Here is a 72,089-nt window from a genome sequence, read left to right as displayed (position 1 = left end):
TTCGCATTTTTTAATATAGTAACACATGGCTGGGCTTGTGGTAGAGAGCCAAGTGATGTCTTTGGGCCATGAGGACTATAAATAACCAAAGGGATCATTTTATTTGGTTATGGAAGGAAGAAGGTCTTTCTTCAGCAGTTACTATACAAACATAGCTTTGGAGCAAATAAAGAAGGGTTCTTTTTTCTATATGTTGGGGAGATACCCATGGATTCAGCAGAACCCTCCAAAAGACAAAAATTCTTTGAATTACATTTCTCTACAGAAGGCCTTCACACACTGTCAAGCTGTCCAAATTATAGCTTTGTTTTCATTTTAGTTGTGGCAATTATTGTGCTTCTGTTAAAAATACCATTCTGTGTCAATTCTAAGCTCTCGGTAGCAAGGACTGTCTTAAAATAAATGTATATACAGTGCCAGGCACAATAGGCCTCATCTGTGCCCGAGACCTTGAGGCACAACTGCCATATATACAGCAAATAGCTGGTTTGTGTAACAAGATGCAACTTTTCAGGTCTAGATCTTGGCACTATGAATCTTGAAATCCAGGCTTCCTCCTTTCCTTCCACAGTGCGCTCCTTGGCACACCGGCGTAAGCTGTATCAGATTGCACTCTGCTGTCAAGCAGCCTCCCCCACTTGCTCCCCAGCACATATTTCCCCCGCTGTGGGGATGCCCCTTGCCCGGCGTGGCACCCTGCTTTCCACATCCAGGCAGCCCCTGGATCTGTCTGTTGCTCTGACCAGAAATGTGGAGCAGCCGGCAGGACCGAGGCTGCGGTGCTGCCCTGCCGCCGAGGGAGTTCCCCACCAGCAGCAGCCTGATTCTTCAGCGCTTCTCCATCGGGAGTGTGGCCTCGTATCACACAGTGCTGGGACGCACCCTGCTCTGAGGCCTCAGCACAGGAGCACGTACATCATGCTAGCGAGCAGCCAGCCATCCCCACCACATCAGTAACATGTTGTGATTCCTCTAACTTTGGAGTTTGCTTCGTGTGAACGACTATACACGAGGCAGGAACATTTAGGCCTGTTATGTATAGCTTTAGTTCTGCTTTGGAATAAGGCTCCCATGAGCTGGTATCTGGGCTGAGCGCTGGATCTGCCATAAACAGTTTGTAGAACTTGAACACAAGAGATGCACAAACCAGAGAGACCTTTCTGTGCACCATGGACCAGGATGCCTGATGTGTCTACATCTTTGTTAACATATGTGACAAAAATATAACCAGATATAATGGGGCCATTTCTACCCCCATTTTGTGGGTACAAAACATGATCAAAATGTACTCTGACTCTGATAACCAAGCAGGTGAAGAGTATTTACTGCAGCCTTTCTAATTTCCTTTTGGGGAACATTTTCTCCTGCACATGATCCAACTCTTAGCATAGATGAGTGCCAGACCAAGAGGTTTCATTCCTGGTGTGTGTGCAAACTGCTACACTTCTGGAGGGAAGGCGCTGTTCATGCAATTGCATCGTTACAAAGAGGCTATAGTTGCATGATTGTCCTCAATTAGTGGTGCTGCCAGATCATTCCTAATATTTTTTTTAGATAGGCAGAGCAGTGCAATGAATCTGGTAGTGTGTATGTTTTGATGTGGTGCATTGACAGCAGCAGTGTCCATCAAGAAGGACAACAACGACAGATTAAATAGCAGGGCGCTCTCTCTATCATGATGGGGCAGTTACGGGGGAAAAAGCTCCCATTGTTTCCATGGCCATATCGACCGAGGCCTACACAAGGCCCTCTTGATTAAACGAACTGGCAGCAGAACAGCAAGTTCTTGTTAAACATACATGCCAAAAGGCCCTAACACAAACAATCCCCATTATAAATTAGGCCTTTTACAAACAATATTTCAAGAAACTACTTGTCCGTTTTCCATGCCATTATGCATTTTTAGGATGATTACATGTTTCTGCTGGATAATGGCCTTTTGCCAAGGGCAAAATGGAGTTTCAATAGGACTCATTATGAAGTGAAAAGTTTTTCTATTCCTACCCCCTGGAAGGAAAAAGCCTCTCACAGATAAAGCTTGTGATATAATTATGTTGCTTTAGATAACCAACAACGTTACTTCCCAAATGATAAGTACTTGTTTTTATCCTTTCTTAATCTTACAGGCCTGTTGTAGTCTTTTAATAGGAAGTGGTGGCAGCTGTGAAGGCCACTTGATCATTTGGGTCGGAGCAGAGTGCAAGGCTGCCCTGCTGATAAATGTCAAGGCAGCTCCAGCTATCGGGATCGCTATTAGAAGAAGAAGTGCTGTCTGCAAGGGCAGACTATGCCAGGCAACTTTTCAATGCGCTGCTAAATAATTATGTTCCATTATAAACCTTTGCCTTCCCCTTGTTTGTTTTACAGAGCCTGATCTTCCCCTGAATTAAGGCATGTTGGTCGTATCTGCAAGGGAACATGAAATGCTGAGCTTTCAGAATGGGGATGAATGACGACACTAGGGACCGAACCTTTGGAACCTGGTGCTGTGCACAGGAGTTCAATGGTGCTCGGTATCACAGAGGAGTTACGCAGCAGCTTTGTAATCCCATCAGACTGGGATGCTGACAAAGGCAGAGGTTGCCTTGGGGATTTAAAAAAAAGGGGAGCTTGTAGTTCAAGCCCTGATCTGGGTCTCAGGAAACCTGGCTCAGTTTCCAGTCCTCCCTCAGAGTCCTCAGTTTTGATCAGTCACTCACTGCCCTCATTTCCCATTTGTTAAATGTGAATAGAAATGATTTCTCCTTTTGGCCAACTCTTAGGATTATAGGATCTTAAGATAAAGACTCTATCATCTGTACAGAATATCAAGATCAACAGGCATTTGCCTGTCTTAATTGAGATATTGAGATGTTTCTGTACCAGAAATCCCATTTCTCTGATCTATGGCTCACGTGACCAACTTCGTTTATAAAGATACCCATCATTCTCCATTACATACTTCCCTCATCATTATTGCAGGAATTTCATCAGGAAGGCAAAAAATAACTTGGTGACCATGAGAACAAAAGCTCCAATTCATGAAAATTCATTTTGAGGTGGCAAAAGCAATTTATTATACTCATATAGCAATTATTGTCAAGTTACCGATTCCAGGATTTCATTACTATTATTAAGAAGACAAGCCATTTACACTTTTATAGTCTGAGGTCTTTAGGAACACTAATTAGAGCTTTTCAGCACTCGTGGAAGAGAGGAAGATTTTATTGTGCAGGATCAGCTCACATTCACTAGGAGGGGAGTAGGGAGTTAAGTCGCTTGCCTGTGTGACAGTGAGAAGTCTGTCCTGACAGCTAAGGAGTTAGGGGACTCCCCCTCGGTTTTGTTGCCTGATTCATCTCCCTTGGCTTATCCAGGGAGCCAGTCTCTAGGCTCTCTTGGAAGAGCAGAGAAAAAGGTACCTCCAGGTGGCAACTCAACCTACGGAACATCCACACTTCCACTCACTAAAATCAATTTTCAAGGACCCTAACCAAGGTGCTGCTGGCAAGTTACTGAAGTTAGATGAGGTGACGCTGAGCTGAGGCCACCTCAGCCTAATTCTGCTTCCCTAGCTGTGAGGAGCCAGGAGAGCTGGGAGGAGGAGTAACTGGGGAAGGTATGTACTATCCAAACCAAGGGTTTGGGCATGGGAGTTTGAGTGAGACACGGAGGAGTGGGAAAGGAAAAGGTGGTCCTGTGATTTAGATAGTGAAATACATCTCTCGTGCTGCCACAGTGGTCTTGTATGAAGTGAGATGCTTTTATTACCTTCTTGGCTAGAAGCCCTAAAGGCATGTTTTTCTGTTTCTGGGTGTTCATCTGAGCTCCATCTGAATTGCAGGTGAGCTTAGTGCTCCAAACTGTGTACATGAAAAATGCTGTAAAATGCAAAGTACTTCAAAAGAGCATGCTCTGGACATGTTTTTGACCTGTGGTGGTGTTGTCCTCTCCTTTCCCTGCTCAAGAGGGGAATAATTCTATCTGCTTACACCACAGAGGAGACAGAGCCACAAAAAGCTCCTGTGGAGTTAGGGTGATGGATCAGAGAAAAAGAAGACGGTGAGAGTTTGACAGGTGGGTGTTTGATGGGCATATGAGGAAGTACACAACCTTGTGCAATTCTTGTGCTCTGTGCTTTACAGGAGAAAAGAGAATGGGTAGTTATGGAGTGTTCATACAAACAGACAGGGGGGTTGAAAGCTGGTTGTGGGAAATTAGTTTTTAGTCTTTTTGACAACATAGGTGTGTTTTATATAATATGTATATTATATAAATGTGTGTATATTAACAGTATATATGTATGCTTATTTAGGAAAATAAAAGAGATAAAAACATATATATGTATAAAGAAACATATGCCTGATAGGGTATGCCTCTTGGATTATGAAATCGAGTGTTCTCATCCTGTAGGCAGACAGTACAAGGTCTGGGTCACAGAGGCGGCTGCCCAGGCACCCTGTGGAGGGAATGCAAACAGGGGCAAACATACCCTGGCATTGCCAGCTCCTGCCACCTCTTGTAGGCAGATTGAAGCACCAAGTGGTAGCAGGTCACAGTCAAGGACCTGTAAGCTGCCAAGGGAGTGCCAGAAGATACTCAGGGAGGGTGTCCCTTGTGGTGAGTGTTACCACAGCCTTGTGCAGCCAAGTCACATAATCCTGCTCCTAGATTTACCAAGCTTCGCCTGAAACTGCCGTAATGATCAGGGAGGAAGGAGTCTGCAGGCCTGACTGACTGCTATCCTGCATGGCTTGACAGATCACACTTTTAGACAGCTCTGATAAAAGCGGCCACGCTGCAGGCACAATGCTGTACTCCCCAAAAGGCTGTTAAATGCATTAGTCATTAGGCATTTAATTACCTCTTTTCACCTAGGACTCAGCTGACCTCTAATGACCAATATTTGTGTTCAGAAGAACAGGGATGAATTGAAACTAGCACTGAGAAAGTCTAATGGCAAGTGACGTCTTGCCTGAGGTCATGCATGAAGTCTGTGGCAGAAACCTCCTCTGCCATAAGCCCAAAGCCATTCCTTGCTGCTGGAGTCACACTTCAGCCCGAGTGATCGTGCTCCGTGTACCAGGCTGCGTTCATGAGGACAAGTGAAAAGGAGGAAATCCTTTCACAGTCCTGGGAACTGGGGACTCCATCCCCTGCTCCTGGAGATGATGGAAAGACTCATTGTCTTCTGTGAACTTGGCGTAGAGCCGTTGTGATGCTCTCCTGCAGAGTGCGTGGGGAAACTGCAGGCCAGAGGGAGGGCCTGTGGCTGGAAAATTTCCTGAGATAATGGGAAGAAGGAGAGAGGAGAAGCACCGCTGCCTGGGTCGAGAACAGCCCTTCCTGTTCTTCTAACAGCTGCCTCTGGGGCATCACAGCTACACACTTCTGACGCAGGGCTCTGTCCTCCTCCGCAGAACAAAGTGAACCACATAGAAAACCTGACCCAGAACTTGTGCGTGGAGACCTTTTTGGCATGGGAAAAATTAAGAGTGTCCAAGAGGACACTCCAGAAATACACTCCAGGTGTATAGATACTACACTGAAAAGACCAGGTACTCTCTCCCAATTAGTCGCCTGAGCCAGATGGTAGAGAGAAAGAAGGATATTATTAGAAAAATAAGCTTTATCGGGAGGGCAAGAAAAACTGAATAGAAAACAGATTGCTTCAAGGCCCTTGAATTCTCTGCCTATTTTTGGTGTCAAAATTAACTAAAGTTGTTGACAAACTAAGAAAAGCTTAGGAAACCAAACAAATAATAAACCCTGATAACCAGCAAGCTCCCCAAAGACCCTGCATGCCTCAGGAAGGGGAATTCCAGTGAAAACCACCACATTTCCAAACTGCCAGTTTTAGTGTTAATCTTCTGGAGCTGTTTTTAAACAAGGTCTGCAGCAGCTTATGTAGCCAGCTGAGCAGATGATGTGAATAAAAGAAATGAGCCACAGATCAAAAAAGTCTACATGGTTTGGCTTTTAATTTTACCTCTTCGTCTTTGACCCAGATGTGGTTGTGGGTAGGTATCAGCCAAGAAATTGCAGGTGGCATGGTTATCTTGCTATTTACTGTGCGATGATGCTGCTACCAGCTATTCAATAATAGGAAATGACTAATGATGTGGTGGAAATTATGAACCAGGATTAATAAAACTTGAAAAGGAACAGTCTGGTCTGTTTGATCCTCTGAAGAGGAAGTCTGTCTGTGTACAAGTCTTTTCCCTGAGGTGATGTTCTTATTAGTCTGATCTGAGTAGGGAGCAAAGAGAACCGAGTTTGGAAGTGGCTTAAAAAGAAGACAGTAAAAGAGGACATGAGGTATTGTCGAAAAACATCCCTGGGTGACAGGCTCCTTTCTAATGCTGCCTTGCAGGAGGGTGGTAGTAAGTCACAGGAAGGCAGTTCCAGTCTGCATGTCGCTTGCAAGGGAAAAGGAATTTCTTGGAGAGCTGCATTTGACTCGGGTCCGATTTTGCTGCTCTTTCTCCTGCCAAATCCTTCTTGAGTCATTTTGCTTGATGAGGGACTACAGTGCTGGGCTATTTCCAGTGCTGCTCAGCCTTGTGAACAGGAGGTGCCATTTTCTGAGTGCTGTAGCAGTGACATGAGTAATTTCTTGGTGGAGAACTGGAGGTAAACTGCCTTTCATAGGGCTGTTGCAGGTGCCATGATTTGAAAGCAAAAAAGTGCCCTTAAAAATCAGGCCCAAGAAAGAGAAGTGGAGGACCTGAACGGAGTAAAATCCTGAACTGAGCCTAATGGAAGAGGTTTCTGGACATATATCCTAAAATGAGTCCATAAGTCTTGGAGAACTGGAGTTTTCCCGGGTAAAACCACCACCATCTGAGATGGCACCAAGATGGAAATACCTTTGATGTGGCAAGGCTGACATCTAGGACACATGGTGGATTCCAGGTTGTTACCACAAACCAATAGTCCTTTTCCCCTGTGTCTAATAGCTGTGTAGCAGAGGTGCTAGATCTATCTGCAGGTTTGTAACTGACAGGGCAATGCGGCATGGTAGGAGAACAGTAGGGCCATACAAGTCATGGTAGTGAGGATATAAGGGAACTCTTGAATAGAAGCTGGGGAAACTGACCTCCTCTAAGCCCCCTTCCATTTCCCAGAGGAGAGACTTGGGGTTTCTTTTTTTGTGGGAGGTTATCTATTTCCCAGGTTCCTTGATGTAACAAATTCCCATGACTGCACTGGTGAGCCACTGGTGATCTCCTCTGCTCCTCTGGAGGCAGGTCAGAGTTGTAGCTCTTGCTCTTTTCCTAGATGACTGAAGTTGGTTCAGTAGGGTACGGAATAATGATGTTGAGTGGCTTGTGATGTTTGATAATGTGTGAAGGAAATGCTCTCCTGAAATAGATAGTGCTGTGTGGATGGCTGAGATTGCAGAGATATGAGTTCAGTGTGATTCTGCCTAGTCCAATATTTCTACTAAAAACGGTGCCAGAATTCGACAATCTTGAATGCTTGTGTCCAACAGTAGTTGTTTGCTTTAACCCTCCTTGACTTTGCCACTGCTTGAACCTGTTTCTTTGGTGTGAGAGAAACATGGTAAAAAAGCCTCTAGCCTGGCAAGTGAAAACATGGTCAAAGCCGATGGCTTTCACTTAAACCCGCTGATCTCAGGATTGTACTGAAGAGGGGCTCAGGGGAGGCAGGAGGAGTGAGAACACAAGGGAAGGGAAGAATTGGAAGGGAAGAATTGACTGCTGTCCCCTTGCCCCCAGGGGAGCTCTTGTTTTGGTGCACACTGGTGCTGACGGATGGCCCACAGGCCAGACCCAATCTACTAATCTTCTGGTATGGGGCTCGCTCTCTGCTCTCCTTTTTCCAAGGTTAGTTTGGGGCAGAAAGTGAGTTTCAGACTCTTATCTGTCATTATAGTGGTTCCTTGCTTGCTGGCATTTTCTGCGTAAACCCCAAAGTCTCTCCCTTGGCATGTATCAGGCACAAAATATGGCACATCATGTAACCAAAACTCAGGCCATTTAAAGAGAGCGGGCAAGGATTGTGCACGCTCTGAGTCACAGGATGGCATCTGCATGCTCATCCTATCCTGCGATTGACTCATTGCCTGATAGAAAATGTCTTTCTGTCGGTGACATGGCAGGAGCGTGTCATGGTGGCCATGAACATTGGAGAGGTGGGAGCATGCAGCTACTGAGTGTGTCCATAGGGCGCTAATGCAGCCTGCATTGGCAAAAGACAACGGTGATTTTTTTATTTTTTTGAGTGGTACTGTGAGCACTCAGAGCTTTAACTTCATGATAGTCTTCAAGTTCACCAAGTTCATTAAGTTAGTGTAAATTAGTTGGATCCACTCTAGTTCCATTCACAGCAGCTGAGGGTCTGGCTTCCGTCTCATCTGGTTCACCAATCCAGCCAGAGCGGTAGTTACCTTGTATTCAGAGCCCAGGCCTTTTAAAGGAACGAACATTTGGTTGCATTTCAGTGTGTATGTGGAGAACAAGTCGCCCCTCAGATTTCGGTGTTAAGTTTGCTGCTCAGGCCAATGGACAAGCAGTCTCTACTGCCAGTGTGTGAGTTTGAGCCCCAGAGGAGTATAGGTAGCCCCTAGCTAGGTAGGGGTAGCCCCTAGGCCCCTGGGGTAGTTTGTGAGAGGCTATACTCCTCCTCTTCCGTCTCTTGTATTGTCTCCTAGTTCTTTCCCCTATGCCAGCTTTCTTTTTCTCGCTCCTCCTCTGGCTTCCTCTTATTCTTTCAAATAATTTATGTTTTAAAGTGAAACTCAGCTATGCAACTGGTTTTATATTTATAAATTGTATTGGGCTGACCCTCTCCTTACCTCTGAGCTGGTATTTTTAAAAGCCCCATTGTTTCCCGCTGCTTCAGAAGGTTAAAAGTCCAATCTCATTACAAATGCCGTGCATATGTTGTTGTTTAGTATTATATCAGTGCATTACCTAAAACTACACAGCCAATCATAACTCTGATGGACTGTGTCTCACGTCATCCTACGGGTGGGATGGAGGCACTGATGTTTTTTAAAGACATTAAATCCTGTCCCTGCTTTGTAATGTCTGAGGATCTTCCTTTTGTCCTTTTGGTATCATAAAGCATTTTCACTCTCTGCTTGGGCAATACAAAGAAACATTCAGGGCTTGAAATCCCATAATCAGCTTTGATCATGCTGCTTTTGGGAAAGTAAGGACAGATGACTTTGTCTTGGTGGAATGTTCCTCCCTGCGAATGCTTTTGAAGTTCTTTTTCTTATTATTTCCCTCTTGATTTAAACCAACCTACTAGATTTTTGTTGCTGTTGTCTTAGTCATAAGCTATGCACCAAGTTGCTCTGTTTCTTAGTTCTTTTGCCCAAAGAAGATTTTCTTGACACCAAGTTCTTTATCTACTAAGGTGAACAGAAACCTGCCTAATACTTTGATCAAATTAAATACAGTGTCACCTGTACCTTTTTCTAATTCATCAATAGGAGTTCTCAATACTGAATCTTTAGTATCAAAAAACTTTGCTTGTGTTTAGAATGGACCTGGTCCTGTCATGCTTAAGTAACAACTATATCTAGACCAGCATATTCGAAATATACTGTAACTGGTCCCCAGAAAGAAAGTACATGATCAGTCCTTGATTGTAGGGAGCATATTGCGGCTTAGTATAAGCTAGAAGGAATTAATATAAGGCCCTGACCCCATTGCTGTTGATATTTGGCTACAGAAGATTCAAGCCCAAAGACTGTCTACATTGGGTAGATGATCTTACCCCAAGAGGTAATGATAAAGGTGAGGCTCTCACATACAGCCTTGGCATCGATTTTGTATATGGTAATAATAGTAATAACATCTTTGTGTTACTGCTTCATCCACAAAAGCAGCCTAGGCTCAGCAGTGGTTCCCTCTCTTTGTTCTTTCCATAGAACAGAAGTATTTGCAGAGCAGTGTCCACTCTTTGCAGAAACAGATGCTCAAGCTATTTGTTTTTCTTCTTTTTGCTCTAAGCTAGATGAATATAATGTTCTCTTGAGTTGTAAAAGACTGTTTTTGTATCTCACAGTCACGTTTCAGTATCAGCAAATATTTTAGATATGAGTTAAGAGAGGTACCCCACTGACAGAAGGCGGCTGGCGGAGCTTGTAGTATCACATCGTAAATTCCCTCTTCTGCTATGAAAATGTAATAAAATATGTGGCACGGCAGATTTACAATGACAATGCTGCTGCTGTGTTAAGGCAACTATTTTATCTCTTTGTTTTAAAACACCATTTTTACTGTACTACACACAATGAGTACTTCCTCTAAGAAACAATGCCTACAAGCTTCACATTAAGTCAAATATGATCTCATAGTGATTCTTCATCAACTTGTTACACTATTATCTCTCTGCTGCTAATAAATTTTAGGAGCAAAAATTTATATGCAAATGTTTTATTTCAGCTATCATTATACTTAGCTTATCGTGAGCCTGGTAGTGCCCCCACCCAGTTACATCATCCCTGGAAAAATTTAGTTCAATACGTCTTTTATAGTCTTACTGCAATGTTACATTTGCAAGCCTGACCACACACATGTAATGGGCTTCCCAGCCAGCTACGGTCTGATCCTATCGGGTGATGCAGGTAGGCAGGGTCTTGCTTGCCTCGGGTATTAACTCGGGTGGATTCTGTGTAGGATGGCGGTAGCATGGGGCAGGGATACACAGGGCTGTGAGTAAAGTGGTCCATGCCCCCAGGTAAGTCACTTCACTTCTCATCTGTTCTCTCTCTAGATAGGTGTCTCTGGCTGTCTGTTTGCCTTGTCCAGGGTTTTCCTTCTCGCTGCCTTTTTTGTTGTTGGGTTCTGGCTTGAAAAAGGAAAGTTGAGATGACAACCTTTTATTAACCTTGAAGGCTTCTTCCGTCTCCCACTGTTAGATTGTCATAGAGGTGTCAGAGCTTGTCTGATGGTGCTGCCCATCCTGGTTCAGCCAAGCATTTAAACATGTGTTTATGTCAATTACAGTCCTGTAAGCATTCATCCTACAAACTGCAGTCAGGAGTGAGAAGGAAAAAAGAGGGGTACTCATAATTTTGCATGTGTAATATTAAACAAATAAAACTCTATGGCTTCTGGGCTGCTCACCGAAATATTCCTGCAGGTCATATGCTTTCAGAGGGGTGGTGGGGGGCAGGAGCTGTCATCTTCTTTATGTATATTACTTTGACACTTGAGAGCCCTTGCTATGGATCCATAGGCCAGATAGATAAATAGATACTGTTACGCTGGATCCTAGATGCTGTTTGGTTTGTTCTGTGTTGGTATTGTGATCAGAGCATCGTGACTTTTAATGAGAAATTTGATGGGAAATTCTACGTGCAACGATAGTAAGCGATAACACAAGTAGGTAGGTGAGAATTTCAAGACACTGAACCTGGGAGCAGGAAGGTTTAGTTATGATGCCATTGGTGTTTTCATACTTAGGGAATGTGAATAAATTTTATCCAGATCATTTTTCCAGTGGACTAAAAAGGTGTGTGATTTTTTTGTAGCATGCTCACTGGATACATGAAAGTTGACTTTATTTAAAATTTTCTGACTCTTTTGTTGTTAAGATAATAAAATTAATTTCCTTTTAAGGAAATTGCTCTAATTACTCAGGAGATATCCCATGATTGTTATGATTGACTTTGTTAATTTGTGTTTATGTGAATGCCTCAGTATAATGGCAATGATTAAATTTAGAAGGCTTATGCCTCCATGCTTCCCAAAGACACAGGGGAATAAGCTCATCTCATGAGTCTTGTTTTTAAGTGCTTACCAGGTATTTTTGCTTCATTGTCCAAATTGTGACTTATAAAATTGTACAGTTGTTTCCTCTCCGTATTTGCAGCTCGAGGCTGTAGGCTGTACTGTCAACACCTAGATAACTCCCGAAGAATAGAAGATTGCTAAAGCCAAGCAAACCTTACCTTACTACTTTTCTACTCTGTCAGTGAACAGGCTGAAGAAGACTTTTTGAAAGAACAGCAAAGGAGTCTGTAGGTACTAACCTCAGAGGCTGTGATCACTGTAATTCTTAGATAAAAAATATTACATGGAGTCCTGGGAAGAGAACAGGAGAGGAAGCAGCAATTGGAAGAGTGAGTAACCATTAGCTACACAGATTGGCATTTTCAAAAATTCCTATCAGATTAGAAATACGTGCTACATTGACAGACTTGTGATCCTTCATCATTTATACATGTTTGGGAACCTCACCACAAGGGCTGAAGGGGATCACCTTGGAACGATGGAAGAAGAACACAAAATCTGACATCAAAAGCACTTGTCTAGTGAGGAGAGCTTTCTACCCAGGAACACAGACAAGGCCTTCAGTCACGAAAAGCACACCTCTTTCAGAATTGCATCAAAATAGCTGTGCAAGCTTGCATTTCATTATTTACAAAATGGATTTTTCTCATTCTCATAGAGTTGGTAGTTTCATTTCTTCAGTGGTTGCAGCCCATTGCTGTGTCACTGAACCCATCTGCTGCACAACTGTCAAGATTATGGCACTTAAAACACACAGGGGCTGAAATACCATTCATTTGACAAATACTTGCTCAGCAGATCAAAGGTCACCTAAAAAGAAGGCATCAGTAACCAGGAGCCCTGGGCCTACAGTATATAAAAATATTGCAACTACAACTGCTTCTAAATCCTAGCTGTTTTCTTCCTAATACTTAAGAGACCAGCGAAAAGTAGTAGCTACAACGATGTGTCCACAGGTTAGCAAAAGCCTGGCTCTATGCTTGAAGCAATTAGAGCATGCCATAGAACACCACCGGTGAAAATCAAAGGAAGAGTTGAAATGGCTTCCACTGTTACTGCACGTCACCAGGGGAGGCTCAACCAACCCGTGATTTAAGATTAACACATACATCACACATATGGACAATTCCAGTCAAGCCAGGAACTGTTTTTTCTATGGCCATGAGGAAAGTTAACTATTGTATCCTAAGTCATCTAACATTTTTTCCCAAATAGCAGAATTTCCTTTCGTCTTCTGGAGAACTTTGCATTTTCCAAGGGAGTGTGTTTACGATAGATTCCCACATCAGAAGTGGTGACATCAGTGATTCCTCTTGCAATTTCCCATCAGTACCCCGGGGACAGGGCTGGCCTTCCTTTGGTAGCATGCGCTGAGATATGAGGACAGCAGGTGCTGTAATACATCGAAGTGCTACTGCTCTCACCAGGCATTAAAGCCAGTGAAAGTTGCAGGAGTTACCACAATGCATAGCCCATATCAGGGACTGATTGCTCTTTATTTCATGGAGGTCAGTGACAATTAATGTTGTTGCCCAACAGTGACAGAAATGCAGCAGCCATTGTAACAGAAGGAATCTTGATGTTCGGTTCCAAACTAAGCAGGAACGAAGGTATTTTTAAGTGTGCAGCCTGCAGTTTATTTGTGTGGATTATCTCCAGATGTGGGTAATGTGAAGAGCAGACAAGTGTGGATTCACTGGGTAGGGTGCAAATTAGCTCATCCCTCATTCGCTGCTGCTCCTTTTTCTCTTCAGTTTCTGGGGGCAAGCTAAGGCTGCCTGAGCCAGAGCATTAGATTATCCCCCTCCTAGGCTTTGGTCAGCCCCAGGAGAAGGTCTAATCCACTCCCTCCTCTCCCTTGAGGCAGGAGATGGGGGGAATCCATGTTGTCCCAAGAGGATCTGCATGTGTTTGCCATGCTGGAAGCTCTGTGTATTCCTCCTACTCCTGTATAACTCCCCATGCTGATGAGCCTACTCCAGGTGGTCTGGGGATGTGGGTTATCTGTAGTTTTATTTCTGAGGGGGTGAGCTGTCTGGCAAGTGAAAAATAGGCTTTTCACTGAGTTACACTAAATACAACTTTTCTCCTTTTTTTCGCATTCCTGCATATGCTGGGGATGTCCCTCTCAGGATACACAGTGAAATGCTTTAATACACGCTTCACATGACTCCTGGAGATTTAAAAGCACTGTGAAAAGAGATTGGACTTGTTTAGGATTTAAGAAGCAACTTATTGAGGTCATTTGACTATCCATGGTTTAGCAAACTGCTAAGTGATTAAGGACAATTTTCCAGTTAGCTTGCTCTTTTAGGTGTCTTATGAACATCAGTAGCTGAGCTGATTGATAACTAATTATCTAATTTGGCTGCTAATTGCTTATTTGACCATCCAGTTACCTGTTTGTTAAATTTTCAGGTGGCCATCAGAAGCAATCAGTCCTCTGATCACTCGATCATGACTTGGATGTACAGTGAGATGAATCAGCTGTTAGTAGTGTATTTTCAAACCCAATCTGTAGGAAGTACTTTATGTTCCCAAACGAGGACTAGGACTCTAATGAATTTTAGACTATTATATGACTTTCCCAAGGAGACACCCCTCACCAGAGGGACTTTAAAGGTTTGTTACAAAGATGGTTGGAGCTAATCCGACTGAGGTTGCTGGGTGGAAAGCATGTGTGTGTCTATTTATGTATCCCCACATACCATGTGTTTCTCTTCTGTGTAGTGAGGAAGCAGATTTATCCTCCTGCCATGTATATTCACCAGGTGTTATCTGACCTCAGGTCCTACTTAAGGAAACATCTAACTGAGGTTGATGGAAGATTTGCCCAAGTAATGGCATCATTAACAGCATCTGTGATAAAAGTGGAGTGTCACCCACAGTGATTGTATGGAGCATTGCTTGATAGCTGGGATGAATGTAAAATCTGTACAAAATTAACTACAGCTGCACAATAGGTGATTAAACTAGTTTTCTCATGCTGTAACTCAGCCCTCTTTAATACTCATTTAAGAATTCTTTCTCTTTTATAGGACTGTAATATGCATGAGCCCATTCCTTTCCACCCTTCCTATTACTCTACTGCAATGCCTTATTTAATACCCTACTTTTCTTTTTATTGCTTCTTGCAGTCAATCCTCTCTCCTCAGCCTCTGTCCTAAGAAGCTTAGCCAAGCAACGGGGAACTTCTTGGTGGGGAAAGTGATGGAAAAGGAGCAGAACCACACCAAATTTGTTATACTAGTCCCGCAGCAGAAGTAGCTTTCCCGGAGAAAGATTGGCACAGGGCAGATTCCCGTCCTTCTGTTTCTATCTTCACACCTCTGAACCCGCCTATGTGGAGTCCATGTAGGACAAGATTATGTCACTTCTTCAGTCTCCTCAGGTCCTTTTGTGGGATAAGAGGAAATTCCTACCAAGCCTCTGTGGAGCTGGTCTGTAACCTCTGTAAAACGTGGGAAATCTGAGGGACGAGGCTTTCTTGCAAACATGTGTGGATCTGGTAGCCACTTCAGGAGCTCTTCCTGAAGGAAAGGAGAAATTGCTAGATCTACTTTTGGTAAAATCCTGACGCAGTTCATCTCAAGTCAACTGGCTATGTGGGCTGACAACTGAGGATCTATTTCCTATAAAGTGAGAAATGTCCTGTAAAAAGGGGCCATTAAACAAAGCAAGTTTTCAAAGAAATTGAATGCAGTGTATCAACATTGCCAGTGTATAACATTCAAAGCTCGTGAATTTATCACCACAAAAGTACAAAACCAGGGTGCTTTGGGTTCTCTTCCCATCAGTTAATAGTCTGAGGTCCCTGGGAGTGATTGCGCTTCTCTAATCTGATCAGCGAAATACCAGCCAGAGAATCTCACTGTGTGATTCCTGGGAAGATGACAAAAGCTCACGTGTCAGACTGTCTGCTGCCTACACGTGGAAGTGTTATGCCATCTTGACTTAAAGACTTCAAATGAGAAAGAATTTAATATATCCCAAAGTTAATTGTTCCAATAATTAACTGTCCTCCCTGCTAAAATACACCTTTTGCTTTTTAACCTTTGGGATAATCTTTTAAGATTTTCTTCACAACTGGGAGGATTTGTGACCTGTTTTAATTTTTAATGACCCTGAAATTCTTATATAATAACAAGCTGCTGGGGCATGGGGCTTTGAACAAAATGTTTAATAATAGAAAAGCAGCAATAAAATGGATAGAGTTGGGAGGACTGATACTGCCAAATTACCTAATCTTTCCAGTAGCAGAAGTTAATTACTGAGTTGTATTGTTTTTACTAGCAGATGACTGAAGACATTTTTCTGGAAAATGAATGCAGCCTGATCAAAGAGACTCCTATCTAGTGAAATGAAACAGATTTTGAATATATTTGTCCATTAAAATGTTGTGCTAAGCTTCTGTTGGTCCCTACTGGGCAGAAGACGCCTATCCCCTCTTCACCTCTAATCTGAGAAGCTCATTGCGTCTACCGGACCTATTTGCAGGGAGACGCTTGCGGGAGACGAAACCTTGGCATGGGAGGTTGCTTGTCTCCGAGGGCTGTTGGAAGGGGAGCAGAATTCCTTGTCTGCCTCGGTCCACCCACGCAAACAGGAAAGCGGCCGTGCCAGATGATAAGTCCAACTTACCATCCAGGGTAACTAGATGCCAGAGAGGATTGTTTCCATTTCCACGGGATTTCTAATTAAGGGACATGCTTTAACTGTGTTTTCAATGGCTGAACATCCAAATGACAGTTTGATATGAGCAATTTGTCTGGCAGGCTAGATAAATTCATACCAAAGCTAAAGGATTTTCCATTTAAAATGGGTGCACATCCTTAGCTGCGAATCGGATCAAACATTCCCGTAACTAAAGAATCCCCTTTATGTAACAACTTCTTTTTAACCTTCATTCTTTGCAGTTTTAATGATCAAAGTCTCTCTTTCTCCTGATTTGTCCCCAGTCATTGACTCTGCCAAGTCTGAATTCTCAGTCTTGTTCCAATTTGATGAATGAAGGGAAATGTCTATTCCCATGTCTGCTGTCCCACCCAGCGCTAATGAGCAGTAGCATTGTCTGACTGAGTCCTGGGGGAATTTGCTACCTGCATAGCTGTTGGGCTGGGCTGTTGCAGCTGGATTTCTTTTGATGCTTTGTTTTCTAGAGATGTGATCCACGGTCTTGAGAACAGGTAGAAAGGAAAGGTGCTGCTGTCATTCTGTCAGGGGAAGCTAGGTGCAACATGATTAGGCTATTAGCTGCCGTTTGTTTCTGGAATATTGGAAATCCATCCAGTCATGAAAGTTGTTGCTTTAGTTGAGGACATGCTGCCTTTTATCGCGTTCACAGAAATAGATCAAAGACATGTTCATGATATGCGTGGCCAGCAGAGGTGATGTGGGCAAACATGAAGTGGCTTTGTTCCTGTATGAAACTCTCATCATAACTTTGCCAGGTTCAGCTGGAAAGATTTTGACATTTAGTGTAGGTTAATGAGAACTCTGAGCTTTGAAGGTTACATGATTGCATGTTCTCCCTTCCCCCCATCATCACATGACACCATTCAAAATATGTCTGAGTGGGGAATACAGTTATTTTTGGTACTGGCCCAGAAACTTATCAGGTGAAGTGCAATTAATGAATCAAGTGCCTTAAAAATATCTGCCCAGAAGCAGCAGGTACTCTTCTGGTGACTGAATACAAGAATTTCATTCAGAAGAATGGCATGGAAAAAGCTTTTCTTACATCATTTCTTCACAGTGTATTTGTCCTGCTGCTTCCAGGGACGTTATATTTTCGCTATACCAATAAAAATCTGCCTGCACCTTGGCAAATCACAAGACTGAAAAATCTCAGTTTGTATGTGCTCAGTGGAGTTTTAGCTGAAATCCTTAAGGGATTTGCCTGCCCTAAATGTTACTCCCGCCCAGGCAGCTGAGACAGCCTCCCCACGTGGTGCTGGAAGGGGTCTGAACATGACTGTGGAGGTGGCTGCTCTGGGAAGGAGATGTAGGTTGGCTTCAGAGCTTGTTCCGCCTATGCTCTTTGTTCCTGGGTCATCAAATGCCAGAAAATGTAGAGGAGGAGTATCTGAGTTAAATTCAGAGAGGATCAGGGCTACTGCAAGGATGGGGGAAGGGGAAGATGGGAGCAAGGAGTCTTCCAAGGTTATGTCTGAAGAAGCAGCGTGAGGAAACTGAACAGGACTTGCAAAGGGATGGATGCTAATAAGCCAAGGGAAACTGAGAGTGGGTACGAGTAAAGGGATAGAGTCAGTTGCCTGGGAAAGGACACAAAGAGCTGGAGACAGGGAGTTGCATGGGGATAATAAAGTCAGGAATGCATGGGACAGAAACAGTGGTCTGTGATAGAGAAGGGGAGGAGGAAGCAGGGTCAGAGAAGCAATGCATGTGGAGGAGATACATAATTAGGACAGAGAGTCGGAAGTAGCTGACCAGGCAAAAGGAGACAAAGTGTTATAAGGGGGAGAAGTGAGACTGGGTGTGAAATTGGGAACTCAAGTGAGTTGACTCTGAGAGGAGACCAGTGCTGGCACGAAAGCTACAGGTGGTTCTCAAACAAGATCCGTTTGAAAGGAGTCAGACTTTGGGGCAACAATGGACAGATCCATATCCATTTGTCTCCAGGCTGGAATGAGACCTGGAGCCAGGGGCACACCATCCCACCGTATCTGAATTCCTCTCCACCTCTGCTATCCATAGTAGAGCATGCCTAAGTGAAGAAAAACAATGGGTTCAGCATAGAAGAAAGGCGTGTATATCATTGCCTGCACTCCAAGGACTTAAGGCAGGGGCAGTCTTGACCTGCGCATTTTCTAAGTGTGGAATGATTGAATTTGCAACTGTACTAACATCCTCTGAATGTAGTCTTGGTGAATAATACACAGCAATGGGTTAAGGAGACAGGGAAGGTTTGCACTGTTCAGAAGGGAACAACTTTAACCAGATAAGTAATTAGAGATAACAAAGGTGGAGAGCACAGGGCTGATACATCATGGCTGAAATACCCATGTTTATTAGTAAAGCCAAGAGGGAAGGACTGTCTCTGTGTTCTTATTTTCTATAATACAAATGTTTGATAGTCCCAAAAGAGGTCAAGGCTCCGGTGCTGGGCACTCAACACTGTTACAGGAAGATGGTATTTGCATTAAGGAGCCTACAGTTCAAATAGACAAGGCAGAGACAGAGTGGGAGAGGAGCAAGAGCACTGAGAGGTAAAGCAGGTGGCAATGGTTAGCAGCAGAGCTGATTGCTGAACTTCTGAATCCCAGTGCACTGATGTGTCTGTTAAATTGTACTGCTGTTTGCACTCGTACTGAAGCCAAAAGGAGGTCTGAGTAAATGCTCAAGGCTAAAAGCACTATGGGATTTCTGCCCTAGAAACCAGAATCCAAAATGGATTGATTTTATTTTTAAAGGAAAAAGCAAATGGATCGGTTCCTATTCTGAGCGGTCCTGCTGCCACCATAGCACACAGTGAGTGCTCTGTTACAAGAGGAGAAATCCCATTTAAATGAGTAGGACTACAGCCCTGAGACCTGGTGGGAGATGCAGACATACTGAAAGCTGTTTATGTTGGCTAGGAAATACACAGGTTAATAGTAGTTTTAGCATTTACACAGGACCTAGAAACGTCCTCAACGCTTTGCACAACAAATAAAATAAGTTGTTAATTACTTGTCCTGAAGATTTATATAATGCAATGTTAGTCCTACATAAGCAAAGTTAGGGCAGCAAGAACAGAAGCTTTTGATTGCAGAGCACATGAAGGCAGTTATACCAGGGAACACACCAGCTTTGTGTTCTCCCTACCCAGAGCAGCCCCTTGCTCCTAGGGCATTGATTTACCCAATGTTTGTGCAGTCAAATTCCATACTAGATTTAGCAGGAATTTATATGAGTCTTTTTGTATACAAATCTCAACTCCTCTTCCCTCCCATCAAAAAAAGCTGAAAGTGCCAATACATTACAAGATTTTTTTTCAGGATTTTGCTGGCCATTTTCAAAAATTAAAGTTTTAGAATTAATTTAAGTGCTTAGTTGCCTTTCCGTACGGCGATGTTTGACTAACAGCAATAAAGCTATCAGAAGAAGCGAATCTGCAAGTTATGTCACAACTGAAAAAGAGTATGACAGCATATGTTTTAGTTGAGTTTATTTAGGACATCCTGCTGCTAAAATCAGCCTAGAGAATGGTCAAATTTCATAAAAGTAACATTCAGACTATTTGTACTCAATTATACGTTTATTTAAAATTTCCTCTTGGTTTACTGATGTAAATGTATTGTTCATTTTTCACATACCAAGCACTGTTGTTTAGTCTCAGGGGAATTATTGTTACAAATTTAACAACTGTGACATATTAAAAAGCACATTTAAGGAAGAAATTAAGGGTTGAGAGGATGTGACCAAATGTTTCCATGGTGTTTTGCCAAAATGTCGCTTAAATGCCAGTGTGATTTTAATAGGAGTTGCTCTTTCAGAATTCATCTTGCCCACCAAAAAAATAAAATAAATCTTGTCCGCATCAGTAGCAGGCATACTTTCTTTGCACTTGCCAGAAAATAATTTCCTAAGTTTTATTTTCATTTTGGAAACCACCTTTAACTACTGGGTGATTAACATGTTAGCTCTCTGCGTTATGCAGCTGATTAGCCAGGAGGAAGTCGATAGCTCAGAATGTGTAAGCAAAAATGTTCAAATTAGATGCCTCATGTAGGCACCTGCGTCCCTAATTAACAACTAGCCGATAATGTCAGGAACTGATTTTCAGGAAGTTCTTTGTTCTTTGAAAGTCAGGCCCCAAACTAGGCAATGAAAAATAGAAACCTGAAACATCGATGATTACTTCTGAGAAACTCGAGCCTAATGTCAAAGCAAATTGTGAATGGTGCATGTGCAAGTCTGGGAAACCCTGTCTGTGCTTATTTTTCTATAATTTTGATTGCCTTTCTAAACTTATCAAAGTGAGATTGTTGCAAGAAGCAGTTTCTCATGTATGATTTTCTATGAGCAGAGTTTTCTGGGGAAAGTTGGAGTAGTGGTAGAAGGCATTCCTGGGAGATACATCCCCCAAACTAATCTGTCTTTTAAGCTAAGTGTTTTAACCTAGAGCAAGTTTTCTAGAGCTGGTTTTCTACGTATATGGAAAATGCCACGGTCTAAAAGCTCCATATGTGATTTTCTCCTCTCTCAGACCTAGTGCTCTACAAAGGTGGGATGAACTGAGTTGCCATCTGAGCACTGTCTTCTGATCACCTTCTTCCAGCTGCCTGTTACAAGTGTCATGACTGCTCTGGTGCTCAGATCAGTGGCGTGACAAACAACGTAGGCTCTTTTCTGGTTAGGATGGCTCGAACCCTGCAGACTTAGCTCAGGCTGGGACTGATGGCCTCGGGCTGAGCTCCTGAGCCCATGGGCAGGGGTGTGGAAGGGAGGCTAGTTGGGGCCATTAAGGCCTATTAGTGCCCTCAGGGTCCTGACACAGAGGAAGAGTCCCGATGCTGATGCAGATCTAGTGGGCAATTTGAGAAACAAAGCGATGTTTTCTTTGCACCTTGAACCTTACACAGGATGGTTCACTTTGAGGTAATTAAGGTGGCTTATGGTGGCCATACTGAAGTGCAAAACAGTAGCACTAAGGGAGCAGACCTCAGTGACATTGTCCTCTCCCACAAGCAGGACTGGGTGCTCTCCCTTCTACAGCAATGTTTATTTAATTCTCCTGCGAGGCTGTGATAGCGTATGTCCAGGAAAAAAGAATTTCTTTCCTTTTTGTCTTGAAGCCATTAATTATTTTCAGTTGTATTTAAAAAAAACCAAAATGTAGGAAAAACATGTCTAAGAATTACAACTGCTGAACCTCTAGGTATTTCTGAGTTTTCTCCTGAGAAGAGCTTGGTCCTGCCACTTGCTGGAATGTGTTTATCAAATGCTAGGTGCATATGGATCAGTTGTGGGGGCACATGCAGAGGACTGGTATGCCTGCAGTGAGGCAGCAGCTCCTTCGGACAGTTCAAGGGCACACTTCTGATTTGGATGCGCTTAGCTAGCCGTACATCATTATGGAGACATTAGGGCCCATGGCTTGGCAGCAGCTGTGACATTAAAATGTATAAGATGTTACCAAGGAAGCACTTGGCAAAACTTTTTCGGCTTCCCCAGACATAAACAACAAATTTTCTCAACAATGGTAGGTTATGACTGGGGGTGAGTCACTAATGTATTTAGAAGGATGTCCTCTCCCTGCACGGAGGAGACCACAATTGGCTAAATTAAGCCGAGACAGGGTAACCCTCGTGGTTGAGGGGCACGGTGGGGAATTCCCAGATGGCTTTCTGAAATCTGTGTGTTATACACCACTGTATTCTGCGTGAGAGCTCTGCAGGAGCTCCCTGAGTTTGTGCAGGACAGATTCTCCAGTGCTAGAAATCGATGTGGCCCTTTGGTGTCTGTGCCAAATAATAATCTGATTTATACCAGCTGAAAGGTCCTCTTTAGGAGTAGACCCTGGTTTCAGTTGCTAGCAAGAAGCTGACTTGGTCATTTCTGGTATTTCTGGTAGTTTAAGGGAGGTACGTGCCATGGAATTCAAAGGGGACTTTGAGCATCCTGTGGTTATCTGGAGGTAAAATTTAGTCTTTTTATCTGATAAGCCATTTATGAAAATTTGATTTCCACTTCTGAATTAACCTAGCGCTCAAGAGCTCTTATATATGGCCCAAGCTATTAAATAAGTTCTTTATGTTACACCTTACTTTCAAAGAGAAAGTGTGGTGAAGATGTAGTGTCATGATCGGTTCAGAAAAATCCACAGAAAAGATCTGCAACTGGAGAAGTATATCTTCATTCCTGGATGATGTAGTAACAGTTTAGCATGTACAGCTGATTTTACAAAAATATTTATTTCGGTGAAATTAATTCCAGCCCACTTTTAGTTTCTTCTTTTAGTTTTTTCCTTGTTCCTTCATTTGGCTCTTGATGAGGTGAGAATTGCAGTGATGGCGTGTAGAAACTTGTTTGCAGTACCATCACCCGAACAGTGCAGTCTTATGAGGAGCACCATAAGGCTCCATGCAGCCATGTGCACTGACACACCAACACCACGATGTCAAAATTCAAGTGGGAAAGTCTTCACATCTGCCTGGTAATGTAACAAAGCAATATTAACATTTTCATAAAATGTTCTGAAATCAGTTTGGTTTGGCTCGCCATTCGGATACTCAAGCCAAAGAGACTGTCCTGAGAGTGGTGTAAGCAGAGAAGCAATACATAGTAGTAAGTGAGGTTGCAGGATCTGAAGTGCCATTTTAATAAGGCAGTTAAAGTGGCAGAGCTTTGTAAAATCCCTTGTGTTTCTGCCTGTGCCTACATACTTGAAAAGATCCCAGAAAACCCTGCACATACCACTGTACAGTGTAGGAACACTGTTTTCATCCTGATGCTCCCTAAGAAAGTCATAGGAAGTTCAACCTTTATTTGGTATTTTTTTCTGAAGCTCACCTCAACTATGCAAAGTTTAGAAAAAGGTGCCAGTCAAGTATTGTGGACAGTCACTGTAAGCGTTGAAAGAGGAAGTGAAGAGTGTACTTGATTGCAGTCTGTCCATCACAAAAAGATACCAGTAGTGATTTTTAATCTAGCAGCAAGAGAAATAACATGAACTGATAGGTGGGAACCTGAGGATGAACATTTCTGAACAGGAAAATATAAGCAAATAGCACACTGAGTAATTAAACATCGCTGCATTTTACTAAGGGATGGCTTGAATGCTTCATCACTGAAAGCCTTAATAGCTTGCAGGGAGGATACTCTAGTTCAGCCACAGTTGAGGGTGGTCAGTGCGGGAATTAGAGGTTGAAATCCCATTGCCATTGGGACAGAAGTTGAATTAGAGTGGCTATAACAATCCCTTCAACCCTTAATACTTTTTACTCCAGCTGGACTTGCCAGACTGAGTCTGTTGAGGTCCTTGATAACTCTCCGTCTGTGTATGCCTGGACAGATTTTTATGTGCATGCTAGTTTGGGAATTGGTTGTTCTTTGTATGTGTACTTTTATTTACATGTGAACAAGAATATTTGTTCTTCATCAACCTTTGTTCTCCTATTTTTAAAAGGCTTACTCATCCCCTCAAAGATTAGAATCAGCTCCATCTGATTTAGGTGACAGTTCTCACCCCATGAGCAGCAAGAAATTGAAATGAACTGTTTCTGGAATGAGCCATTGTTGATCCAAGCTGTCCAACAAGTACTTGAATAACAAATATCTCTTACCAAACTAATGTTGGTTCATGAACAGAGAAAAAGAATGAAGTTCACTGGATTGCTTGTTTGCAAAACACAGTTCAGCCCTTTCTTTGCGAAAGTCGAACTGTCAGGAACTAGGTCCTTAACTGCTATAAACCAACTCAACTCATTGACTTCAGTGCTGAGGTGACAATTTACATTAAGTGATCATCCAGCCTCAAAAGTGCAGCAAGACAGCAGCGTGAAAAAAACAAATGATGGGGAACGGTAGCAAAACATTTCAGAGTAGCCAGAGAGATTTCTGGGATAAATTGCAGATATGGTCTGGTTTTTTGCAAAGATAAGTTTTTTTTGTCTCTTATCTCTTATTTCACTTAGTGCTTGTGAAGATCAAATATGAAGCAAAACTTTAAAGGAGGGATAATGTTAGCACAAGTGATGCAGCTGAGGGGAATGGACAACTTCAGGAACAAAAGCTCTTTCTCTTGACAATTTTTGCCCTTCTTTGTATCAGTTGGTTCAATAAAGAATATCACTTCCAGCTAGAAAAATTGCTGTGCTCATGTTGCTGGGTCATCACCATTACAGGAACACCATCTGATCAAATACATCAGATTTTCCACTGAAGTTGTGTTTATGGGCTTAGCAGTGCAACTGGCTTGAGTATAAAAATCCTAGCAATTTCAAATGTTTGAAATTGAATCATTTGCTTGATCTTATCTTCTCTGGTTTGGTCATGAGACAGTTGTGTAAGGAGGCATCACGCCCAAAGTGGGAACACTGTGAAACAGTAAATTCTTTAGACCAAGTGAGCATTGTGTAGTATTCTGCACCTGTAGAGTTGTTGTTGCTTTTTAAGTTGTCATGTTTGTCTTCAGATAAACCTTATGGGGAAATTGTGCTTCCTTGAACTCAAAGCAGATTTGAAATGAGCCAAGCTTAGGGGTTGGCTGCTGCCTGTTAGTCAGGCAAATGTGTAAGGAAGAGTCAGTCATCCAAATGCAACAAACCTGAGGAGTAAAGCAACTAAAATGTTATTGCCTTACATTGACAATGGGTTTCTGGGTGTGTGGAGGTGTGAAGGTCTAAAATGGGTGACCTGTGGATGCAATTGGGCTGGAGAGAAATCTTAATGGAGAAGTTCCCCTCCTGTCAGAATGGCAAAAAACATCCTTCAGCGCTAATCAACTTTCTATTAACATTTTTAAAGCTAAATTGCAATCATTTAGCATGTTAATTCATGGCACTTGGAAACAGGAATTAAATAAGGCACATAATTAAGGGTTATTAGCATTATTTACTACCAGTGTTGTTGTAATGTTTAGAGGCACTTCACGGGTTGCTTTTTGCTATAGCTTATACAAATACATAAGAAGAGGCAGTTCTTCTCCAAAATATTTCCATTTAAGAACACTGTTAGCATTAACAGAAATACCCTCCAAAATGTAAAGCAAGATCTCTTTTCTAATGAACAGATATTAGCAGCTACTCAGGATATGCCAGTGACTTGACTCTTGGCTCATTTGCCACTCATGTTTCATGGATGAAAAAAATGTTGGTATGAGATTTCTAAATTACTTCTGCAGCAAGTAATGCCAGCAGAAATGTTTTGAAAGAACTAATCTGTAAAATCATGTAAATGCCAGGGCATATATTGCATACTTTAATAGTTAATGGGTTGGTGAATCCTGTGGCTGTTATCTTGTTCCAACTATAGGATGCATTTCTGACAAACTCTTGTGGAAGATAGCAAAAATCTGGAAATTAGCCATGGAGTTTTAAACCATCTTAAAACAAGAACATTAGTGAATAGCTTCTCTAGTATCCTGTTAAATTTCAGGAGTCCTTCAACGTCTGTAATTGGGAATAGCCTGACTCACTCCAACAAATCTAGCAGCTGAAGATTTGGCCCACGAGATGTATCCAAAATACTGCAAATTCCTACAAAAAGGAATTCTTTGTCTCCATTAGCATTTCAACACACACTCACTACAGAGATCTCACTGGGGGTAAAGCATTAAAAACCTTTCAAAAGTGGTTTAGTTGGCTAATTAGACAATAAGCATAAACCTGATGCATCCAGCTGTACAAATAAAACGTGACTTTAAAGTTTAATGTCCCGCGCGCACAGAGTAGTCGTGAACTTGGAGCCAAGACGGGCTGAGAGGAAGGTGGCTGGCTTACAGCTCGGTAGTGGTGTGTCTGAAGGCTGAAACCTTCGGAGAACTAAAAGAGAGTTTATTTTAAGTATAACTAAAAGGAACTAAGTACCAGTTACCACAAATAGGGTGATCTTTATCTTTGTTGGCCTGTGTGGAGGGAAAAGAATCTTAAAAGACTTGGGCAGCCGCAGGCTTCACAAAGAGGATATCTCCCTCACATTGCTGACATGTCTCTCATTTTTTGGGTGCTACCTTACCTTGAAGGAAATTAACAGGTCATTTTAATGCCCTCTTACGCCCTTGGCTCCTGGGTAGGTGTGATCAAGTAGCTAAATACTTACATAACTGACATTTCTCCCCTCCATCCTAATGCATCCATCCCGCAATTGTTTAAGGAAAATTAGGCTCCGCTTGTGCCGTTTTCCACTTCGGCTATCTCGGAGCGGCACCTGTAAGCGCTCACTTTGAGAGATTGCTAATGTGCTAATTACCCAGGACCCAAAAATGCAAGCTGTAAACAAATGAGGACTGTATTTATAATCAATCAATTTTATGACCTTCTGATGGTGATGATATCAGTGGAGTTTACATTGGGAGCCCGTGTACTCCTCCAGGGCAGCTGTGCCCGTATGTTTTAGTTACAGCTCGAAGAAGATTTTGCTAATTTACTTTATGGTAGGCGTACTTAAGAAAAATATTACCTTCCCTAAACAGCTGAGCCCGTTACCAAGTCTCATTTTTAAATAATGAAAACACATGGACTGTCAGTACCTTCAGGGTGTATTGTCAGGTGACGAGCTGTTTTCAAAACATCCATGGCAGAAAGTAATGACTTCAGAGCAAAATATTGTTCTCATTGGTATAAGTTGCCGTGAGACAAATCCCACACCCTCTGATGTCAATGGAAAGACTCCGTTTGACTTCAAAGAGGACTGGATCAGGCCCTGAAAGAAATGTTGCCACCATAAAACACCACAAATGCTTTATGGTTCATACATTTAAAAAATGCTCTGCTCGCTGGTGATCTTCTGTGCAGTTTACCTGGCTACATGTAACTTGTAATTTTTGTGTTTGCTTTGCAATGGATTTATGATCGAAGAATCCCCATAAAGTCTGATTTGTGAAGTGTTAAAATGATGTCCTGGAAAGCCACACAATGCCAAGGTATACAAGATGCCCTGTAATACCTCAGCTCGAGGAAGGCTATCCAACTTTCCTGATGTTACTAAGTTCTCACAAAGAAAAACAATGTTGTTTAACCATAGACAGATGTGTTAAAAATAGCTCGATTTTGTGCCCTTGTTCTTTTACTGGAATCGTTAGCTTTTTAATCTAAATTCAGGTTAGATTTCAAGGACAGAACTGTTTCCTACATTTCCCAAAGCTTTGCTCGGGCAGTTACTGATTTGAGCAACTTTTAAAAATGGGACAGGAGGGGGGCCCTCTGTGTCCGTGATTATGAGCCCCTCGAGCTGGAAGCCCAGAGATAAGCTCCAAACCAGCAGCAGATGCAAGCTATTCAGCATAATTCCTTTCTCTCAACATTGTACCCTGATTTAAGCATGGGTTATAAATGAGATTTGTTCCTTAGGATTGTTAAGGATGTGGCTCTGCAGAGAGGATCAGAGCTCCATTTTGTCCTGCATCATATCTCCTATTTTCAGATGCCTGAGAGGACCACCTGGAGCCCTGATGCTGGATGATCGATCGTCCAAAAGGTGCTCTGGAGCTCTTCTGAGCTTCTGTGAATTAGTGCTTTGCTTATGCTGCGGAGCTTGCTGAGCGCCTTTGCCTCCCTGAGATCTCTGCTGGGTGGGATGAGAGCTGCTCCTGCCTGGGGGCTGGCATCGCCCAAGGGAGGGACAGGACCGTGCTGTCCCCTGGGGATGTCCCGCTTCCCTGGGCTGCAGCGGGCGAGTGGCGGTGCTGAGCAGAGGGCTCAGGGAGCCCCTGGGGTACAGCTGCCCTCGTCTTAGAAAACTGAGCTTTCGTGGTCCTGTTTGCAGGGCAGGCAGCCGGCCAGACAGCTGGATTGCCATGGCAAAGACAGTGTCTGGCCTTTTTAAAAGAGAAACTTGCTAGATTTATGTGCGGGAATGGATGTAGTCCTTCTGGAGTTGACGCGGTCTAATGAATGAGATGGGGAGTAAAATACTTTATACTTGCTATCAGGGGTTAACGACTCCTGCCCTCTCCGTTTTCCCCTGCTCATGTTTTCCCTCTCTCCCCCTCCTCCACTCCCAGCCCCCCCGCTGCGCGTCTGTATTTTCTGAGCAGTGGCACCACCTGGTTTGTTTTCTGTGTCAGGTATATTACAGACTGTCTGTCAGAGGTTAACTGCCACAGCCAGCTCAGCCTTTTCTCTTATTGTACCTGGTTTAAACTCCCTCCCTGCCTGGATGCCTCTTGTTATGTTTCCTAGAATGTAACTGTACCTGGAGAAAGCAGCTTTTTTGGTCTTTTCTAGTTTTTCAGTGGTTAACAGGCTGGTGAGGATGGTGTCTCTGCCTCCTCGTGGTCTTGGGAACCCACTCTGTGTGCTTCCATCGCTCTGCCTGTGTGCCAGAGCCTGAAAGATCTTACAGCACAGAAGTGCACTTAAGTTACACATCAGAGACTATGTTTGCCTTTTCTGCTCTCAAAGAAAACACTGATGTGAATTTTCCTCTGTTGATGCCGACTCTGGCTGTGTCCCCAGTCCATATCAAAGAGGTCAATAACCCTCCCCAGCTGCCTACATGGAAGGGAAACTTCAACTTGCAGCTCAGATGGGAGCTCTGCGATGGTTGTACAGGTGCTTGGCCTTAACCCTGAAAGAAGCAGGGCCTTCTGTTCTGGGCCAAGAGTATATCTGGGCCCTAGAGAAGGTACAGAAAGTCCTGGCTTCTTTCAGGGTTGAGGCCAAGCAAAGAGGAAAGTAGGAGGAGATTTAATACAACTGTTTGAAGGGCAGCTACGAAGATGATGGGATCAAACTCTTCTTGGTGGCAGGCGATACAATAAAGGGCAATGGCCACAGATTGCCATGTGGGAGGTTCACGTTGGACATCAGGGAAAACTTTTTTCCTGGGAGGGGAATGCAGGACTGGAACAGGCTGCTGGTGGAGGGGGAAAGGAGGGAAATCTTCATCCCTGGAAGTTTTTAAGACTCAGCTAGAAATATATCAGCTCACACATGGCTTTTCCTCAATAGGCACTGGCACAAGCCCAGGTACACAGTTGCTCAATGGTCTCAGCACTGTGTCTCTCTAACAGCCTCATAAACTACACACAAACCCATCCCCTCAGGAAAATTGAGCACGTTTTACTGCAAATCTGAAGGGCCAACCCAGAACTTTCTTTGTATCAACTCTCCAGACTGCAAAGGAAATATCAGCATAAAGCTGCTCTTGATGCAACCCCCCTGTGCATCTGCAATGGGATGGAGACCTTTAATTGTATCTCCACAAGCTATTTTGCTGTTGGACCACTGCCTTGTTTTGTAAATGGGAGAAATGTCTGTATGAACCATTCCCGTTCTCCTAGTAATGTGGTTATTGTCTGCGAGATTCCTTTCTCTGCTGGTGCAGCAACTGGGAATTGTGTGATGAATGACGGACTGGATGGTCTCAAAATTGAGGTGTTGTAAACGCTGCCCGGGAAGATGGGGCTTCTGTGTTCCTAGGTGGGGCCGTCCCTTAATGGGACGTTTCCTGGGGGTCACTGTTTGTGTGCGGCTCACCTTCTGCGTCCCTGACTTACGATCCTACAAATTTGATATGCAGAAGTGCAAAGGACCACCAGCAGCCACTTTATTCAACAAGAGCAGTATGTTGAATCCATAAAGTAGTATATAATGCTAAGTACCGTGAATAATCATGTCCGAGGCATATCGAATTGGGCTCTGGAAATTAATGAGCACTTTTGACCTCCTTTCTGTGCCTCAGCTCCTTGCCTATAAAATGGGAAGTGTACCACTTTCCCATTTTGCAGGGTGAACAGTAATTGATTAATGTTGGGCAAGCACTCATCTATTACATTGAAATGCTCTTTAGAAAAACCTAGAGAGAAATTATTAATCCTGCCTTTGGAGCAGGGTTTGGGTTGCAAAAGAAGGCATAGAGAGGCATAGGGCATAGTGAGGGGGGAGCAAAATATTGAATAGCTGCTCATTCATTCAGCACTGTTCACTGTGTGTGAATAAGATATGTAGAAATGGTCTGACGTGATGCTGTAATTAAAGACCCCATCATGAGACATAAGCACAAGAGAGCTGTAGTGAGATATCTGCTTAATTGGCAGTGCTTGATTTTGAAGCCTAAATGCAGATTTATTTTAAATGTCATTTTAAATACGGTTCCTCAGGACAGAAAGCTTATGTTCAAACAAAGGTCTTTAATTTGATTAGCCAGGAATTGCATCCCTTTTTGGTTTTCAGTCTTTTAAATGAATGGATTCTTAGGAGACAATGCCCAGAAATGAAATGCTTGCCAATACAGGTACTAATGCGACTTCAGAGCAAGAATCAAATTGTAGAAGTTTTGGAAAGAGCCTTCTATTTATATAGCTTCAGTCACTGAATCAGAAACTACATCAGGTGACTCAAAGTACACAGCAAATACAAATATCTGGATTAACAGATACAGGGATCAGCTAAAATAAAATCTACAATTCAAGTGTATTTATGCAATACACTGGAAAATTTCAATAAACAGCAAAATCTGAGTGCAAGTTATTGAGATTAAGGTTATATTTTTTTCCAAGTGATTCAAGATGAGTAGAGGATCCTAAATACAATGGATTAATTGTTAAATACTAGAGTTAAGTTTCCTCACTGGAGCAGTAGGCAAAAGGATGGAGGTTTGTGATGCAGAACAACACAGATGAAATATGAATCAGAAACAGTTCTTAGCTCAAAAGTATCAGCAGGACTATAGTTGGTAATAATAAACAATACTGTTGTTGATATGCATTTCACAAAGGTTAGGGTTGATTTTCGTCACCAGAAATATTTTCCCTTGGCCCTGCATTTGCTGCATTTTTTCCAAGTATTTCGTGTTGTCTGTTAGCCTGTGGAACTCTAGAGCATCTCTAGCCTCACTGAGTGTCTCTTTGCCAAGTTCCAGGAACAGAAGAACAGCTACCAAGACAGGTCGTTTTTCTGGTATTCCAACTTGCACAGTGAAATGCAAAGCATTTGAAAAATAAGTCTGGGAACTTGGCTGGTGCTCCTTGGGGATTACCCATCCATTACCCATTCCCTCTTTTACAGACCAAATGGCAGAACTGAAATGGGAAGGTTTCATGAGAAGAACAAGTTTCCTGGCTGGTTTCATACTTCTCCATCGAGGAAGAGTAACATCTCACTCAAATGGTGCATGGTATCAGATTGTCCTCTGCCGTCTTCCTCCCGCATATGGCTAACAGATACTAACTTACGCACACGTGAAGAGGAGACTGTTTTCCATCTCGTGGTATTGTGGTGCCGTCAGGCCCCTCAGACCAAAGCAAGATACTGCTTAGCAAGGCACATTGGGACTCCTGAGCTGCTGCTGTCTCAACCATGCTGGGATGCTAAAGGGCATAACATGAGACCGTCTTTCAGGTCTAATTGCTACCCGAGAACAAGGAGTGCATCTTATATTTGCTGGTGTACCAGCCTTTGGCAGAAGTCGCAGCAGTTTCTGGGGTGGGATGCTTTTGCCCTGCATTTTGGTGTGCTGTTGTAGCTTAGAAGGGCAAGAGGTGTACCCCTGATAGTAGGTTCATTTTATCCTTCTGACATTGATCCCTTCTGCCTTTCTTGTGTATTTGTGAGTGCTTGGTGGGCTGGGAGCTTCAAATTCGTCTTGACAATTTTGCAACCGAGTTTATCACTGTGGGCTAAACACAATGCCAGCCTGGGCAAAGATGTGAACTGAGGTGGTGGGTTAGCTCTAGCTGTTTTTTCTCTGTTTTACTTAGATCCCTGTGGATGGATTGAAATAATTCTTTGGATCACAAGTTATGCAGAAGTGCCTTCAGCCTGGATGGAAAGACAGCATGTACCATAAAGGGGGAAAACAAATCGGTGAGCTGAAGACAGTCCGTTCAAAGCACTGCTCTCTGTGGTCTCAGAGGGATATTTCTGGGGCATTCAGTATGCACAATATTGGCAAGAAAAATCCCTTTTCCATATTTTTTCTTGCTAACCTGTTCCAGAGTCCTCCCAGGGAAAGACTCTGATTTACCTCAGTAATCCTTGTGCCCTTTCAACTTGAATAACACTGCAGGCTTTTCCAGACACCCTTAAATAACACGAAGGTGACCCATGAACTGAACTAATAAACATAACCAGTCGAGCTCCTTAGGATCAGACTTCATTGTCTCAGGTTCACCATCAGTTTTGGTTACTCCAGGCACTCAGAATCAGGGTCCTGAATTTTTCTCCCTTACTGTTATTTCTCTCCTATGTTTAACCAGTCTCTCATTAGGCTTCAGTTGATATTCGTTTTTCATGGGAGCTAATTTTTTTGACCCATGCAAACAATTAATGGTTATTCTTAGAGCTAGAGTGTAATGTCTTGCATGCAGCTGCCTTTGATTACCATGTTTCTGAGGCCCCCCTATTATTTCGCCTCCTCAGTAAAGCCTTATATGATGTTATAGTCACAGATAGCACAGCAAAAACTTTGCAAGTCTGAAAGAACAGAGTGGAAACAGTCATCAGGAGCTGGAGGCTTCAGTCCTGTTGCATGGTTGCTGCCTGCCGGCCCCTGACTCCTGTAGTGCAGGAACTGGATTTCAGTGACAGTGAAATGGTGACGGACTTTCTGCTGATGAATCTGGAGTCCTGGTGGCCACCAACATTACTCCTGAGTGTAAATCATTCAGCTTTTCCTTCTTCCACATTTACCAGGTGGTTGGGTGGGGTTGTGGGTCTAACATGTCAAGCCAAGTGGTTGGGGAAGGGCAGAGCTTACTGGGATGGGTTTGATGCCTGTGAGATCGGGGCATTATTTTGGAGCAAGCATTTGGGCTTTCTCCTTCATAAGTCTGGAGGAGCCTTGCAAGGTTGCCATGAAACTCATTTGCCTGAATTTTTCTCTTTTGGTTTGTTCATTTGTTTTTCCTTAAAGCCCCTCATCTTTAGTAAACCCTTCCACCCAACAAGGAGTAACTGGGACTGTGCTAAAGCCTACAGCGATGGTCTTAAATTGTCCTAAACTCCTTATTCTTCAAGTGAAGAAACAGAAATAAGTAGGAAAATGGGCCTGCATTTCTTGGGGTGAATGAAGGAGCAGCTAACACTGCCTGGAGCGACGTCCTTCTTGGGTCAAGTGGTGCACAGCTACGAATCATGTGTAGCGTATACCAGTAACCCCACAGCTGCATCCTTCTCTAAGGATGCAACTTACTAAGAAGTTAAAATAAGTCCATTTCATTACTAAAGCAAGGCTTTTAAGTTTGCTTCAGATATGTTACATATAGTTTTTTTAAGTACAGCATTTCAGACCTAGTTCTGCAAAGAGGCTTACCTTTGTGGGTTGCATTAAAATAAGCAAGTACTCAAATCTTCGCAGAATTGATGCTCTCAGTAGAGCTGGCTGATAATTTTCTGTTGCAACAATTTTCAAATGGTTCAATGGCTGCCAAAACCCAGCAAAAACAGTTTAAGAAAAGACACTTTTTCATTTTAAAACAAAAAGTAGGAAAATGTTGAGGAAAAGGATTTTTTTTTTCATTTTCCTCTAAATTTTTCATAGGAAAACAAATCATTTCCTGAGTAGTTCCAGCTTTAAATAGTTCCTTTAACTGTCTTGGTTTGTTGAGTCGAGAATATAGCAAGCTAAGGTTTTTGGTTTGTTTTTTTTTTCAAGCAGGCACATGTTCACACAGATTAGCTATGGATAGAGATATGGATAGAGATACTCTGATACATGCACAGATTTGGCAGATACGATTTTAGCCAGCAAAGAGTTTAAAACTACAAAGCAGTTTTGTCAACTATAGAAAGCCAAATGTATTTTTTAAAAATCAGATATTTTAAGTGTATATAAGCCAGCACACAGCTGTTGATTTTAAATTCAAGGGTGTAGCCTAGCTTTTAAAATGGTCATGTTAGAGTCCCCAGTCTGTGAGCAGTTGCACATACGAGTAGCTTTGCATATTGCAGTCTGTTTGGTAATATCTACCCAGTGCCGAAAGCGCAACCTTTGGTTTTGCTCTGTCCCCTGCCTGCTTTCCACCCACATGGCTGCACAGGTAGGGCACGTCATGGAGGGAGCAGAAGGGCCACCTGCAGTGTGTCCCTCTCTGATGTGCTTTCTGGAAATACTTGCGTGTTTCGAGTCACCCTGCTCAGGGGTTTGAATCTTTTTACTCTACCTATACTGGCTTTTATGTGTTTCAGAACAGGGGCAATTTCTTACTCTGCAGCAGGCTCAGCATCGCAGATCTTACCAGGGGCCTCTAGGTGCTACCAAACTGCAGATATTAAGAACAGTTTGTAGGCCTGGGCACCAAAGTTTGTTACAACACTTATTTATTACCAGTCTCATATAACTCATTCATGGTAAACAATGCAGGTTTTATTATGTGTAAGTAATAGGAGACCTTTGCTTTTTCCACTAACAAACATGCCATGGGTAATTATTCCTGTATTAAAACGACATGTGGACATATTTGCGACATGCAACAGTTCCATTTCTTTGAAGAGAAGTATTATTCTAAACAAGGTTAGCCACCATTTATTTTGAGGGGCTCTTGCATTTCTGTGTTCGAAGCGCTTTGTGGCTTTCCTTGTCTATTTGATAATCATTAACATGTTCCATCGTTAACCTTCAAGCAGCTTTGCTTGAAACTTTATATGCAACTTTTCAAACATTTGTCTTGCATTGCAGACTGTGGTTTGCTGGGGCTGTTTTTATGATCACTAGTGGTAAAATCAGGAAGATGAAAAATGGGTGTGTATTGAAGAGCAGCGTATCCAGCATTCTAGGTCTTAAATTAGAGTGATGAGCATAAACATTGCAAACAGAGCTTTTTCAACTCGATTGCAATTATATTTGAAATTACCTACAATTACCAGTAACCATCTCAAAGCTAGAAATTAACTTTGTAGGCTCTCCTCCAGATGGATCAGCTGTTAAACGTGCTGTCTCGTGCAGCTGAATGGAGGGGAGGAAAAAGGGTGAGGAGGCGTCTGAATGGCAACTGTGCTGTCTTCTAGCTGAAGCAGAGCTTGTGCTGCCTGTCATGAATGTGCATGCTTTCACTTTGAAATAAACCCATGCCACTTTTTGAGACATAGTTTGGGAAACTGTGGGTTTGCTGCCCTCAGTGGACTCTAACCCTGGAAGCCAGGGCAGAAAGTGACCCTTTATTTTTGCTGTGAAAACTGGCAGAGGAACTGCTTCCCCTTTACTGTGTAAGGCTGCACGGGGAGGCTGGGGAGGAGCCAGGCCCTGGCTGCTCCCCGGCCCCATTCCCTGCCAATCCTGCCGTTAAAAGGCAGAAGCAAAGCTCCTCTGTGGCACTCAGGGTTGCTGGGGGGACGACCCTATCTTTCCAAATGGGAACCCCATCCCGCCATACCCCCCTGTACTGGATGCTGTGCAGTTTGCAGAATCCAACATCCAGAGGTGAATTAATGTGAGCAGGAAAATGTCCCTGAGCAGCTACCAGAGAAGTGAACACACTGCACTGACTCTCTCAGTAGCGCTTGGGTCTAGGAGAGTGCCCTCCCTCCCTACGTGGAGTTTGGTGAGCTGTGCTGGTGGAGAGCAGGCTGTCCATGTCTCCTTCCCCTGAGTCAAGTCATGAGCAAAAGGTTACATTTATGGCAGATCCACTTACTGCCTGACCAGCTAGAAAGTAATATTTTCTAATTCCTGTTCTGCTTGATGATCTCCTGCTGTTATTTCTTCAACTGATCTTCATAATTCATTTGGCTAACTCCATACCAATTTCTTCCATAGCCACTGTGGCCAGAGAAATTCAGACTCTTCTCTCTCTTCTTCCAGAATCAGTCAGTGCACAAGGATGATGCCGTGGCTCCATGGCTGCAGTGGACTTCACTGATTTTCGGCTGGTGGAGCTGAGGGAGGTACTTTGCCCAAAGCATCTCAGAAATGCTTGTGATTTCAGTTTCCAACATGACTCTGAGCTGGGGAATGAGAACGTGCCAGGAGTGTCAGTGACAGCTTTAGAAATGGATTGTTTGCATAAACTTGAAAACAGTACAAGCATAAATGTATTTCCTTTGTTTAACTTTTCACTCTTGTTTACTCATCTCTGCTTCTAAAAGGCTTTGCAAGTAAACTCTGCAAATCTTTAAGTTTCACAGGCATTAATGGGGGCTGGGAGTTCTGGGATCACTCCTCGGCCCTGCCGCCTGGGAGCTCAGGCGCGGGGTAGGGCCGTAAGGCTCTGATCCACAAGCCATCAGAACCAGCAGGAAGATTTTTACTTACTTTGCCTTGGAAACCTCTGTGCCCCTGGGATTTCATTGACTCCCCAAGGACAGCACCCATCTCCTTGGTGCTGTGAAGTGATGTCTGTAAAGCTCTGTGAGTCTCAGCCCCTTCTCCGTGTGCTTCAGGGGTGTGTGGGCAATGCAGAAAAGTGACCTGGAAAACCAGCCAGGCTCAGGGTTTCCTCAGTGCAGCTGAGGAAAACAGAGGCTTCTATGGTCTCTAGTGTTTGTTCTTTGCTAGAAAACTCACAACTATTTAGGTTGTGAGTTTTTGAGGGAAATAACTGGGTTTTAGTCCCATGTTTTACAGCACCAGTGCAGTGGAGTCCTGGTCTATGCTCACTGGCGAGGGAGGAGAGGAGCTTCACCTATACAAATGAAAATCCAGGTCTCCTGTGGCTTTTCGTAAGAATTCCTCCTCCCCTGCATTTATCTAGTCAATCACCTTATTAAACCCGTGCATATACCTCTGTTTGGGCTGTCCTTGTTCTGCATGGATTTAAACTGGATGCAGGCATCGGTGGATGACATTTTAAATGGCTACTAAAACTACCTGCTTTCTCCTTACCTCTTATGGCAGCTATAGGGGACTACAAACCCTTTGGCTTAGCATCACAAAGAAAGGGAGGACCGGGACAGCATGCAAGCCTCTTGCTTTGGAGCTCCCAGTTAGACTGGAAAGGCCTGACTTCTCCATCCCATAGTTATACACATCACTGGTCCTGGGGAATTTATTTCCCGTGATTGCCGCTCACCTGTGGGAGGAAGACTCAAAAATCAGTTCAGGCAGAAGTGTTTGGGCCCGCTGCCTGCCAGGCACGTTGTGCAGCTTGCATGTCTTGTGCAGCTTTCAACACTGGGGCAGACCAGAGGCAGCGGTAAATGGGCTCCGGAGCACAGAGAACAGTGCTTTGTAACTGGTGGCTCTTTCGGGACTCGCAGACTGCTCCTATGGGGTCTCGAAAAGTTAACAGAGCAAATTGTCAGAAGGCTCAGATTTGCTCTGCGGGAGTCCACATTAGCACTCGAGTGTTCATAGGATTTCTGCAGTTCTGGTATGCTGGACATGACTTGCTCAGAAAAAAGATCTGCTGTTGCAGTTAAGGCTCTGAACTGACACGTGCAAGAGCTGGGTTCTCTCAGATTTCCAGAACAACACTGGACAAGTTACGTAAGCCCAAATCTGCAAAGAATACTTTGTAGCTTGATTCCTGTTGAAATAAATAGGAATGAAGTGTATGAACATCTTTGTGGATCTGAACCCTTACCTGTTCTGAAATGAAAATTTCAGCAACTTTCTGCCTGTCTAGTTTATTTAGACTAAACATTTGTGAACATAAGAACTTTTTTCAGTGCATATGAATGGAGGCTGGCATGAACTTTCTCGCAGCCAAGTCCTCCAAGCACTACCACGTCAGATATGTCACAGAGTCTTGTGTTAAATGAGCAAGAGTCTGCAACATGATAAGTGTTACACCTGCATTTTTGGTCATTGTTTTTAGCCTGATTTCCTAAGAGGAAAGAAAGATTTATGCAGTCACGCTCTGTATGGGGGGTGTGTGGGTCCCTGTCCTTGCTTTTTGCCCCCATCACTCTCTACCCTTAGGCCAATTTCACCCAAATCTGAGAGAATCTCAAAAATATTCACTTTTAACAATCTTTATGTGAATATATGTCCAGGCATTGGAGGGAGACCTAATTACTCCTCCTAGCACAGGGAAAGCTAAGCTCAACCCTTATTAGACATCAGAAGATGGAAGAGAGCAGGAAAGCAGGAAAAGATTAGAACACGGTGTAATGTGAGTGAGTACCAGAGAATCCACCCTTCAATTAAAGAGATAATTTTATGTGGATTCTGTAGTGTTTAGTATGATGCACACTGGATGATGATTTTCTTTCAGCTGGAGCACCCCTCTCTCTCCCATGAGGATTCTCTGGCATCTTATACAGGGGAAGCTCACATTGCAAGCACAATTCGGTTAAACAGTCAGTCATCCACAAAGCATAAATCTAAAGGGACCCAGGCTTCATGAGCCCCAGAGCTCGCATAGCTCCTCTTTCTCTTATGTGCGCACCTCAGTGAAGAGAGGCAGCTTACAGACTCTGAGGGTCAGTCTGGGGACCTCCAGACACATCGGGTCAAGCAAATTCTGGCATAAGTGACCCCAGCAAGGTCAGGCTAATGACAAGTCTGTGGGACTGCTCGTGACAGTAGTCATCCACCATTGTGCAAACTCCTGTCCTCAGCAAATGAATACTCCTACCTGCCTCATGTCCTATCTGAGGAGCTGTGACTCATCACAATTGCTGAATCTTGCAGGAAATCAATATCTGCTGTCAACATTTTATTTCTCTGAAATTGTCTCTTACATCAAAATAAGCCCTGCAGTCCTCTGACTGACACAAGTTTCATTTGATACCACACACCTTATAGAACAACATATGGTTATTACTTTTCCTTTCTCTTTTAAAGATTGCAGAGGTACCAACAGTCCCTTTTCCAGACACAATCTTCGGAGTAGAATATTAACCCAGTGCATTCACTAAGCAAGGAGGATTTTACACATCTGTAATGTATGTGGTCACCCTGGATCTTTTCCTTGTCTCTCAAATGAAATAGCTGGGGTAGGTGGGATCCTAAGCCATATTCAGACTTTGGTGAGCCTCTAATCTTGTCAGATGTGTATTAACACTGTCAGGTACATAAAATTATTTGGCGTAACAGTGTGGTGGTTGTAGCTTTGCCTAATCCCGCCTCCTTTACCTTTCTGTAAGTCAGTACCACCATCTGCTCTGAAAGCTGTGCACCAGCTGCTTGTCCCCTGCAACACTGGATGAAGCCTTTCCAGGGCTCCATGCTGGATCATCTAGTGGTCATACGGGGCAGCCTAAGAGGCAAGGAAAGCCCTTCTTACTTTTCAAGGTTGCTGTCTTCTCTGCTAGATTACAGCTGCAAAGAGAAAAGCTGCTTCTAAGCTTGGATCGTGCATATAATGATAAAAAGCTCAGTTGCTATCATTGCTCATGAAGGATGAGTAATGTGAAAGTACTTTTCTTGAGCTGCCTGGTAGGTCCACATTTCGGCTTTGTTCAGTAAAGCACTTAAGCATGTGCTTAAAATTAAGTGTGCTGCTGACTGGAGGCCTTGGACAATAAATACGCTACTGGCAAAGTATCTGGACCATACATTTATTAGTCTGTCTAAAAGCCCTGTTATTTCTTCTTCAGCTCTGAAGTAAATCACGTCTTTCAAAAGCCACAGTTGTGGGTAAATGTCTGATTTTGATAGGCGTTGCATATTGCAGCTATTGCTGATTTTAAATAAACTTATAGATGCTCAGTACATCCGCAAATGAGACACAGCTTGGCTCCTTTCAGTGGTTTGGTGTTTTTTGAGAAATCTCTCTTTGAACTATCCATCTGCAGGCTTTTCCTTTTTACTGTCTGTGTGGCCATCCTGCAATTACCTGTGGGTTTATGATCCTTCTCTAGAGAACAAGTAGGTTGGACAGTCTGACGATAAAGAAAGATGGGGGTGATAAAATGGGGCAGAGTATGATATCAGTTACAAGTGTCACATAAGTGTCCCTCCAGATATACACTGCTGCAACTTTGCTCTGGCTCCAAGATTTGCCATAAATGGCCATTTCAATAATTTTGGAGTTTAGTCTGTTGAATAAAAATGTACCATAAAGGGTTGGGGGCCTTTGTGACTGCAGTGAAGAGAGACTGGAGTGAGCGACTCATTGGCAAAGTAAGTGGAAGGTAAATCTATGGGAGTGGGAGGAAGAAACTAAAACATGTTTCTAAAGGGTTTATGGCTAGCAATTTATTTCCTTAACCCCTGGTTCAATGCTGGGCAACAGTAAACAATGAAGGAGCCATAGTTGCCTCTGAAATGAATTGACCATGCAAAGAAAGGCTGTAATTCCCCAAAGCAGCAAAAGATTTGGAAACCTGCTTGAAACGCTCTGAAAGGGCTGGGGAAGTTCAGGGAGTGCTTAAGCCCTCTTGGAAAATTGGATTTCTATCAGGTGGAGGGAAAGCAGATCTCCAAATCATTGTTTTCTTCTGAGGTGCTTGTTCATTCACACCATTTCTGATTATTCCCGTGCAAATGTTCAGTTCTGTGAAAACTCCTGAAAATAGACAAGTAGAGAGATGAATTCAGGAGCTGAAGTGAGCATGCACAAGTCAACATGAATCAATGGTGTTGCCCAAATCTGAAGTCAGTGCAGAGCTGGATCTTAAATCAGCTATTTTTAGTAGTCAGTAGTGCAAGAGCACAATCAGTCTATATTTACATCAGATAATATTTGTGTTTGGTATGTAATTACCATCGACCCTATTTACACATATAATTAACAGTTTGACATCGCATCCTGCTGGGTTGACATCTGTAGAATTCAAAAAGGGCTCAGGATCTCCAAAGAGTGCTTTTGTTTCAGGTTAGCCGTGGTCTGATTGTCTAAATTAAAGACATGTCAAACCACATGAAAAGTTCAGGACAGAAGGTAACCACACAGGACGTGGCATGTGGGCCAGGTAATCACAGTGGTGGAAAGAATGGCCACACTTGTGAGGAGCCTACTTCTCTACAGGCTTTGGAAAAAAAATGCTCCTTTTTTGTTTTTAGTAGGAAATAAAAATTAGTAAATGCAACCCCTGGCTGCAAGGAAGCACAAATAAAGCAAAACAGATGTTCATTAGCTAATCACTTGCAATTTTTTCCCCTCTTGTTCTTCATGGAGGAAAAGAAAATCGAGCATGTGGGAACTTGCCTGTTGAGAAAACATTTGGATCTTCAGTCATTTATCTGTTTCACCTCTGACTCGGTTCAGGCCTCCATTAAAAGGCAGGCGGGGTGCTATCAGAAAGAAAGGTCAGCGGGGATCACTGCAGATGCTTTTCAGCTGGGGCAACCCTTGAGGCTATCCTTGCTTTTGTGGGCATGGAGAGTCAGTTAAAAACAAAACAGAAAACCAAACAAAAATCCAGTGAGTGCAGCGAAGCTTTGAACTGCATCACTTGTGTTTGTCTTATTCCTAAATTACAGTGTCATTTTTGTACAGTGCTTGTTATAATCACATACATACATCAGGAAGCGTGTTTATTACAGTGAATACCAATGAATCCTGAATGGCAAGCTGCTTACTTCCCAGTGTTATCAAAGGAAAGTAACACAATCTTTCTTCCCTTTGGATTGATGTAATTTTCTTTTCCTTTCTTTTGCTTAAGATGAGACAAAAATAGGTGCAGGTTTGTACTGAAGTCAGTGGATTTTATCAGTAATAAAATGCTGGTACATAAAGCCCTCTATGTGCGTAAGCATCAAACCACATGCCTCTTTGTAACAGTGTTATTACATTAGGCAAAACTCTAGTAACTCAGCCAACACCTCTTTCATTAGTGGTACTTGCTTCGTGCTTTAACAACATTAATTTAACAGTGCTAATTTTAATGCACAATGGCATAATGATTCCTAGGAACCTGGCACTACACAATAGGTTGGGCAGGTATAAGATCTTGCCTACCAGCAAGGTGAACCATCCTCATCATATCTTAGTTGTCATATGAAATCTGGCTCACTATGGCTCCCTGGCCAGTGGGAGCATTGGTCTGGGAGAGTTCAAACAGTCTGTCTCTGTAAGGGTGAGGCTTTATTTGGGTTTTATTTTCCTTTCATGCTGGTAGCACTGAGGTTCATGGTCATTCTGCTCCTATGGGAAATGAGCTCCACAGCCATGGGCCAGCTGGCAAGAGGGCACTTGCATGGTGGGGTCTCCTTTGAGGCCAGCAGACCTGTGGTTCCTGAGGGAAGTAGATGTCAAGAGAAGTCACAGTCAGAAAGAGTGAGGTGGCATCCTGAATAATTTGCGTGAGTCCAGGGAGAAGTTATGCCAAACCCGGCAGCTTTCTTGGATTAGATAGCTGGGCTTTCTAGGCAAGAGGAATGCAATGGGTCTTACCTATCTGGACATCAGTAAAGCATTTGATGTTGTGCCGTTTGCATGTTTATCACATAAATTGGAGATTGGAACGAGTACTGTTAAGACGCTTGAAGAACTGACTGAGTGACAACAACAAGTAGCGTTAAAAGGGAAAGTATCTGGCTGGGTGTATGAGCGGAGTTCTTCAAGGATTCGTCTTGAGGACGGATCTCATTTAATATTTTCATGAATGACCTTGGCACAAAACATAGCATGTGGCTGAAGTCTGCTGATGACACAAACTTGGGAGGCATGCCATACAGAAAGAACTGGATGACCTTGAAGACTGGAGTAATAGAAATGAGATGAAATCCAGTAGTGCAAAATGCAAAGTCATGAGTTTAGGGAGTAATAAGAATTTCCACTATAAACTGGAGACTCGTCAGCTGTGGATGACAAAGGAGAAGAAACACGTGTGGATAGCTCAGTCAGAGGATGGGCTCTGAAAAAGGTATGCACAACTTCAGGAATATCCCAGGAGATGTTTCTTCCTGGAGAAGGTAGGTATGCCATTTCCCAGGAACTGGTGAAGCCTCATGTGGCATTCTATGGACAATTCTGGTCCTCATGTTCTTGAAGTATGAGTTTGACCTGCACTGCATACAGAAAAGGATGGTGAAGATGCTGGGAGGATGGAGAGCTTGTCCTTTGAGGGAAGAATGAAAGAGCCAAGTTTTTAACCCAGACAAATGAAAGCTGACAAGAGGGCTGATGGCTATTCATCTATACATCAGGATGGTAAACATCAGAGAGGAAAATAAGCTATGTAAGTTAAAGAACACAAGGCTAAATGGATACAAATTGGCCTGAGTACACTAGGCTCAAATCAGAGGAAGGTTTGTGACTATGCAGAGCAAGGAGGCTCTGAAACAGCCTTCCAGTAGGAGCTGGGGACAAATAACACCTTGTTATAAGAACAAGCTTGGCATGTTTGTGGAAAGGATTATAACACCTGGGCTTAGAGGATATGGACTTTGGAGGTTGTTTCCTGGGGAGTGCTGAGCCGTGAATGACTTAGCTTTCAGTGTGATTTAGGCCACTGGTCATATCAGAAGTCTTTTTGAGGCTAGTAATTTCCTTACCTGGACAGGACCTTGTTTTCAAGGGGCTAACATCATATTTGGTAGGGGCAGTAAGCCAGTCATGTCTCAGGGTGCTTTAGTATTTACTCAGGTTTGTATAGTTAGGGGTTGGTGGGAATCAGATGTTTTATGTTTGGACTCCCTTAGTATGTATGTGATTAATCTGGTTCAATTAATGGACACTGCACTCGATCCTGTGGTTTCTGTATGTTGATTCTGAGTGTGGTGTGTATCTTTTGGGTGTTTTAGTTGGTTTATGTTCCTGGGTGTCTACATGACCTGAATAATACTCCAGGTTAATGCAAATCCAAACAGAGACCACAAAGGAAGGCCTGGCCAAAAATTGCATATTGCACAGCATATAACTGGCTATCACTGCGTTCATCAGATAAATAGGAAATGAAATATATTAACTCAGCAATGATCAGGGAGTACAGTTAGTCTTGTCATTGGTGGCTAAAAATTAAGTATTTAGGTCTGGAGTAGCAGTAACAGATAAATATCAGTATTGTTATTTTCAACTGCTAGGCAAAAACAACTCCTTCTCTTTTTGTTGTATCCCTTGTTGTACCCCCTGAACAAGCTTTCCATGGGGCTCAAAGGGACCTTCCATCCTTGCCTTAAATGTAGCCATTTCTACTCCAGGTCTGAGAAACTCCAGCTTAAACAAACCTATCTATCCTCCAAACTGAATTTCCCAACACAGGTCAAAAAACCCCATGGACTGTTAAAAAAACAAACTGAAAGAGAAAGTGAGACAGATGTCAGTGAAATCCAGGCTCTGGAAGAGCTACCAGGAGTGTCTCCAGCCGCTCCTACAGGGGTAAATTTCACAGGTGCTTTTGAAAAGTTGGCTGCTGACTTCAAAAGAGAGGAAAATAAATTAGAAGTTAGAAATGGTTTCAGAATAGGAGATTTTTGTCCCTGCATATAGCCTGATGCACTGACCTCACACATCCTGAGCAGGTGCTGGAAACAGAAACCTCCAACTGGAAAGGTGGGCTCATTTCAGTGCTGTGACTCAGTCTTACAGAGCCCCACACAACCTTGTCTTGAATCAGCAGGCACTTGAATGGCTGTGAGACATGAGGGTGCTGATTGTTCCATTGATTTCAGTGGCTCTTTCAGGGTTAAAGGGCATTGCTTAAGGGCATTGCTGGATCAGAGCCAGCCTAATCTACCTTGCTAGGCCCAAAGCAATTCCTGAGAACTCTTTTCTTTCCATCAGCCAACCCCTTGACTTGCAAACTATCAACTACTTGGAGCTGTTTAGGCTGTATGTTATTTTCTGGTACCTTGCAGTTTCCTGCAACACTGTGATTAGGAACTTGTGTAAATTCTGTTCCAATATTTGACTTTGGAGTCCTTCTGCTGTGGACATTTCTATAGCATAGCCCAGCACATCTGGCCACTTTCAATAACCCTAGGGAAAGCATGGCAGTTTAACACTCAAGTCTCTCTTCCTTTGCTTTGCTAACCAAAGTGTTGAGCTCCACAAAAAGATCTGAAGGGATGGTTGATGCAAAGAGCAAAATTTGCATAATGTGAAGTAAGGAAGAAGCCAAGGAAAAGATGAAGGAGGCTTTTTAGCCTACAGCTTTCCTCTCACTTGGTCTGACCTAAAGTGCAGTGAGTACTTAGCATTGCTTTGGAGGTGGGCAAACACTTTCTTCTGTAGATGACAATTGTCATGGTTCAATGGGTACTCACACTATGTTCTTTCAGTGTATATGGAGTGGAGACTAAACAAAGTGGATTAGGTAGTGAATCAAGTTGGATGTTTTCATTAGGCACAATTCATGGCAGAAGGACCGGGTGAAAAGAAGTAGCTGACAATAAACAATAAACCTGGATTTTTGAGTCATCTGGCATTGCCTTCCTTGCAGGGAAGTGAGCCCAACCTGCCTACCCATAGCTGTCAGTGAATGGAGAGTCAAAGTTTTTCAACCCTTCCCTTACAGTCTTTCATGAGTGAAGGTTCTACATCATCTCCAGGTGCTCCAGGAGCTGCTATCTGAAAAATGCTGCTAATTAAGAAAATGACTGTGGATCCCTGCTGAGGGAGAGCTCACAAAGACCTGTTGTCTCCACAGGATCAGCTCCCTGTGAAGATGTGGCAGATCTAATCTGTGAAGACCCTTCATGGCTGAGAGGCCACCACTTCCCTCCAAGAGAGTTGGCTGAGGGTACGGAGGGGAAGCCGTGACGAAGCCATGGTGCTCCGATTCCCTGGCTGAAGAGGTATGTGAGAAGGGAGGCTTTTGCTGTGCTAAAGAGACCAGAATTTACTGGGCTGCTGAAGCGGAGAGGGGCAGCGTATCTACTGCTCCCTTTGCCCAGGGCATATTGGCTTTTCGTACAGGTTTTGATTGCACCCTTCATTAAAAGAGCCATTCCTCCCTCCAAATTAGGTGGAATCCAGCACTGAAAGAATCCAGCCCAAGTCCCAGTTTATTTCTCCATAAAACATCTGTATTGTTCTTCCAGGATGGCTCTGCCAAATGAGTCCTCAATAAACCCAAAACCTGGCAACAGACAAAACGCTAAAAAGCGCCTTTTTAATATGGAAAAGTATCCTGCAGTGTCGCAATCTTCCAGTGGAGACCACCCCCTACCCCTGAGAAATGCAGAATAGCACCAGGCCCACAATTTGCCTGGGGTAAAGCAACAGAGCTGGGCCTGTGCTGATTTACTCCAGCCAGAGGATCTGGCCTATAGTTTCTCGGGGTTTTTTTCCTTTTGTTTTTTCCTAAAGATCCTTAACTTCTCTTTCCTTTTTTTTTTCTTTTTTTTCCTGTGGATAGAAGCTTTGCAAGTTCCTTCTTTCATTGTTAGCTCATTTGGCAGGAGCAGCCAAGCAACAAAAGTGTTTTATTTGGAAATAGTTGAGGGGGAAGTCGACAATGTCCGAGCTTTATTCTGATTGCGTGAGCTCTGGGAGGTTTTCACCTCTGCTTCCAGGCTGCACCAGGCTGGGATTATCTCATTTGATTTCATTGGATCTGTGTGTGGTTAAGAAGTGGGGAAAATGAAAGGTTAGAGAAGTTTGCCTTTGTGTCACACTAGCAGCTTTTAGTTATTTAAGTGTAAAGTGCTCACTCTTTCTTCCTTCTCTGTGGACTGAAATATCATGCAACGTTCTACTTAGCTGATTTGAATCGGTAAGCGAAATGTGACTTATACAGTTTATATTCCATCGCAGAAGAGATCCTGAGAAAGAAGCACAGGGGAGATGCCTATATTGGCTAAAGTGGGAAAATGTAGTGCGAAAGGACTGATAGCTGAATCTCCTCCATCTGAGTATCACACTCAGAAATGCTCACTCTTTTATGGCCAGCAATAATACATGCTTTTATTTTGATCTGTGATGTTGCCTATGTCTATTGATTTATTTCCAAATCTTTAAGACCCCCTTCACAAAAGCTCCACTCAGCAGAGAATAAAGGCTCCACTCAGCAAAGACTCAAAATAAACCAGAAACAGTGCATTAATGCAGGCTGATCTTTTCTCTTTCCTTCCACGCTTGAGGCTCCTGTGAATCGGTCGGGATCTGCCGCCTTTTGTGCAGTGCTAAGTGCACACATGAGCTGAGGTTTGTCCTTCCTGCTGGGCTCTGCAGGGCCAATCCAAAATAGCTCAGGGCCAGATTTCTAAGAATTCAGCACCCACAGTCAGGGCCCAGTAAGGAAGTCAAGAGTGATCTTAACGTAATGAGTAGGTAATGGCTTGTGGCATGGGGACGAGCTATGTATCTGTTTATGTGGGTGTTAAATGATTCACCCAAGGCCAAAGAGAGCCCCTCAGTGTCGGTACCCAGATTAGTCTTTCAGAGTATGGTTTTAAAAGCCCAGCACTCTGGCCTGGGAGCAGCTTTTCAGTTCCTCATTTTCCACCGGGACAGTTGTGACGAGATTTTCAGAGCATGGTGCACGTGGGCATGCTGAGCTGCTTTTTGTGGTGTCTCAGTGGGAACGGGGTTACTAGGGGAAGCTTGCCCTCTGCCTAAGTGCTGAGCTCTTAAGAAGCCAGCCCTGACCCTGACAGCCTCACTGGCCCGGGCTTGGGACATGGAGCCTCTACGCACCTTCAAAACTTCCCCAGCCACCGTCTGAAAAAATGTTTCCTATTTCACCGGCGAGTTAGTAGAGTTAATTAATTGATGCTTCTAAGACAATGTGATGATAGAAAGTGCTGTTTTCCAGATAAATATTACTAGAGCCCTGTGGGCATTTGCCATTCAAATGTGCTATTCCCTGCAGGGACTGACACGTGTCATTGCTACAGTGTCATTACTGTAGGGCTGATTAGATGGCTGTCAAATGCTTTCCACCCCCAGGAAACCAATACTTGTCATCAGCCAATGCACTTTCCCAATCAGTTGTTGGGTTCTCTACAGCCGGTCACTCCCTAGATCACAAGTTGGGCTTCCAGAATTGCATGAGTCTTTTAAAAATCATGAAATGGTTTTATTCTGTGAATGCTACTTTTAACCTTTAGCATGTGCTCAGGCCATCTCCTGAAAAGTGTTTTCTTTAAGGCCATAAGGACTACAGATTTTTTTCTTAAAGTGAAAGTGCTGGGTAGAGCGGCACATCAGGAGCTTGGGTTTTGCGTAACATCAGGGAAGATTTGCAGTAAAATCAGAAGAGTTGGCAACAGAGGGGTTTTCTTTCTGAAAAGGCCAGCACAGCTCGCCATGCAGACGTTCCAGAGAGCAGCTCCTTCGCTGGTGCAGCTCCAGCTCTGCCGATGCCAGGGGAAGGATGCAAATTTACAGTCGCTGAGGATCTGCCACTCTCAGGCTCATTGCTGGTCAGTCTCTTCTGCATTTTAAGGACCACAAAGAAGCACTAGCTGATGTGGTGCCTTGCTAGAGACACATGCCAGTTAGTGAGCACAGCTGTTAATCATCTCCCCAGAGAGCTGCCCTCTGCATGATGGAGAGGAGGGAAAGCTGAACCCCCTTTCTTCCTGCTCTTCACTTTAGGGGTGGCTGGTGCACAAAGGGAGGTCCTAGGGCTTCTGTTCAACACAACATTCCAAATAGGGAGGCAAAGATTTCAGCATGGAAAGCTTGTGCCTTTGCACCAGCTTTTGCATCCAAACGAGCACAGTCTGTGCCTGCTCTATTGAGTCAGGCTTTCAGGGCACCTGGAAAAGAGGGCTGGCTTTGGAGGCAAAGATCCCGGCTTGCTTTTAGGAGTCTACCTTGAGAGCCTGGGCATGGGGGATTCTCTCTAGATTTTGGGGACAGGATGGCTGCTGTGCTGCAGGACTGCCTTCTGCACTTTCCCTGCTGAAATACCACATCACAGTGCTTCCTGGGGTCAGCCTGACAGCGTCCATCCAGCCGGCACACAGAAAGTGCAGCTTTTGGAAAAGCGAATATAATTTTAAAGTTGGCCTGAGAAGCCTCCATCTAGTTTTCAGGGTTCCAGAATGTTGTTTTATTAGGATTACAGTCTTGTTCTTCTTAGGTTTCAGCAGGCGTTTATGACTGTTACAACAGGAATGAAAAGCTGGGGCTGGAATCGGCATTGCTTTCTCCTGCCAGGCGCAGGGTTCACGGTGGAGGCCAGACATATGTCTTTCTCCCACAGATGCTACTTTTTTTCTGGATGGGGAGGTGAGCTCTATCCTCTCCCTGGAAGAGAGGGCTGGCAGCAGTTCTGAGCTGAGACGTGGGGGCTGCACGGGAGGCCCATCTGCTGAAGGTAATTGCCCTGTTGGTTCACATCATTCCCCTCTGCCCTTTGCAAAGAGGAGAGACCAGGTCCTGGTGGGTCTGCGGGGAAGGTCATGTTTGTGTAGGATGCTGTAGCCTTGTGTTGTTCCTGTCTCCTTTCTCCCATGCCCCAAGGACACATTTTCTTGGAGGCTCTGAGGTTAGCAGAGAGGGTTGGTGAGGGAGAGAGCACTTCAGGGCCAAAACCATCTATGCCTACAGACTTTTCCCCCTCATTTTTTTCCAGCGTGCGTTATTCCAGACCTGGTACCATTCATCTATCCATATTTCTCTCTGTGCAGGTCAAAACCTCTCCTCAAGGGCTCCTGAGCTAGAGAGCCTCTGCAGAGCCCATGCTGTCTACACGTGAGAGGCACAGGCAGGAAGGTAAGGGTGAAAACAGCCCTCACCAGCCACCACAAGTCCCCTGCTATTTTTCTAGGTCTTGTGGCTGTCCTAGTTTGGGGAGCTAAATCCTCCACATTTTCCCCAGAGCTGAAGGAGTTCAGCCTGCCCAAACAGCCCAGCTTGGGGGGAAGAACCCAGCCCTCTTCTTGGGTAATTTCTGGCTGCAGGATAGTTGGGCCCTCTGCACGGTAATAATTAGCAGACAGATCCTGCTGACTCGGGAAACTCATCTGAGGGTTTGTTTGTGTGTTTGTTGTTTTTATGAGAAAGTCCATATGCGTTTCAGATTTTGTTATTTTCAGAGAGTTGATGATCTGAGGAACAGAATGAAGAGTTGACATCGTTGGTTGTTTTCTTGGCCTGCTTTAAATAGCAGATGTAGGTTGGTAGAAGGGCTACAGCTCGTTACTTTATACTGGTGGAATTTGATGAGTTTTATTGCGAAGACATTAGGGCAGCTCATGACAGCACTCAACCCAGGGAGAAAAGAGAAGGCTTTGTACCTGGCGGGTACTGATCATGCACCAGTACGCCCCTTCGTTGTTGGATCACATCCAAGAGGCAATATGGGAATTTCTGCATGTAGTTAAAGTTTATGAGACTGCCTGCCTGAATGCATGCGTGTGCGTGCGCATGTGTGTAGTGGAACGAGGATCTCTAGCACAGTACTTAGTCAAAATCAAGTGATTTTGACAAGTCAAAATCAGTGGGGTAAGACAGACCAAGCACCAACTGAATATGATCCTCAGGGTCTGCCCCTACAGCTTAGACGTTGTGTTAATGGCATAGACAGTAACTGCCAATGCACATGGTATATAATTTACTCTGAAACCCTGAATCTGACCTGGATTTTCCAAATCAGAACCTTGTTTTAAATCTTAAGATAACAGTGCCTAGTAATTCATGCATTTGCTGATCTTTGGGGCAGTTCTAGTTCAATGCTGGCTTCTTTCTAGGGGATGGAAATCCTATCTAACATGTAGTGCCTTTTGCATCTGATTGTTACTCTGAAATGCGTGCTCGCTCAAGGTGTTTAAGAAATGGGCAATAGAGTTTGAGCCACAACTTTATTAGCAGAGAGCACAGACATTGAGCTCTAAGCGCTTGCTAAATCGTGTTCCTTCTTTCAGCACTCTCCTCCTGCTGAATAACCCATATTTAGTGTTGTTTTTATCAGGTTTTTGAGATTAAGTCTCTCTCCCTTTTGCTAGCTGAGCTCCCCATAAATGAAAGCGAGCAGCCTCATTTTATAACTGTTTCTAAGCCAATCACGGTGTAGCTTCAGACTTTTGGTGCTCCTCTTGGGGTCCTTTGTTTGTGAGCCCCGCTACCATGATCCTTAGAAATCTCTCCTTATTCCTGGCCACACTTGCCAGCATTGACATTTCATTTACTCCATCCCTCTACTGTCATGATGTTGTCCCCTGAGGTGACTCCTCCAAGTCTTTGATCCACCTGATTTCACCAAGCTAGGCTGCTGTAGCTGACCTTTGCCTAGTTAGGCCTCCTGTATCCTGACCAGCCTTTCCACCTGTTTTCCACTCTTATCCCAGTTTGAATTAATCTCATTCAAATACAAATGAGCAGAGAAGTCTTGAGGAAGAATCACCAGTGCCTTGTACAACGTCAGTGACTGTAGTAGGATGTTGTATTAGTCCCTGAGTAATCTTGTGGTTTGTATATCATTTCCTCAGGTACGATATTCTGATCTTCCTGGTATTGATGATGTCCTTTAACTCTGTGCCTCAGCAAATTTGGTTAGAAATACTTCCGTATTTTGCAGCAGCACTGGTAGAGGCGGTGTTAAATGCAATCATCCCATGGCTGATATTGAGAATTCCTCCAGTAACCTCCCTTCAGTTCAGTTGTTCCGTCAATACAACTTGCTATCATCTCCATTTTAGCCAATTTATTATCCTCCTTACAACACTTGTCTTATCCCTATCTTTTCCAGACTAACTAGTAATTTTGTGTGGCAACATATCAAGGGTTTACCTAATATTTGGGTACAAAAGCCTGCCATTGTTATACCCAGACTGAAGTTTGTCCCCTGTGTCACGTTTTGCCACAGCTTTTTTACCCCATGTTTCTTCAGAAGCATGTATTAATATTGATACTGGTGTTATGAGCCTGTGAGTGATCAAGTTGATTTTTATTCCTTAAATAAAGGCACTGCATTTTCTTTTCTTTAAGGTATCAGTTTCAATGTAATAAATCTTATCGCCAGATTTGCAATTCCATATGCTACTTCTTTCAGTATTCAGAGGCTGGATTGACATTGCTTCCTCCCAACTCAAGCACATTCAGCACTGAAGTTTTACTTGGGTGAGTGACTTCTATATTTATCCTTGAGGGACCACGGCATATTCTGTGTTCTGGGATGTACCAAATGCAGCTGAAAAGATGGAACTTGAACTTTGTACACACACAGCATTCGACTTCTGTCTTGACTGTGTAGGCATGCCTTAGATATGGGGTTTTCTGCAGTCAGGTAACATCTCCTCAGCATGTCCACTGTCACTAAGCTTGTGCGTGGAGTTTTTGCTGGAACAGGCTCAGATATACAGAAAATGGACAAGGAAGAAAGCCTTTCACTTTCCTGCTAAAGAGGAGTTTTAATATCTGGGGTTTTCATATATTTCAAGTCAAGTATATGAAACATCTGTTACCTTTCCAGGATACACTGTATAAGGAAGACAAACTGATGTTAATTTGAAAATGTGGCTAAAATAAGCCTACATACTCATCAGACCTCTCTAGATGATAAGGTGGGATTTGTTGTGAAAGGAGGGACTCTTTGTCATGAACTGGCAGACAGAATGGCTGAGATCCAGGGCAACCCTTCTGCAGACACGCAGAGGAGTCTGTACCCAGTATGAATTTACTGGAGTTATCACAGAAGTGCAGGGATGTTATCCCTCATTGTTGTAATTTTGTACGTTGGTTTAGTTTTTTTCGGCAGAGGAAAGCTCAAGAAACTAGATCTGAAGGAGATAACCTTCTCAGCTGAAGGAATGATGACTTTCTAGAAAGGACGAAAAATATCTAAACTTTTGCCAGGTTGTTAGCATCTTCCAAGCTAATTTCACGTGGAAGTGTGGCAGTGGCAGGCTCTGAGTGTGTCACAGGCACGAGGATTGGAGTCTCACGTGATGCTTTCAGGTCATCAGCATCACATAAACCCCGCACTTCTGCCAGCAATGGCCCTGAACTAACAAAACCGGTGTGTCCTCAGCTTTTCTGGGTGCTTTCTGTGAGAATGTGGTTTTCCTCACTGTAAATTTTTTTCCAAACAATACTAAAAAGGGAAATCCTCTAAGCATGGAAGATAGCCTCAGATTGGAAGTAAAATACAGATTTTGCTATCCACTTTTTTAGCTCTCTCTTTCTCTTCTAGAGTTACTCTTTGCAAATCTTCTCCCTGCCTGGGAAGTGGTGCTGTAGACCCCTGGCTCTGTGCAGTCACACCATTCAATTTTTACATAAGTGCAAACAGCAGTTTTATAAACACTTGTAATTTGGTTGCATTTGGGGACATTTTCACGTGACAAGGAAAGGTCTATTCTTTATCCAGAGACTCCTTTGCTAGCAATTTTTAAGCCCTTGTTGCAAAGAATTAGGACACTAGAACATTTCAAACCGAAGGGCTCAGGGATTGTTTGAGAAAACCCTTGAGCAGTGTTTGTTCCCCAGACCTCCTTCTCTGAAACAGGTGAGTCATTCCAGCTCATATTAAAAAATAGAAAAAAATCCTCCCCACACACAAACCAACCCTGAGGCCCATGATTAGCGTGAGTTATTTCACCCATATGGCTGGAGTAGGGCAACATTTTAAGCCAGTAAAGCCGTATTCTTCAAATAGGAAGTATTTAATAATTTTTATAATAGACAGTAGTGCTATCTCTACCTGTAACAAAGCTTTTGTTCTTCACAGGCTTCATTCTGAGAATATATGAACGTGTTGGCAGGACCGGTGACCCATGTAACTGTAATGCAGTGGGTTGCTATAAAACAAGTGAGAGAAATCTAAGGTTTTATTCTGGCAGCCTTAGTGGAGGTGAAATCAGCGAGTCTGCCAGCTGGAGGTATGGGGTTTTTGTAGGAAAAAATCCCCACTTGTAATTTTCCCATTAGGAAATTTGCTGTAGAGAAGCAATTTTTAAAAGATCTGGAGGAAACCTCTACTTTTGTTCCCCAATTTGTAAAGGTTTTTCCACTTTTTCTGCTTGATTAAAAAAGGGGAAAAAGAAAAATTAGTTATTTAATATATTTCTTTTTTACTTCCTTTTTTTTTCTGAAAAAAATTTAGTAAGTAAGGTATTATTTATGTTACTTTCCTAGAGAGGGAGAGGGTTAAAAAGTGAAAGTTTTATTTTTAAATGTGAAAAGCAAAACTTTTAGAAGCAAGATTAAAGCAAATTAAAAAGTTTAAGATTTTTAAAAAGCAAAGTACTCTCTCTTATACGTATTTTTTAAACATCACTCGCTCTTGGGGAGGAGTAATTTTTTTTCAAAAAGAAAAGGAAACATTTCCAACAATTCTAAAATTAAGATGCTCAAAATTTTATTTTTCCATAAAACCTTTCATTTTGAATTAAAAAATCCCATTTGGCTGAAAAAAAAAGACTTTAAGATAAAATAGTTGCCTTCAATAAATCCCAGATTTTCAATGAAGAAACTTCAAAGTCTGCTTAGTTTAACTATTCAAGGTGTAAAATACAGTGTAGTGACATTCAGGGTGGCAAAAGTTGACCTTAAAAATTTGCTAGAATCTCTGGCCATATGACTTTTCCTTCTAGGCTGTTTAAACACGTAGCTAAAATATGAAAGCAGAAGTGTTTTCTGTGCTCAGAGAAATGTGAGTGAAATGTGAATGGTGACAGTGAGTGATTTTATAGGAGGTGCTGAACCTGCTTAATCTGTCTTCTGTTCAGATTTTAACAGGCTTCATGAAGTTTTATTTATGTATTTGCCTGTTGTTCTCTATCACTGTTTCAAAGGCAAACCAATGAGACTGAGAGAGATTGAGGGGGCCTAAATCGGCCGAGGCAGATGTTTGCTTATCAAAGAGATGATTTTGCAATACCATGCTATCTCTCCCAACAACGTCCCTCGCTATGGGCCAGGTGAATGGGGGTTGAGTTCTGGGCCCAGAGCCTCGAAGGAAAAGGTAAATGTCCATTTTGCATATCCCATTTGTGTGCTAAATGGCCGTGGTATCTTAAATAGGGCTACAGTGGCAATTAAAATAATGAGATACATAAAAGACACCTGCTTTAAATAAATACAGTAATCTGCCCAAAGCTCCCTGAATGGACTGGTATTCAGTGAGAGCCCTGAACCTGCATACATACCTATGCTTAACAACATAATCATTAAAGAACAGAAACCTTTCCTTCTAATCCCCCTCATACAGGACAACATGTGGATGTTAGCATATTTGGACTGCTTTGCATTCCTTCTTGCCTGCTTTTGAGAACATACTACATTTTAAAACTTGTTGGGTTCTTTCATGTTTTATTTGACCCTATGTAATTGCATTCCTGAAGGAATAACAGGCTCCCACAGTGATTTATACCCTGTATTAAATGTCAGTTTTGAAGAGACACAGTTAGCAGTTTGGTTTAACCTCCTGCCTTCCTATGTAAGTTCAAAACTGAAGTGGAGCTCAGGATCCAAGGGGAAAAGTAAAAAGATGAAAATGGACTTAGAGGCAGCGTGGAATGAGATGTACGTGTTCCTGGCCCCGCATCTTTAGAAGCCACCGGAATGAGATTCCATAAAGCCATCTCTATTTTTAACTGTAATTTGTATACTTGTATATTGCTGCCCTTGACCAGTCGAGAAGGCTGTAAATTAGCACGGCGAAACGCTCTGTTTTCTCCGGGCAGACAACTGCAGCGTCTCCAACAATGGGCCAGAACATTTTTGCTGCAAAATCAACCAAATCAACCAACAAACCAACCCCCAGTGGGTTTGGCATGTGTCCCAATAAGAAGGTCAGCAAAATAAATTCTCCTTGTAATTAAGAGTTGCTCCTTTGTTTTTATGTGTTTAATTGTGCATAAATAGCAAAGCAGGATAGGTATGTTATTACTGTTTTAAATATTTCATTCCCTTTGTAGATTTCCTTACGACACAGTTAACAACTGCTTAATCATATGTTATGACCTAATTATGGGGGATTCAGTTAAATAAATCTTGATGTAATGGTATATTCTTGATGTAATGGTACTCTGATGGCTGCTTTTATGTGCATGTGTGCATTTAAATGTAAAAGTAAATGCAGCCTATGTTAGGATCTGACGCATGACTTAAATGGTCATCATCTTTAGAATCACTGATGAAACAAGTTACAAGGAGACTTCTTTTAAGCAGGAATACTGTACATAAAAACCTATTTCCTATACCCAGGAAATTAACATCCTAGCGATCACTTTCTTTAATGTGCAACTGTTTCATTTCCCAGAAAGGAGATTTAGCTGGAGCTGCTCCAAGAAGGATTCTGTTTTCACACTGAAAGCAATAGATTTGATCCATCAAAGTTTTTCTCAGATTAGTTTTCCCTAAATATCTTTGGGAAAGGTATTTAAATTAATGCAAAACTTTTGTAGGATCAGGCTAGGGGACCGTTGGTAGTTGTTCTGACATCGGCAAATGACTATAGTTTTTCAGCTGAAGTAATTCAGGGCATTTCCATCGCCTTGTCCAGAGTCTCACTTGTCCATCAGATGAATGATGAGTACAGATCTGGTCTGCTGTTTGCCAGGTGGGAAGTGATTTTTTATTTTTAAGTGAAAAATGTAGGTGATAACGTTTTCTTAGGGTTGGATTTATCTTGCCAAAGACAGGTGTCTTAAAGTCATGGAATAAGTTGCCCTCTGGAAACGCATATCTGTTGACTATTCAGGAGGCTAATATGACTAGCTTAGACCTGATGCTTGCCTTTCAGGTAGATAGAGTTAGGTAAGATGAATCCTACCATGTGATGTATACACGGTATTGCATATCAACTTCCCGACTTCTAGATGTGCTGCCAGATCACTGTAAATGTTTGTGCCTTGAAGTGAGAGACTCTGGGATAGGTCCCTCGCCAGCTAAATACAGCTGGAAGACAAGAATTTCATGGTAATGTGAGGGTACAAGCCCATGGGGTGCAATTAATATCTCAGGAATATAGGATGAGATTTGCCTTTCATAGCTTTAGATGGCAGAACGAGAGGTGTCCATCCCTGCACTTGTCACACTTTTTGTCATCAGTGGAGGGAAGAGTCCTGCCTAGTGGGATTATTCCTGACAATGTTATCAGTCCAAAGTCAAAGGAGCAAGTCTCAAACTTGAATGCCTGTGCTTCACGGCTATGAGACTTGCTTCCCCTACATTCACTAGGATCACCTACAGTAGCTGTCCAACTTCAGGATCGTGAATAGCCTGTCCTGAACTCATTAGCATTTCCCCTCTGGTCTTTACTTTGCCATTTGTGCTACCAAGCCAGGACTGCGGGCTCCACGGGCAGAGCATTATCCGTTCATGCATAAACTGAGAGCAGGGTTCAGCTCTGCCAGTTAGAGAGTGGGAAAACTCAAAGATGAACTTGACTTAAGGCCCTCATTCAATGGGCTCTGGTTTAAACAGACCTGTGCACATGCACACTGTGGCGTGGCCGTTTGGTTATTATGTGACTTGGGCGGTGATGATGTAGAGGTTGTACCCTGGGTATAAATCTGTTAGCCTCCCTGGTAGGTTTGATTCAAGAAGGAGGTTAACCAATAGCAGAAAAAGAATCTTAAACAAATGTGAGTGGAGAAAAATCAATTCCTAATCAGCATCAATGTATGAACATGATTTTACTTAATTGCACCCAGCCCTACAGCCAGTACTTTGTCTCAGCAATAATAATTAGGAATTAGAGAACTGAGTGAGGAGTATCTCCTGGATTTCTCAGATCTTTTAGAAAATATTAGTATTTTCCAGCCATTCAAGACACCAAAAGCTAAAACAACACCAGCAGAGGGAGACAAACCCTGTTATCAGACCGGGCCAGTCTAGCAAGACCTGGAGGATTCACTGCTTTTTTATAGGAAGCTGAACTGGAAACCTGAAGGAAGAACACCTTTTGTGAGACGTGTGCCATTAATGTCTGCACATGTTTAATAGCATTTAACTTAGGGATAAAGGAAGTTCTCTTAAAAAAGAATCTCTTTGTGCCATACTAAATGTCTCATTGGCCTGAAATAAAATGTTTCATTTCTTTTTGGTGGGTTGCATATGTATGCATGTATGTATGCATAAAATACATTAGAAATGCAGTTATGCTAACAATTTCAAAAATTCATTTCAGATGAAAAATGAGAACATTTAAAAAAGATTCAACCAAATATTCTTGCCTTTTTCTGATTTTTTTTTTCCTTTTTATGGAGGGTAAACTGTCACTGGACTTGACGCACGTATACCTTTAGGCTTGACCACTCTAAACCTGTGTTTTCTGGTGAATAGGATAGCTAGTTGAAACATTTAATCAGACCAAATTGTGATGGTTGTCCTCAAGTAAGAAAGCAACTCAGACTTACACAGGTAAGTTAATTTTAATGCCATTTAAAAATAAATTAAAATAGTGAAGAAACTGAATCACAAAAGTTTTCTTAAGGTGTAAATGGCAGAAGATATTGCCTCAGGTTGGCTAATTTTGCTCTCCAGGTGACACAAAAAAGTCACAAGTGGGTCCAGAACCATTTTGCTTCTGTAAAGTTTAGTGCCAAAAGAAAATGTTTTCTTTGCTGTGTGTAGCCTCAGCCCCTGTCTCTGAAAGAGTGGAAATGGAGGAAAGATGGAAAGAAAGATCTGAAAATGAATGAGTGTCTTCTGCTTTGTAGCGTAATTTTTAACCTTTTCATGTTCTGTTAGGTTGCAAAGCAATCTCAGTTTGCTTGAGGCCATAAGATGGAGATTTCTTTCACCATTGAACGATTATATTTGTATTTTCTTCACTGGTCAGAGAGGTTGGTTTTTTAGTCCTTCAGCTGTATGTCTAAGAGGATGATATTCTTGAACCAATGAATATGTGGAGAAGCATCCCCTTGTTTGTGTATAATGAGTATTGCATGTGCTGATGAGGGGGCAAATGGCTTTTATGGCAAAGGATTGCTTGCAATGGCAGGAAGTTGTGATGCATTTTTAAAAAAGCAATTCCACTGTCCTTTGCACTGGAGGTGAACTGGTTGGGTTGACACAACTGGTACTAGCAGAGATGGGATTCAAAATCCAAACCCTGCATGTGCTGTGGGATTGAGTTGCCCACCTCAGGAGGAGAAGGACCTTGTCAGCCAAGGTTAGCCATCAGTGCATGCTCTGTGAACACTGTCGTTCCATGTGCTTCCTGCAAAACTCTCATTTTGAGCAGTGCATGGCGGGGGGGGTGATGTGCGTAGTTGTGCCTATGAGACCCAAGGATCTGAGGTGGAGGAAGCGCCCTGATGTTCATGCTGGCTGGGTCTGCAGGCATCACTTCCAGATAGGACGGGATCTACTTGTCTGGGAGTTCCGCATCTCTTATCTGGAGGAAAGCTTTTGAATGGGGTGCAGACATGTCATTTTATAGCATGAACCATAAGAGAAAACATATGCAGGGGGATAGGTCTGTAAAAATTGTCCTTTAATTGTCTAAATAGAAATAAATGTGTTTGCCTTCAAAGGCACTGCCACTATAGATAAAACCAGTAGTAAAAATCTCTGGGAGTGTTCAAGAAAGATTTTCTCTTTTCCTACTATAGAACAAAGATACTTGTGATAATTTTGACTGGTATAAATATATACTAGTAGCAAAAGGGGCAGAGGGGACCTTGAGAGATCATCTGTCCCTCTACCACAAGGCAAGATTCGCCAGGTCTGAGCCATTCCTGGCAAATCTTTGCCTCAACAGTGACAGAGAGTCTGTAGCTCCTTGTCTAATTTACTCCAGTGCTCACCTGTCCTTCCTCTTAGGAAACGTGTCTAATGTTTGACCTAAATTCTCCTTGCTGCAATTTAAACCCATTATTTCTTGTCTTATACCCAGTGGACATGGAGAACAATTTATTACCTTCCTATCTGCAACAACCTTTTACATAGTTGAAGACTGTTATCATGTCTCCCCCTCAGTCTTTTCTTCTCTAGACTAAACAAACCCAATTCTTTCAATCTTTCCTCATAGGTCATGTTTTCTAGACCCCTGATCATTTTTGTTATGGAAATAAACATCCTTTAAATCAAGTTCTGTGAATCAATCTTGTGTAGAAAGGAAGGGAAACAGAGAGGTTAGAGTTAGCATTGGGAACAGGAATCTGGTGGTGAAAGAAGTGAATTTTCTGAGGTCTATTGAGAGTACAGCCTTCCATTCTTCTTTGGGTTTAGGAAGTATGTTGATCAAAATTTTCTTTCCCTAAATTTCCTTGGGAAACTCTTACAGTTTCCCAAGAAGGAAGACCGTATTTAATTTCCACAGGTTGTATGCAAAGTGGTCTCTGGAAAAGCATTGGGAAGGGTATCAGAGAGAGGTAATTTTTAATCTTATTGCATGTCCATGATGCAGACTTTCTAAAATCCACTTGCCTGCAGTGATATCAACCCTCGTTCTCCAACAAGTGATGTAGGTCATCCTCAAGAGATAGTTTAAAAGTGGATCATAACTCTTGGACATTTAATGCAACCAGAGACTCAACAGAGAAGATGCTGATGAGTATTTACCTTCTGTTTTGGTTGTAATACTGTCCTTTAATACATGAGCTGCTCAGAGAGTACTGGAAATACAACTGTTTCAGCCACAAAAACATATACCATCCAAGGCTATACTCCATCTGAAAATCTATGTTGTGGAAAGGAATGCTCTAAGGATTGCCACCATTTCTCCCTGTAAGGGTGGTTTCTTTGACAAGAAGGAAGAAAAGAAGACTCATGCTGCTCCTGTGTTCAGCCATCTGTCAGTGCAGCCATCTACCAGAGCCCAGAAGTCTAACCTTGGTCTGCTTTGTCAGCTCCATAGAGTATTAGCCTCTGTATAATATCCCACTCATTACCAAATGGCTCAGACCAGGTCCTCTTAAAAGCTTAGTTCTCTACATGATCTTGACCACTGATTGGATCATGAACCTGAGAGAAGAGGTAATATTTATCCCAGACTAAGCATGCATGGAAGTGTTGGATCAAGATATTGATCCAGCAGATCCTGAGCAGCCTGCTATAGCTGACCCTGCTTTGAGAAAGGAGTTGGACTAGGTGACCTCCAGGGGTCCCCTCCAAACTCAGTAATTATGTGATTCTGTAATCAGGACATTATATTTGTGCAACAACTGATTTAGGAGAGTGCCTCATAGTTTAGAGCCAATGGCTGAAAAGGGATTATCGTTAGATGGATATCCTGGGCCCTTTTGCTTTGGATCTACTATTTTGGGATTCAGAGAAGGTGGATCTAATGCTTCTTACAAAAGTTTCATCTCTTCTGTAGAGTCGCTATGAGCTGGGTCTTTGAAGAATCAAGGAGTTAAGGAGATTACCGCTGTCAACTTAAAAACTGGGGGCTGCAGAAGGATCCAAGAGAAGTTTCCTGTGTTTATCCTCCTTTCCATCCTCAAAACAGCATGGGCTGGGCTGAAGCTATTTTAGGTGTTTTTCTAGATCCTGGATTGTGGAGGACTATGCTGCTAATGCTTCTAGGCAAGCGAAGCCTGCAACATCCTTTTGTTCTTGGTGGTTCAGATGGGCGATGCATTGACTTGCAACTTCCCTGTTACTCAAAGCTAAGTGTGAAGCTGTGGTAAATCTAGTTTCAGATCAAAGACACTGCAGCCACATGATGTAAAGCATTCAAACAATTGCTTTTCTTTTAAAAAGTATTCTTCTGAAGGCTTTATACTGGGTTCAGATATCACCTGTCTTTCCACAGCCTGTATAAATGGTAAAGCCAGCAGGAGGACCAGACTGCGTGCTTTGGCTAACTTGAGAGAAATGTTGTGTGCTAACATCTGATCCATATTCCTCACTAATGGACACAGAAACATGGCCTCATTGTTCAGCCTGCAGAACAATGAACCTATAAACATGGGACAGCATAAAATTTTATAGAGAGCTGAAGGGCCAAGAGCATCTTGAAGCGGAGTGCACAGATGCACCTGGAAAAAGGAGTTCAGGAAGATACATTAAAAGAAAAAGAGATGGAGTGTAGAAGCCACAGAAGGACAAGTTTCAGTCCTTGCACAGGAGATGCTGGAAAGGCGAGAGGTTTCATGTTAGCTGGTGTGTGGTACCTCTGTGAATGTGAAGTAATCAGTAGAAAGTGCAAGTAGTTCTCAGACAGGCAAAACCCTATTGAAAAGACTGTTTTGCAAAGAAACTTCCCAAATGTTCTCTCACCAGAGACAACACTGATTTGACTGTCAGACATGTTAAATTTCAGGCCTTGTCTGTGATCAAGATAGCTGAGAGCTCTAACACTCTTTAGCAGAGCTCCAAAATAAACAAGGTGTGGTGAAGAAAAACGCTTTTTGCTCTTTGCAGATTACTGGGAATGGTCTTCCTTTTGCTGTCTGACCCAATGGTAGAGGCTCGCTTATCTTCCAAGAGCCAGACTCTAGAGGATGCACAAGTGCTTCCTCTAAGCAAAGTGAAGGAGGCCAGGGACAATATTTTGGCTGAACTGAGACACATTTGCTCTCGAGATGCCAGTAAACACATGCATTCCAAAAAGAGTTTTGCTTTGATGAGTTTGGTTGTCATGATGGGACTGTGTTGTCAGCCAAGAAAAGGCTCTCGTTTTACATATTCTTATTTTTACAAATATGTAAGAAACTCTATTTCCCTTAACTAGTTGTAAATGGTATTGTAACAGAATCAGTCTTATAGCCATTAAAGACAGGCTTCCAACATTAGATACAATACTAAACTAAAAGTTGCACTTCTGAGATGGTCTCCATGTAATTTCTCCCATATGGACCCTAAAACCCCAGATGCTCTAAGATGTGTTTAGGGCCCTGTAAGACACAGAGCCATCGCTAATTAGCAAAGACCCTGAGCACGTGTTTAATTTTAAGCATGTGCTTTTCTCTCCCAGAAGTCCATAGGACTTAAGGACTTTAAGTGAATGGGTTTAGGGATATGCTTAAAGATAAGCACGTGTTTAGTTGCTTTCTTGCACTGTGGCTTTATTTGTTTTTACAGGAATAAGAGAAATGAAAGATATTATTATAGATCAAACACAAATAAATGTCCAAAACACAGCAGGGAAGCTTTACGTCTTGGTTCATAGCCCAGTGAAGTCAATGGAAAAACACCCCAACACCTCAGTGGACTTTGGAGCAAAGTCCTCAGAGGACTGACAATGAACCCACTGCAGAAACTTGTTGAATACCTCATGTTTCTTTGCAAGGTTCCCTTATCTTGTATCCAGATGTTGCTAACAAGGATTTTTATTAGCTGTTGAGAAGTATGAGAGCGGCAGTTTTTCAACTCTTAAAATACATGCACATATAGATGAGGTAGAAATAGTTTGCTCTGCAGTAGCAATTATGGTCTGTGGAGCTGTGAGGGTATTTCAAAAGTTTCCTGGTTCTTATCAGTAGAACCATTTCTTGGTCCTACTGATCTTAAAGTGTTTGCTCTCCTTCTTTCATGAAGTGGAGTGAGGCAAGCGTGACACAGTTCCTAGGGTAAATGTTGCCTCTTTGTAGAGGGAAAGGTTTACATAACAGGAACAGCAGGTTCCTTCGAATAGCATTCATCTTTTCTGCCTTTAGATCTCTACAGTGTATACAACAACACCTGAGTTACTAATTTAGATTCTCTTTTTAGGTGTGCAGGGAAATAGCCACCGTTTGAGAGCAATTTGATCTATTTTTGATGTTCATTTCAGGATGAGACGATGCTGCAGTTTTCTCCATTTGATCAGTTGAATCCACCCATACAGCTGGATTTTGATCTTATAGTTCGGGCTGAAGCTTTCCTTACTTCTGCAGAGACTGCCCTAACCAACATCAGCAGAACCTCCTGAGCCATCAGCCATCACCCAGCAGGGAAAATGATCATGCGCCGTCTTGTCAGGCTTGTCATGAAGGTAGGTGTCATTAGAACGTACGTGTTTCTGCCTCCTCCTCGGAAGTCATTTGGGTCGCAGTACCAGAGCCATGGGACAAGCTTTGTCCAAGCTAGCAAGCAGAGTGCCCATCTAGAGTCTCTGGAGAACTGGTAAGCAGTTAATGCTTGCTACGCTGATATTGCTTCCTCTTCTATTATTACTTGTGTTTACTAGGTCAAATTGACATTGGTCTGCAAGGATGTGCTATGGCCACATCAGAGTACCCATCCAGAGTCTCCGGAGCATTGTTAAGCTGTTAGTACGTGCTAAACCCATGTCGCTGCATTGTCTGTTATTGCCTATGTTTGCTAGGTCAAAGTGACACTGATCTACAAAGATGAGCTATGGTCACACCTTCATTTTTCTCTGGAGAAATATCCTCTGTCACTCCGGGCCTTACTTCCTCATCAGTGAAAAAATTCTGGTTGTATCCACTGACAGTAGCTCTGTGATTTGGTATGCTGGGAAAGGGTCCTGAACAAACTGCTTAGCACAATAGAGTTGTACCATTCTGGTTTAAGTTTAATAGAGTAAAAGGTTATAAAGTGATACTATTTGCAGCTTGGATGCTCACTGGGTAAGCCCCACAAAATTCCTTTGATGTTTTATTCATATTTGATATCTTGATCTTTAACTGAGACCTCATGTTAAGGCTAGAGAAAAAATGCCAATAATCACCAAATTCTAAAATGTGAAAACAAAACATTGGATGTAGTCTTTCTTTAACTTCATGGTTCAGAGATTGCAGGGAAAATGATTTGAACCATTTCCTTCTTCTAACACCATAACAGAGCCTGGATTTTAAATAAAAAGAGAAATGTTTCTGTCGAGTGCTGAGAGCTGTCCTTTTCTTTCAAAGCATTTCACAGAACTGGAAGATACAAATCAATAGGTAAATGTGCAGTACTAGTACTGTAATTATTACTTCTACTTTTCTTATGATTATGATGATAGGAAACGTTTCTTACTTGTTCCTTAGAAAAGTTATTTCTTCTACCCAGTCTTAAATTTTTGTAGTCCTCTGAACAGAATCTGCAGTCCTTAGTCACATAAAAAAAATCCCATTGGCCTGAAAGGAAAATGTTCTTCAATGAGTGGAAAAATACTTCTGTTGCTTAAACGTAGGTAATTAGACTGAGGACTTTCTCCAGAGTAAACCTTGACAATCTAACAATCATCTTTGGCTTTTGCACTGCATGGAGTTTCTTTTACATTGTTAAATGCATTCCATGTTTCAGTAAATGACACCAGGCTCACCAGCAGTGACTGAGTGATTAGTTTATCATCCTCTTAGTGCAGCCATCTAGATCTTTAACTCTTTAAGCAGTGGCATTTAAGTCTTGAGAACACCCAGGATCATGCCTGAGGCTTTAGACATTCTCAATTCAAGCAAATCTTGGATATCAAGTGAAAATGAAGAAAAGAAAGTAGGTGGATGCATTCTGATAACACTTTAAACAAGTCAGGTAAGCTAAATTGCAAATAAACACCAGGGGAAGCCAATTGTTTCCTGGGACCACTTAGGTCGTTAGGTGTCTGAGCAGCATAAAATTATACGGAGAAAATCTAAAGGCATACAAAGAGAGTGAAGGGTGACAAATCTACATTTCCTAAGACCCAGGGATGTGGGGCAGGGATTTTTGGCTGGATTTACTATTTATCTCTCATGGGGCAGTAAAATAAACAGGTTTACAAAACAATTAATTATAAAAAAAATTTATGTGAGCTGAAACATACTGTGCCAATGCCCTTGTGCTAAAATCTTGCTCATGCAGAGATGTGTAAGTACACATAAGTACACATAAGTACATAAAGCTTGGTAGCAACAAAAGTCTTTGGAGAATGAATGGCCTCTACTTACTTTGGAAAAGGTGCAGGAGGATTTTTAGACAGAAGGAAAAGACTGTGAGCTGCTGACCAGCTGTGCCTGCTGTTCAGCATCGTGGATCTTCACCTATCATCCGATCCTGCTCAGTAACGCGAGCCAGATCACTATGTGTGCCCTCTGCCATGGGAGACGTGGAGCTGCTCACCCTGCAGAGACAAAGTGCTTTGGGAGCTCTGTTGCTGGGAAGAGTCTGAAATGTATGAACACAGCATTTACATGCCTCAAGCAACAGAACAGAGCCCAGCCTTTATTTTTTATTTAAAAAATGCCTTTCGTTCACTGGCTGTGTTTTCTGGTTTTGTTTGGTTTTGGGTTTTTTTTTTTTTCAGACTGGACTTTGAGTTTTGCTGGTTTGGGTGAAAGGAGTTTTTTGCCCAGCAAGGCAAGGGTGATCCTGTGTGGACAGGGAATGGACGATGCTGGGTGAGATAAACTCTCTGTATCCTGAAAAGGGTTGAGAGTGGATTGGGAGCTACCTCTGAGAGAGCAGAGCTGTGCACCTCCTGCAAGCATAGGCAGACTAGTTAGGTCTCCAATTTTCTGGTGACTATTGCTTAGCCCCCAGGCCGTAGCCATTCTCAACTCTGTAGATACATTCAGGCACCTGCTTCAGGTACCTCTACCTAGCAGAAAACATGATGGAAGTGATCCAGTTGTGCCATCCCTTTCAAGGCACCTCCTCTGTGGTGGTCTCATCTTGGGCTCTTGGTGGCTTGCCAGCTGGGGAACCTCTGAAAAAGGAATGGTGACTGTGCTGGTGGCTGCCAGTGGTCCCAAGAGAGGGAAACGAACCACACGACAGCTTTGCAAGTCCAAGCTGTCCTCATGGCACCACACTGAGAGAGATTCTGTCAGGCTCACCTTCGACGGCTGCTATTTGGTTCTTTGGATCTGGGGTTTGTCTCCACTATTCTTGACTCAAGTCAATACTCATTGATTCTAAGTCCTCTTTGGCCTTCTCGTTTTATCCTCTGCTCTTCAAGCATCTGTCTTAATCCACTTCATTTTCATCTTGCAGTCCCTCAAGCCCCAACCCCACTCAGCCTCTCCTCTGTCCTTCCTGGGCTCAGCCTGGTCTGAAGCGGGCAGGCAGCAGGATTTCCTGCCCCGCTTTGCCTCTGCACCTAACTGCTATGTGGGGAAAGAGCCATGGGAGACGGAGAGACTTGCTGAGGGCCTCTGGAGGCAGGGCAGATGACTCTGTGTTTTTGGCAGCCATGGAGTTAGCTCAGTGTTGGGTCTTTGTGAGGAACGTTTATAAGCTGATGCCACTTTTATAAATGACATTGCACGTTCGGTCTTTGCAATATTCCTTTGAATTGGGGTGTGGTGTTATTTGCACACAATACCCGGTTCTGAGTCTTGTTGCCTTATCAGGTATGCGTACAGAGGGTAGGAAAAGGCAGCAGAGTCAGCAGGATGGAACAAGCAGGAATGCAGGGTGCGACCAGGGGAACAAAGAGGTCCTCAGGGAAATTGCTGCAACTTAGTTCTGCTTTCCGTGACTCAAAGTGTAACACCAGTGTGCCCAGGGGGCTGGTACTGGGACATACCAGGTTCTGCTAACCCCAGATCCTGCACAAGCAGAAACTGCTGGTTCAGACCCTTCATCCTGAGCCTTTTGTTCAAAAATCTAGTTTTAAGCCTATTTCTTTTCATGTCTGGGTGATGCTGTGCACCTGCCAGTTGCGTCATTCTGGGTTGTCTTTGCAGACCAGTGCTAGCCTGTTGTGACACCTTGGTGCCTTTGGCTTCGGTCCCATTTTCTAGAATTGCACTTGGCCTTGCCTTGGCCCTTTGCCCAGACCGAATTTGCCTTCTTGGTTTTCACTTCTTTCCCATATCGGTTTTCTCTCCTGTTCTGTCTTCCTGTTTATCCTCTGGGGTCTGGCTCTGTAAACCCTTCTGCCCAGGTGGACCTCTGTGTGGGTGAGCAACCCCTCACTTCATACGTAAGAGAGAGTGAGATATGGGATGTCTTCAGACTCGCTCCCTTTCTGGCATTTCATTCTCTTTTCTGCTTCAAATTGATTTCTAGATAACCCTCTCCTAAAAGTCCCTCTTCTCCCTTTTTCATGAGCCAGTTCCTCAGTTCTATTCCTCTGTAAGCTGTTTGGTGACAGGTATTTTAAAAAATAAAATCAGTAGATCCTGTAAACGGCCTTTAATAGAAAGCCTAGTTTGCCTGTGGGATTGGACACGCACGGTACACACGTACAACGCTGGTTTGCCCACATCGTTTGGATAAGGTATCAGAGAGTACAGACTGTCTTTGCATTGAAGCCTGCAGGTCAAGAAGTTGGCCTCCCTTCAGTTCACGGGCCGTGTGGCTGCCAGCCAGTAATCTAAAGCCCTGATGACTATTTCTGGAAAATGCTGGAAACCCACCTCTGACTACAATGTGTTTAATTCCTAGTTTCCAGGCATATTCAGTTTCGCTTCTTCCTTATGGAGGAGATTTTGTTTCTGTAGTTTTTGAAATGTCTCACAGCAATGATTCCCTTCTGCTGCTCTTCTCAAATGTGTGCGACAGGAGAGAGAGTCAGCCCAGGTCTTTCTGCTGTAGACGAGACGTGAATCACTGGGTGTCTCTCCACGATGTACGGGGCAGTACAACTTTCGTTTCGTGTGGTGTAAATGAGAGATCAGACAGAGTCTCTGTGTCACGTTACTCTTCCAATATGTTCCCAGGGGCTGAAGCCCCACTGAAATGGTTTGAAAGCCTTTTGTTTGCTCGGTTGGAATTTGAGGACCTGTTTGGAACTAATGTTTATTTTTGCTTTATTTCTGAGAATGGTGCAAAATGCTCTTGTTCTTCCAGAATGGAGGCTCTGACATGCCTTTAATTCTAATTGCCTTCTTCCCCAATTTTTTAAATTACTCTTCACTGTTAAGCATATGCTTAGCCACTTGGATAAAGCAGGTTCCTGGTGATTCAGCCAGTGTCACAGAAGCACAAAGCTGAACCTAGACCTTCTGAAGTCCAAATCAGCTCCTTCATCATTAGGCTAACCTTCCTTTAGGCATCCCAGTACTTGCAGCGCTGCACCAAACCTATCGCCTTTGAACTTCCCAGGTAGCTAAAGGCCTCCTTTAGGCTGCTGAGTCAGTGTCTGTGTATGATGGAAGCAGTGAAGGGGAAAATAGATAATTGCTTATGTAGAAAAGAGCCAAAAATGAAATCAGGTTTCACCTCTGTTGACATAAACAGTGCCCCTGATCAGGTGCGTTTGGGTAGTTCTTTGGGAGAGGAGGTAGGTTTTGATTCTGCTTACAAGCGTTTTTTGTTGCCCTAGAACGGAGCAGAGCAGGTAACAGTAAGTAAGAATGTCTCTACCTTGAAAATAAACCCAGCTAACACCTCACTCATTAGCTTGCTTTATGAATAATAAAACAGAGAGCCCTGCCGCACTGTAGTGAAGTAGGTCCTGCTAAAAGGTTTGTCAGGAAGGACTGCAGGTTCTTTTAGCTCCTTCCTTCTGCTGTACAGGGCATTACCCCTTCCATAAAGATTAAACCTGTAGGATATTTGCAGTGAACTGGGTTGTCCTGACAAAGCTGCTCCACTAACATGGATTCTTTTGTACTAGACTAAGCTATCAAGGTCCTTGGTTAGGATCCTGCTGCCCTTAGTATATTTTAGCCGAATGTGATGGATACATGCATGTCTGTGTGTGTTTGTGTGTACACACATTTATATCCACATACATGTTTATAAAAGTACATACGACACCGAGTGAGAAGTAGGACAGTAGCTTGACAAGGAATACCTACAAAGCCCATACAACCTGCAGCCTCATATATATGTGTGTGGAGAAGGAGCCTGTCCCTCAGAAGCGATCTCTTTCTTGTCATGTGTCTGTGGGAAGCTCATGCTCCGTCCATACACCTTCATTGTGTAAGGTTATTCAGTGAGCACTTTCTAAGAATGATCCTTGGTCTGATGATTATTTGTCACCAGGCAACTGGTACAAACGAGCCCCACCAGTTTATTATTGCTGGAGATGGAGGCCACAGGGCATGTCCGTGTTTCCCGACCGGGAATCCCTAGCAGGATCCTTCCTCTCTGCTTTCAGGTGAGGATGTTCACGTTAATGAACTCAAAATTCAGTGATGTGCTGACATTTCCCAGCACTTGTGATAACGCCTACCAGTAAAATCCTTTGCTACTGCTGAAAATCAAATAGAGCTGGTGTGAACTATTTTTGCAGCGGTTGTCCTGCTCTGCTTATTTATGCCTTGTACTAGCATTTGAAATCATTAAAGCTTCTGATGATAGCAGATCTCAAGATAAAATTAAAGGACAAAGACAAATGTCGGCACCCCGGAGGTGCCATGTGGTTGTGTGGGATGGTAGATTTGGCAGCGTTGCTAGACAGTGAGGAAGAGCAAAGCATTTGAAATATCAGAGTCACAGCCGAACTCAGACAAAGCCGCGTATCAGTGCTAGAGACACACTGAAGTGGTATGTACGCTAAGGGAGCTGCCAACGCCTGTGGTATTCTCAAAAAGTATTCATGACTCAACAGATCCAAAATGAATCTGCTTATCTTAGATAGCCATATGGCCGTATGGCGTTCGTTAGAAGAATGATGGTCTTTATTAGTACCAGCTACAATTTCAGAGCAGGAGGAATGCGTTCTTCATCTTCTGGAGGTCCTTCTTGCTTCTCAGGGATGAGGCTTTGATTGAGTGGGGAGTAATACAGTGCGGAAGCAAACGTGTGCTAAAGGCAACATTTCTTTCCAAAAGCTGCATGAGATCAGTGCATATTCTTCTTGTAACATTGATCAAGGAAACAAATTGATGTGTAAATGATTTTACAACAGATGGCTTAGAGAGGTGTTTCCAACACAGTTCAGGAGAATTTTAATAACAGACCATTAAAATGGCTTTACCTTTATTTTACGAGTTGTGTTGCTGAAGCACTTCCCTAAGCCCCAGGCCTCCTAGTTTTGATGCACTGCACAAGTGTCTCTTAAGGAACAATATTTAGCAGCAGAGACCTTATGATCTCACAGTAGAAGACGGACAATGTATGTATGGAAAGCAAGGGGTGACATTTCTAGGCTTGCTTAGTCTTGGGGATCTTTGAAAAGTGACAAAGTGAACGAGTCAAGTAAAAGCAACTCAAGATTCTCCCTGTGTAGGACAGTCAAACTTTTAATAGCATTTGCAAAACAATAAAAATAATCCTTAAAAACTTAAAAATAGAAAAGAGCAGACAATCCTACCGTTTCAACTGCTGTGTATTTGATTACCAAAGACTGCCTTTTTAAAACTGCATTTTTTTAATGTTCACACATAGTGTTTTTTTATGTATTTATAAAAAAAACTGTTTGGAATAAAACAGCAGTCCTGAACCTGATTCTCTTCTTAGCTCAGGAGGTTCTAGACGTGGTCCTGACACCTCAGCAAAGACACTTTAATGTAAAGCAGAAATAAAGTCCAAGCTGGGCCCAGTCCTGTGTTTCAGGAAAAGTATGAATTTCTTTATTCAAGAGAAGGTAGAAAATTCTGGTAGAACAGGCCAGCTCTGAAGCTTTCAGAGAAATCATGAAAATCTCAGAGCGATTGTAAAAAATGTTCCTTTCGCCATTCAAGCAGCTGCACTTGTTTTCACCGGTTGTAGTCCGGCTCTTCAGTGAAGAGCTACTTTGGAAAATGTAATCCCTTAGAGTTGTTTGCTCAGTTCTCTTGGTTTTAATTGACAAGCTCAGGCAGTTGAAAGGAAAGGGTAGGAGGGAATTGATCTTAGCACACTTATGGGCATCTCCTCCTGTAATTCATGTCATTAAAACGTCTCTGACATATGACTTTATTTATTTATTTATGGTTTTACGCTTGTTTCTGCGCAAGCACAAATCCGGTGAGATGGGTTTTTTTCCCAAGGCAGGCTGTTTGCAAACTTTGGAGCCCAAAAGGTGCAGCTGCTCTAAAAATAACATAGTATGCAAAAACTGGTTTGGGAAGGTCTCTCTCTGCCCGAGTCCAGAGGCATCTCCTGAAATGCTGCCATTAGGGGAAAAGTTTGCCTTGTAAACAGAGCTGGCCTAATTTCTAGAGGTGCTGAACATCGACCTGCAGTGCTTGCTGGTAGGTCCTGAGCCCATGAAACCTGGAAACGGGTCGAATGTTAGTGGCTGGGATTTTATCAGGAACTCACCTGGGCAAACCCATGATTACCGGGTTGAAACAGAAGAGAGCAAATAATTGCCCCTTGGCTAGTGACCTCTGCCAGCAGAGCTGGGTACCTGGGCTCTAGGAGACCTGCCAGCT

This window comes from Calonectris borealis, chromosome 5 (assembly GCF_964195595.1).
Source record: "Calonectris borealis chromosome 5, bCalBor7.hap1.2, whole genome shotgun sequence".
Classification (NCBI taxonomy): domain Eukaryota; kingdom Metazoa; phylum Chordata; class Aves; order Procellariiformes; family Procellariidae; genus Calonectris; species Calonectris borealis.
Note: the sequence above shows the minus strand (reverse complement) of the source record.